The sequence below is a fragment of the Trichomycterus rosablanca genome, chromosome 14 (genome assembly GCF_030014385.1).
Source record: "Trichomycterus rosablanca isolate fTriRos1 chromosome 14, fTriRos1.hap1, whole genome shotgun sequence".
NCBI classification, from domain to species: domain Eukaryota; kingdom Metazoa; phylum Chordata; class Actinopteri; order Siluriformes; family Trichomycteridae; genus Trichomycterus; species Trichomycterus rosablanca.
Window position 1 is genome coordinate 22,237,003 of NC_086001.1, and position 72,089 is coordinate 22,309,091.

Consider the following 72,089-nt stretch of genomic DNA (forward strand, 5'->3'; position numbering starts at 1 on the left):
TGTACCACATTGTACCATACTGTACTGTACCACACTGTACTGTACTATACTGTACTGTACCACACTGTACTGTACCACACTCTACTGTACCACACTGTACTGTACCATACTGTACTGTACCACACTGCATTGTACCACACTGTACTGTACCATACTGTACCACACTGTACTGTACCACACTGTACTGTACCATACTGTACTGTACCACATTGTACCATGCTGTACTGTACCACACTGTACTGTACCACACTGTACTGTACTATACTGTACCACACTGTACTGTACCACACTGTACTGTACCACACTCTTTTGTACCATACTGTACTGTACCACACTGTACTGTACCACACTGTACTGTACCATACTGTACTGTACCACACTGTACTGTACCACACTCTACTGTACCATACTGTACTGTACCACACTGTACTGTACCACACTGTACTGTACTATACTGTACTGTACCACACTGTTCTGTACCACACTGTACTGTACCACACTGTACTGTACCACACTGTACTGTACCATACTGTACTGTACCACCCTGTACTGTACCACACTGTACTGTACCATACTGTACTGTACCACACTGTACTGTACCACACTGTACTGTACCATACTGTACCACACTGTACTGTACTGTACCACATTGTACCATACTGTACTGTACCACACTGTACTGTACTATACTGTACTGTACCACACTGTTCTGTACCACACTCTACTGTACCACACTGTACTGTACCATACTGTACTGTACCACACTGCATTGTACCACACTGTACTGTACCATACTGTACCACACTGTACTGTACCACACTGTACTGTACCATACTGTACTGTACCACATTGTACCATGCTGTACTGTACCACACTGTACTGTACCACACTGTACTGTACTATACTGTACCACACTGTACTGTACCACACTGTACTGTACTATACTGTACCACACTGTACTGTACCACACTGTACTGTACCACACTGTACTGTACCATACTGTACTGTACCACACTGTACTGTTCCACACTCTACTGTACCATACTGTACTGTACCACACTGTACTGTACCACACTGTACTGTACTATACTGTACTGTACCACACTGTTCTGTACCACACTGTACTGTACTATACCACACTGTACTGTACCACACTGTACTGTACCATAATGTACCACACTGTACTGTACCATAATGTACCACACTGTACTGTACTATACTGTACTGTACCACACTGTACTGTACCATACTGTACCATATTGTACTGTACCACACTGTACTGTACCATACTGTACTGTACCACACTGTACTGTACTACACTGTACCACACTGTACTGTACCACACTGTACTGTACCACACTCTTTTGTACCATACTGTACTGTACCACACTGTACTGTACCACACTGTACTGTACCATACTGTACTGTACCACACTGTACTGTACCACACTCTACTGTACCACACTGTACTGTACCACACTGTACTGTACTATACTGTACTGTACCACACTGTTCTGTACCACACTGTACTGTACTATACCACACTGTACTGTACCACACTGTACTGTACCACACTGTACTGTACCATACTGTACTGTACCACCCTGTACTGTACCACACTGTACTGTACCATACTGTACTGTACCATACTGTACTGTACCACACTGTACTGTACCATACTGTACTGTACCACACTGTACTGTACTGTACCACATTGTACCATACTGTACTGTACCACACTGTACTGTACTATACTGTACTGTACCACACTGTACTGTACCACACTGTACTGTACCATACTGTACTGTACCACACTGCATTGTACCACACTGTACTGTACCATACTGTACCACTCTGTACTGTACCACACTGTACTGTACCACACTCTACTGTACCACACTGTACTGTACCATACTGTACTGTACCACACTGCATTGTACCACACTGTACTGTACCATACTGTACCACACTGTACTGTACCACACTGTACTGTACCATACTGTACTGTACCACATTGTACCATGCTGTACTGTACCACACTGTACTGTACCACACTGTACTGTACTATACTGTACCACACTGTACTGTACCACACTGTACTGTACTATACTGTACCACACTGTACTGTACCACACTGTACTGTACCACACTGTACTGTACCATACTGTACTGTACCACACTGTACTGTACCACACTCTACTGTACCATACTGTACTGTACCACACTGTACTGTACCACACTGTACTGTACTATACTGTACTGTACCACACTGTTCTGTACCACACTGTACTGTACTATACCACACTGTACTGTACCACACTGTACTGTACCATAATGTACCACACTGTACTGTACCATAATGTACCACACTGTACTGTACTATACTGTACTGTACCACACTGTACTGTACCATACTGTACCATATTGTACTGTACCACACTGTACTGTACCATACTGTACTGTACCACACTGTACTGTACTACACTGTACCATACTGTACTGTACCACACTGTACTGTACCACACTGTACTGTACCATACTGTACTGTACCACACTGTACTGTACCACACTGTACTACAAACCTAATACAGTTGATTTTATTATTGTTGTTTTTATTTATTTATTTTATTTTATTTAATAAATTTTTGCCAAAGTTTAATATTTTAAACTAAGTTTTTATTACTTCGTGCGCCGGCTGGATCTGGTGACTAACACCGCCGCTGTTGGATCTGCGCACCGGCTGGATCTGGTGACTAACACCGCCGCTGTTGGATCTGCGCACCGGCTGGATCTGGTGACACTGCCGCTGTTGGATCTGCGCACCGGCTGGATCTGGTGACTAACACCGCCGCTGTTGGATCTGCGCACCGGCTGGATCTGGTGACTAACACCGCCGCTGTTGGATCTGCGCACCGGCTGGATCTGGTGACTAACACCGCCGCTGTTGGATCTGCGCACCGGCTGGATCTGGTGACTAACACCGCCGCTGTTGGATCTGCGCACCGGCTGGATCTGGTGACTAACACCGCCGCTGTTGGATCTGCGCACCGGCTGGATCTGGTGACACTGCCGCTGTTGGATCTGCGCACCGGCTGGATCTGGTGACTAACACCGCCGCTGTTGGATCTGCGCACCGGCTGGATCTGGTGACTAACACCGCCGCTGTTGGATCTGCGCACCGGCTGGATCTGGTGACTAACACCGCCGCTGTTGGATCTGCGCACCGGCTGGATCTGGTGACTAACACCGCCGCTGTTGGATCTGCGCACCGGCTGGATCTGGTGACTAACACCGCCGCTGTTGGATCTGCGCACCGGCTGGATCTGGTGACTAACACCGCCGCTGTTGGATCTGCGCACCGGCTGGATCTGGTGACTAACACCGCCGCTGTTGGATCTGCGCACCGGCTGGATCTGGTGACACTGCCGCTGTTGGATCTGCGCACCGGCTGGATCTGGTGACTAACACCGCCGCTGTTGGATCTGCGCACCGGCTGGATCTGGTGACACTGCCGCTGTTGGATCTGCGCACCGGCTGGATCTGGTGACTAACACCGCCGCTGTTGGATCTGCGCACCGGCTGGATCTGGTGACACTGCCGCTGTTGGATCTGCGCACCGGCTGGATCTGGTGACACTGCCGCTGTTGGATCTGCGCACCGGCTGGATCTGGTGACACCGCCGCTGTTGGATCTGCGCACCGGCTGGATCTGGTGACACCGCCGCTGTTGGATCTGCGCACCGGCTGGATCTGCGCGCCAACTGGACTATCTTTTATTTATTTTTATTTATTTGTATCTTTTTCCTGTATTGGGTAAGCAAATCTGCTGCGCTAATTGCGTGTCTGTTAGTTCAATTATTTTAACTAGTCTGTGTGGCCTGTGACATGATGGCGCCGGTGTGTGTGGCTGGCCGTCTGTTACTCTCGCTTTGGTTAGCGTTGTTAATGTTGCTAAGCTTTGGCATCTCACATATTAAGTCTCTACTGGTGTATGATCGCCAATCTCTCCTGGATCTTAGACATAATGTCAGCTATCTAAATGTGTTTAATTATGATAGACCAAACACTCTGCCCACGCTCCTATCGGATATTCCGACTCACCTGTACCGGGCCTCGGCTCTAATCCCCCGGCGGAAGCGCCGTCGCCGCCGCGGTAAACGTGCCGGTCGGTTAGTGAAGCTGAAAGTCTATCTGGCAAATTCTCCGTCCATTTCCCGGACAGGACATGAATTACCCCCTCCATTTAGTGTGTCCCGGCGCAAATAAAACTTTTATCCTAAAGGATTTCTTCTGTTTCCGAAGCCTGGATTTTCTCTGTGTGACTGAGACTTGGATTGGTGCCGGTGAGTACAGCGCTCTTGTTGAACTTTTACCGGCTGGCTGTAATTATTTTAATTCACCGCGGACGTCAGGCCGGGGAGGAGGAACGGCGGCTGTGTTTAAAAATGACTTTAAATGTAAACAGCACGCTGTATCATCTTCTTTCTCCAGTTTTGAAGTCACCTTATTTGAGGTGGGTCGCGCTGACCTGGTGCTGTGCGCTGTCATCTACCGACCCCCTAAATACAATAAGGACTTTGTGAATGACTTTTCTGATTTCCTGGCTGGACTTATGCCAAATTATGATCGCATCCTTATTGTCGGGGATTTTAACATTCATGTATGTTGTCCTGATAAACCGCTGGTGAGGGAATTTTTAAACATCATTGACTCTTTTAATTTAGTGCAGTATGTGTCCGGTCCCACACATGAACATGGTCATACCTTAGACCTTGTTCTTTCTCATGGTTTGTCTGTGTCAAATTTAGAGATCTGTGACAGTGGGTTTTCTGATCACATGCCTGTTTTATTCGATGTTGTTTTATCCTGTGCTGCAGTTAAATCTTGCGTTCCTGCTCGGCTTTGTCGGAGTGTTAACCCCCTCACTGCTGGTCAATTATCTGCTGCTTTCGATCAGCTTTGTCCCCCTCCTGACTCAGCCTCTGTTGATACGGGGGAGCTCAGCTCCTGGTTTGATGTCTCTTGCAGAACCATACTGGACTCAGTGGCCCCATTAAGAACCATACAGCTGAAAGTTAAACCAGAGCCCTGGCTTAATGACAGAACTCGTGCAGCAAAGCGGGAGTGTCGCAAAGCTGAGCGCAAATGGAAGAAGGACAAGCTGCAGGTTTCATTTCAAATCTTAAAAGATTGCTGGCGTTCTTACCAGAACACTATCAAAGAAGCCAAAAGAAAATATTTGTCAACTATTATCATGGCAAATTGTCATAATCCACGGGTGTTATTTAAAACCATTGACTCTGTTCTTAAGGCCCCTCAGCCCATCTGTTCAGAAGCATCCCCTGAAATGTGTGATAACTTTCTGCACTTTTTTATTGACAAGATTGTCGCAGCACGAGCTCCTACCACAGCTCCTGCCTTCGACCCCTCTGACTCTGTCCCTTGCCTGACTGTGTTTGATAGTTTTGAGCCGGTGACTCTGTCGCACTTGGAGGATGTGGTAGGCCATTTAAAGCCTTCTGGTTCTCCCTGTGACGATATGCCTCCTCCGGATGCCATCCTCTGGTGTTGTTCCTGTGAGTTTTAAACATGCTGTAGTGCAACCCCTGCTTAAGAAACCTGGCCTTGACCACACGGTATTGGCTAATTATAGGCCTATTTCCAAGCTGCCCTTTATTTCAAAGATCTTGGAGAAAGTTGTTCATGCTCAGCTGAAAGTTTTTCTGGATGAGCATAATATCCTGGAGGTCTTTCAGTCTGGTTTTAAAACCCTGCACAGCACAGAGTCAGCGTTGCTTAGGGTTTTCAATGACATCCTCCTGGCCAATGATTCTGGTGACCATGTGATCCTTGTCCTGTTGGATCTAACCGCGGCTTTTGACACGGTAGATCATAACATTTTAGTCTCCCGGTTGCAGCACCTAGTGGGCATTTGTGGTAGTGCTTTGGAATGGTTTAGGTCCTATCTGACGGACAGAACTTTGTGTGTGAGTTTTGCTGGTTCAGACTCCTCCCCAGCTCCCCTGCCGTATGGGGTTCCACAGGGCTCAATTTTAGGACCCCTCCTCTTCTCACTTTATCTGCTTCCACTGGGCTCCATTTTGAGAAAGCATGGCATCTCATTTCATTGCTACGCTGATGACAGTCAGATATATGTCCCGCTGAAGAAGAAAGATGCTTTCTCTATTAAGCCACTTCTGTTATGTCTTAATGACATTAAAGCCTGGATGGCCTTAAATTTTCTGAATTTCAATGAAAAGAAAACAGAAGTGATGGTGTTTGGTCCCAGTGGTTCCTGTGAAGCCCCTCCTGTTGATTTGGGCCCTTTGACACAGCATGTGAAGCATACAATCTCTAACTTGGGTTTTAAGATGGACAGTGATTTTAAATTGGACCGTCAAATTGGTGCAGTAGTCAAATCCAGCTTTTTCCACTTGAGGCAGCTGGCAAAGGTGAAGTCAATCCTTTCACATGAGCACTTTCATACAGTGATCCATGCCTTCATCACATCTCGGCTGGACTACTGTAATGCACTTTATTTTGGAGTCAGCCAGTCCTCCCTCCCTCTCCAGTTAGTGCAAAATGCTGCGGCCCGACTTTTAATGGGATCACGTAAGAGAGAGCATATAACCCCCATTCTGGCCTCCCTCCATTGGCTGCCCGTGCATTTCAGAGTACATTTTAAGATTCTGTTGTTTGTTTTTAAATCTTTAAATGGACTTGCCCCGCCTTACCTCGCTGAACTGCTCCATCCCCACACTTCTGCTCGGTGCCTCAGGTCAGCTGATCAGCTGCTCCTGGAGGTACCAAGGTCAAAGCGTAAGCTCAGAGGGGATAGAGCTTTTTCAATCGCTGCCCCTAAATTATGGAACAACCTACCACTCCATATTAGACAGGCCTCTTCACTGGCTATTTTTAAAACTAGTCTTAAAACCCATTTTTATTCCTTGGCTTTCAATCCAGCATGAGACTTCTCATTGTTTCTAGTGTTTGTTTTATGTTTTATAATTATCTATGTACAGCACTTTGTCACAGCTGTTGTTGTTTTTAAAGTGCTCTATAAATAAAGTTGACTTGACTTGACTATCAGGTTGAGCTCAGGACTGTGTGCAGGCCAGTCAAGTTCTTCCACACCAAACTCACTCGTCCACGTCTTTATGGACCTTGCTTTGTGCACTGGTGCACATTCACAAACTGTTCCCACAAAGTTGGGAGCATGAAATTGTCCAAAATCTCTTGGTATGCTGAAGCATTAAGAGTTCCTTTCACTGGAACTAAGGGGCCGAACCCAACTCCTGAAAAACACCCCCACACCATAATCCCCCCTCCACCAAACTTTACACTCGGCACAATGCAGTCAGACAAGTACCGTTCTCCTGGCAACCGCCACACCCAGACTCGTCCATTGAATTGCCAGATGGAGAAGCGTGATTTGTCACTCCAGAGAACACGTCTCTACTGCTGCAGAGTCCAGTGGCGGCGTGCTTTACACCACTTTGCATTGCGCTCGGTGATGTAAGGCTTGGATGCAGCTGCTCGGCCATGGAAACCCATTCCATGAAGCTCTCTACACACTGTTCTTGAGCTAATCTGAAGGCCACATGAAGTTTGGAGGTCTGTAGTGATTGACTCTGCAGAAAGTTGGTGACCTCTGTGCACTATGCACCTCAGCATCTGCTGACCCCACTCTGTCATTTTACGTGGTACCACTTTGTTCCAAATCGCTTCCACTTTGTTATAATACCACTGACAGTCGACTGTGGAAATTTAGTAGTGAGGAAATTTCACGACTGGACTTGTTGCAGAGGTGACATCACGGTACCACGCTGGAATTCACTGAGCTCCTGAGAGCGACCCATTCTTTCACTTAGGTGTGTAGAAGCAGTCTGGATGGGTGAGTGAATACTTTTGGTAATATAGTGTATTTTGTAACTGGACCTCATTTATTTAAAATGGTTGTTAATAGTTTACTGTCTCTTTTAGGAGACATAAGTTCACTAAGTTTTAGGGTAACGATCTCAGGCTGCTCTGAGTAACTGACAGTAGGTCTGTATCTTCACTGCTGAGTTCAATGTTCTGTAACATGTCAGGAAATGTTGTGTTGCTTCATACACAAAATGATGAAGAAAAAATCAGCTATTGTAAAAATGAACATCCAGGCACATTCATATATTCAGTGAGTTTATTTATTTTGTATTTAATGTTATAAGATTTTAAGGCTTGTTGATCCTGGTCATCCATGTTCTACACTTCTCATACAGCTGTGTGGATCAACAAGGGCGGCACCTCAGTGGAGTTCCTCTAACCAGTCACACACAGATACCCAAAATGCATCGTTCTGGTAAAAGAAGAGAGAGAGAGAGAGAGAGAGAGAGAGAGAGAGAGAGAGAGGATGGGTTAGAGAGAAACAGCTGCAACAATCATTGAAATGTGAAATTGAGATGTAACGTGTCCTGATTGGATGGCGCCACCATCGTCCCTCCTTGTTGCACCGACAACGTCTCCTGCTAAATAAAACAAGAAGAGGTGTAAGAACATTCCAGAAGCTGTTGCGTTTGGACAGATGAGCATGTAGAGCAGCGTTTATCAGGTAAAATATACTGATTATGAAAATGTTACCTGGATTTCTTACACGTCCGCTCAGCTACACACTGGACTACTGCGCTGCTTCCTTCTCAAGAGCAAAAGATACGTAGCTGTGGTCTGATCAAACTTCCACTGCACACACACACACACACACACACACATCTCTATTAGACGGAGCACAAGAACCTCAGTATTAATAAATATGTGTCTACATTTTAGCATCTGTGTTGATGCAGATACAAGTACTGAAATGTACCTCAGACACCAGCTGCTTGGTGCTTTGGTTGGACTGTCTGAACATCACAGCCATCTCGGTGATGCTCTCCTCATCTAGATGATCCAGCTGAGACACAAACACACACACACACAGACACAAATATATGAGTATGTAAGATAATAAAGATACAATCTTCTGTACGATGGATCTCCATCATGCTACTGTACTATGTCTAGTGTGGATGTTGTACCGGGCATGTGCTGTGCCATTCCACAGGGCTGCTGTAGCCCTTCATTACCCACTCATGATCCAGCAGATGCTCCACCTTTATGCGCTGCTCTGGAACCACCTACAGGACAAGATACAAGAACTTCAGGTGATGAAGCCCACAGAGAAACACACACCCACTTTGCTTACATTAAACACACCCATAAACAAACATCTGCAGCATTTCCTTAATCAGCAGTACAGAACCAGGAGACAGCCAGTCAGGAGTGTCATAATGTCCTTTCTGAGGAAACACAGAGCAAAACAATCACATCTGATCAAAGAACATCACCACAAGCCATTACTGTTACTTTTACTGTATGTTTAACATGCTGCTGAGCATTAAATAATGGATTCAATTTCATAATCGTAACAAGACGTGTATGCCAATGGTGTTTCATTGTAGTTCCAAGACTTACAGTGATTTGTTCATGGAGCTCCACAAAGTCGTCACCGTCGAACGGGAGGTAGCCACACAGCATGACATATAGGACAACACCCAAGCTCCAAACATCTGCCTAAAACACACACACACACACACATCTTCATTGTCTTTTTTAACCATGCTTTACCCTGGTCAGTCCCCTCATCCAGACCTCATAGAATAAGTCATGAATGGGGCTATAGAGGGGACTGAACACCTTGGATTTGGAGACTCTCCAATTGAAGTTTATCAGGAATAACCTGGGGACACACCCCACACAAACCTACCTCTGCACCATGATAGGGTTGCTCATCAATGACTTCTGGTGCCAAGTAGGGAGGGGTTCCACAGCCCTCAATCAGAGCAGTACCCAATCCACCCTACAACAAAACAGATTTTTATCAACCGAAGGTCCAACTGTTGTTTAGCATCTGCAACACAGCACACAAACTGAACCAGCATGGCTCTGTGATGTCCTGTTCATCTAACTGATCACTGAAACTAATTGTGGACACCATGTGTGCAAGGCTTTAGCATGATGGATGGGGGTAAGCACACCACCTTACTAGACTCTCTGAATGGCACTCTTGATTTAAGTATACACTACAGTCTTAGGAGAGACACGAACCTCTGGTTTGGCACAGAGACCAAAGTCGATGAGCTTGATGTTGTTCTTCTCATCCAGCATCATGTTTTCCTGAGAGTCAAAATAAAACACACATGTACAAGCACTAACAAAGAGAGAGCACAAAGTATAAGTGGAAATCGTTTGGCTGAGGGTCACGGTGGGCGTATCCCTGGCTGTGGACGTAGGCCAGTGCCGAGACGATCTGACGGAAGATCCTGCGCGTCTCCTCCTCCGACAACATGTCGTTATTATCGATGTGGTCGAACAGATCTCCACCCGGACAAAACTGGAGGAGAGAGCGAGTCAAGTGAGCAGCAAATCATCGTAAATCCAGAGATTGAATCAAATCTGATAGTTTCTAACCACTGATGGTACCTCAAGAACCAGGTAGATCTGGTCAGCAGTCTCCATGACTTGGTACAAGTGGCACACGTGCTGATGATTGAGGTTCTTCAGGGCTTCAATCTCGATCCTCAAATCAGACAACTCATCCTGCAATGGGGATGAAACAGGAACAGTTTTATGACTTTTCAGATCAGAATTAGGAGAACCAAACGTTTGGAAACTGAGACACGTCTGTCTTTAACAGACGGTTTTGCTGAAACTAACCCCGAGCTCTTTCTTCTCCAGGATCTTGATGGCCACTGGCTCTTCAGTCCGAATGTGCCTGCCGAGCTTGACCGTCGCATAACCACCTGAAGAACGATTGAATTAAAAAAATATTAAGTCAGGTTTTAAAAGATGCACATCTGTGTTACACAAAGGCAGAGAGACGACTGAAAGTGGTACCAGTTACCTGATCCAATGGTTTTGTGAACCTCATAGCATTTGTGCAGCTCGAAGACGTCCTCAACCACACGTGACGTTCCCTCTGAGATGTCGTCCGTCTCGGGTACAGCGCATGGCACCTCAACCTGCTGCCCACAAGAGACATGTTATTATTATTACTGATTTGGCCTCTTCTTGGCCTCTTGTTTGGCCTCTTCAGAAGGTTGTCACAGGTATCTGGAGCCAAGGGAGGAACCAGGGGAGGATCCGTAGAGCCAACACGACCATTGAGGAGGTCCCACAGATGCTCAATTGGGTTCATGTCTGGGGCTAAGAGGAATCCAGGGGCCAGGGTGGTACTCAGAGGTCATCCTGACCCAATAAGGTCCTGGTAGGTCGTCACAGGTATCTGGAGCCATAGGAGGATCCAGGGGAGGATCAACACAGCAAACTGATACTCACCTGATTCCCATCTGCCTTATGGTCTCCTTCATAGACTGAACCACAGTCTTCCTTTCCCAGCAGCTCTCCATTGGCTGTCCAGGTTCGTGTCGGTCGTCTTCTCCTCTTGACGTTCTCTGTCGGTGGGTTCTCCTTCAGCATCTTCAACACAAGTATCACCAATGATGCTTCATGTGTTATGTGGACCAAAAATAAGGGTCCATATAAAGGGCCGGCGTACTCACCCTTGTTCTCGGGAGCATCACAGATGACTTCTCCAGAACTGATCCCACCTACGAAGCCCAAGGGTTAAACATATAGTCACTAGAGTTTAATAGTGTGGGGCTCGAACGTGGTGGTGTTAAGGTTACCTGGAGCTTCAGAAAACGCCCGCGGTCCCTGGGAGTCTGTCTGCTTGCTTGAGGAATCTGATTCCGATTCGTTCTTGTACCCGTCTGATTCCTGCTGATTCAGACGCATTAAACTGGTGTTACAGAGCCGAGAACCGAACCCCTCCTATCCCGGAGCATAGTGGTGATGATAATTCACCTCACTCTCAACTGTTCCTTCTCTCTCAGTCAGGTTCTGAATGGCACTGATCCACGTCCGTCTACCTGCCTCACAGTCGGCCTGGAACGTACAGCTCCTGTACACACATGGTGATAGATACAGATTATAAAGGATGCAGACAGACAGACAGATTGAGTAGATAGATAAACAGAAAGATAGACAGATATTCAGACAGACAGATGGTTAGACAGATAGATAAATAGTCTGTCTATCGATCTGTCTTTCGATTATACCCATAATCGAATTATACCCATACCATGACACACCCTGGTACTGACACACCCCCATACCATGACACACCCTGGTACTGACACACCCCCATACCATGACACACCCTGGTACTGGTACTGACACACCCCCATACCATGACACACCCTGGTACTGACACACCCCCATACCATGACACATCCTGGTACTTGTACTGACACACCCTGGTACTGACATGCCCACATACCATGACACACCCTGTGTGTATAAGGTGTGTGTATTACGTGTGTGTATTATGTGTGCATATAACATGTGTATAAGGTGTGTATATACGGTGTGTGTACTGTATAACGTGTGTGTATTATGTGTGCGTATAACGTGTGTATAAGGTGTGTATAAGGTGTGCGTATTACGTGTGTATATACGGTGTGTGTATAACGTGTGTATAAGGTGTGTGTATTACGTGTGTGTATAACGTGTGTATAAGGTGTGTATATAAGGTGTGTGTATAAAACATGTGTGTATTATAGGGCAGTTGTAGCCTAGCGGTTAAGGTACTGGACTAGTAATCAAAAGGTCGCTGGTTTAAGCCCCACCACTGCCAGGTTGCAACTGTTAGGCCCTGTTGTAATCCTCAATTGCTTAGACAACATACTGTTACAGTACTGTAAGTAGCCTTGAATAAAAGCGTTAAATGCTAAATGCCGAAAATGAAAATGTATAATGTGTGTGTGCATGAATATTAGTAGAATAGATACGTGAAGTGATGTAGACACACATATTAACTCCTTAGCAATAGTAATGATACACTACTCAGAGTGACATGGAGGGACGATGGTGGAGCCATCCAATCAGGAAACATTACATCTCAAAGTTTACATACACTTGGAAAAAATTAGTGTTTCAGTGTAGTACTCGGATTTGAATGATTGTTGCAGCTGTTTCTCTCTAACTGAACTGCGTCTTTCTGCATGAGGAAGAAATCTATGGAAAGACCATAAATAACATGAACTTAAAGGTATGAACTTACATTGTAGAAAAGAAAAACAAACCAGTTTGTTTGTTTGTTTATTGGGATTTTAACGTCATGTTTTAAACTAAGGTTACATTCATGACAGGAACGGTAGTTACTCATTACACAAAGTTCAATCGAACACAGTCATGGACAATTTAGTATCTCCAATTAACCTCACTTGCATGTCTTTTGACTGTGGGAGGAAACCGGAGCACCCGGAGTAAACCCACGCAGACACGGGGAGAACATGCAAACTCCACACAGAAAGGACCTGGATCGCCCCACCTGGGGATCGAACCAAAGACCTTCTTTCTGTGAGGTGACAGTGCTACCCTCTTAGCCACCGTGCCGAACCAAAGAAGCCAGTAGCAGCAGCGTGCACATGAAACCATTTACAGAAGGGTCATTAAGTTTGGCAAATTGAAATAATGGCATGTTTCTGACTTGAATGAGAGGGGCAGTAAAAAGATCTCATACTTGTCAGAGACGACGTTTGAAGCCCAGGTCAATAGGACCTGCTAGTTAGAGAAGGATCACTTGTTTGTTAGTTCAAGTCCAAAAGTGGGTGTAGCCCGTACGGGGATCGAACCCACGACCACTGATGGTCTGTAACGCGTTACTAAGTAAGTTACTCTAAGTTACTCTAATCTGACCACATTTTTCAGTAATGAGTAATCTAACGCGTTACTATTTCCAATCCAGTAATCAGATTAAAGTTACTTATCCAAGTTACTGTGCGTTACTATTTTTGTCATTTTCCTTAGTGAAAAGATATTTTTGCTTTCCTCTTGGCAGGGGCGGAGCCAGGGGGTGGCCAGTGGTTGCCATGGCCACCATAAAGTAATCTTTGGCCACCCCTCTGGCCCCCCCACCACCGCTTTGCCGGCAATTTTTTTGCGGAAGCATTTCTGCAGGCAGGAGCAGCGCACCTCAGATGAGTAGTTCTTCACCAAAACAGTGCAGTAATACACTCAACATAAATGTCAACCACCAACACAATTACAGAAGTACAGTAGTACTATTTAGTAGTATTCGTGGCGCGCTACGAGTAAAAGCGCCAGCTTCTCTGCGCATTCCAGTGTTGCCAGATTGGGCGATTATCCGCCAAATTGGGCGGATTTTGTTGGAAAACAATTTAATAGCAGGTAAATAACACTTCTATTTAAAAGAAAATCTTCCGTTTTAAGAAGCTCCAGCATTGTAGAAGGCTATTAAAAGTAAAGTCAATTTTCAATGCTGATTTAGCGTAATAGTGTTGGTCAGTCTGTATCATATTCTTGAAAGAAAATTAAAATTTGTTTTCCATGCATTCACACTAGCATGTTCTGGGATTCAATTGAGTCTCATCAGTACACACAAGTTGGCAGCCAAATTATAAAGTATTGCAAAGGAATATCTTTGAAATATTCCGCATTATATAACTAATAAAGTAACTTGTAATCTAACTAAGTTACTTTTAAAATCAAGTAATCCATAAAGTAACTAAGTTACTTTTTAAAGGAGTAATCAGTAATCAGTAATCAGATTACTTTTTCAAGGTAACTAAGCCATCACTGCCCACGACCTTGGCGTTATTAGCACCACGCTCTAACCAACTGAGCTAACCGGCCAGTTCAGCTAGTCTCTTTAGATCTTTGTACATAATTCTACACTAACCCCATTCAACCAGCAAAACTTTACAATGAGAAATCCAGACTTCAATCAATTTCACTGAGGAATAACAGAAAAACTACATCACAACCTACAGCACTTACACCACAACAGCTGGTTTTAACTACTCTGTACATGTGGATCTGAAATGGACAAAACACTGGCGCCACTAAACTGGAACTGGAGTCGCTAAATTGTCCATGACTGTGCTTGATATAAACTTGTGTAATTATACTGTTTATTAGCATAAAGTAAACATTAGCAAATCATGTGTCCCATGTGTACTGTCCTAATAAACAAATTGAATTAAGATCCAGTAAACAACAGTCCTACAAGCACAAATATCCACCTGATAAGTCACTGGAGACCGGCTGTCCAAAGTGGAAGAACGTCCTTTTGGTTTCAGTAGACGTTAAATGAAGCTAGTCGTCCAACGTGGGGCTCGAACCCTCGACCCTGAGATTAAGGCTGCGTCCGGAATCGCATACTTCCATACTCAATAGTACGCGAAATGAGGACGCGAGAGCGGTTAGTATGTCCGAATACATAGTATACACAAAGAGGTACGCGAGAAGTACCCGGATGACCTACTTATTGGGCAGCCATGTTTGAGTATGCAAGCGATGCACACTTGCGGTCCGTTAATGAATCCCATAATGCAACTGGAGCTGCGTAGGCGTTCGAAGCGTAATAAGAAACAAGAAAGATAGCGGTCCTCTGTTTACAAGTGTAAGTAAGATAAATAAAATAAAACATTTTAAAGACGAATTAATGACAAAAACACGATAAATATCCAAAAATTTGGCGAGTGGGGTTTGTAATGAGTCTGTAACCATGGTGATATTATGTCATCACGTCCCACGTCATCACTTGACGTTGGAAAGAGGGCAGATGTAGTGCGTAGCAGTGTTGTGTGCATACTGCATACTTCTGTACTGGAAGTATGTACTTTTTTACCGGCAGAGTAGTGCATACTTCCTCCAATCTAGTACATACTCTCTAAGTATCTCGATTCAGCTTAAGAGTCTCATGCTCTACCGACTGAGCTAGCCGGGCTTAAGCAGCATGTCAGAACAGACAGCTGATCGATCAGACCATCAGAGAGATGTAGGTTTAATTCACTAACATCACGACCAGATTAAGAACTAATTCACAGTTTACAAACAAACACAATTTAAAATATAACAATAAGAACTAAATGTAAAAGTGTAAGTTAGTCGCGTCTTTCTGCTCATACTGAGTATTACTGTGGGTCACTGCATGTAGTTATTAAACTCACCTGTGGATCATTTGAGGGGAGAAAACGTGGTGAGTTCTTGTTGCGTTCTTGTTTTTTATTGAGTTTTCTTGCTAGAAAAAAGATTTATGAAGCTTTTTGAGGGTGAATCTGGGTGCTGCATTTGTTTTAGATCTTCTGGACTTGCTCGGTCGCGCTATTTCTACTTAATAAAGTTTTAGTGCGCATCTACACCCTGTTTTACGGTACTGATCACATTGTCTACACTAAAAGTTTTAGTGCGCATTTAAACCCTGTTTTACGGTACGCTGCTCTGACTGTAAGTACAGATATTAAAACAGAACTAAGTTTTACATTTTAATAAACTTATCGAGTCCTGATGCACACAGATGTACCAGAAATAAAGTCTGTTCTAGTCTAAATGTAGAACAATCTACATGTTCCAAATTCAGTCCTTCTTTGGTATTAAAAATAAAGAAACCTGCTTTCAGTTAAATCCACTATATTTAAATAACTGTCCTACTTACTCATAATACCACATCTTCTGTTTTTACCTTGATGATTTAAAGAAATTAGATGGCAAACTGATGCAAATGGCTACATTTAAAACTCCATAAGATAAGCAAATCAAATTATCATATGAATTCATCATATTTATGAACGTTTAAGTATTTTACTGTAGGATTATTAAGTAATGGGATGGTAAACTTATATAAAGTTTTTATTCAATCATGTATAGAGCAGTTCTTTCAGTCCAATAAAATAACCAAATTAAACAGATTATATGAGGATAATGACTAAACATTATAATCTTTATATAAATATAGTAAATAACCAGGATATAAAAAGGGTGTTGCAGTGTTTGCAGTGTTTTCTAACACAACAACCACTACAAAGTACACTGTAAACACTGTCAGTACATGGTGACTACGAGTGGTTGATTTCATATTAAAGTTTATCTTACGTTTTGTTAGGATTCAGTTGCAGGAGAAGCTGCAGGAAGTAAAAGATGTTCAGGATGAGGATGATGTGAGTTATGAGAGTAACGAGGAATTCTTCATCCAGTGTCTTCCAGCATCACCATCATTCTTTTTCATTCCACACTGGAGCAATCTACAACAAAATATCACTTAAAGGGTCTGCAGTGGATAAATGTTATTACAAAAAGTGTTCGATTTGTTCACCCATAATACAGTTTTACATTTCTAGAGTTTCTACAAGGTTAAAGTCATTAGACTGAACATTTAGTGATTGACTGTCCAGTTGATGTAGATGTTGTTGTGCACAGTGAGCTGAGAAGACGACCTTTGAGAGCAGAAGAGCAAATCGATGCGTCCAAGAGCTCTTTATCTACAAAACCTGCAGAAATGAAAGAGTTCTGGAACTGAGTCTGGTTACAGAGATGAAGCTCCAACTTCTGCTGTTCTGAAGTGTTCTGGAGACCAATAAACAAGGAGAGGAAACATGAGAATGAAATGTTTATGTTATAACAGTCTGGATCCAACATGGTTGAGTATTTGCAGCAGTAGGAACAGAGGAAGCTCTTCTGGTTGGTATTAGAGCTTGGACGTGATCATTTTCTCAGTTTATATACAGTCCTGCAGAGCAGCGTCTCTTATCCAAGCAGTGGAAGTTTGTTTTAGAGCTTTTATTACTAAACAATGTCCTCATCTTGGGAATCATTACAGCAGGTAGTGTAGCAGCTCCCTCGTAAATCTTCAGCTCTCCGGGTTTCAGGTGCCTTGATTTATTCAACAGAGGAGGAATTTAACATGTAAAGAAGAGCAGTTTAAGATGTATGTTAGATGTATTTTATATTTTTGTTTAATCACAGTTATTATATAATAATTATTTAATATAATTCAGCAATTAATAAATTGTATTGTATTATAGTGTTAAATTGTAGCCTATTTTAATGAGATTATGCTTTAATGCTGAATTTTCTTAAATTTATTTAATCCAGCACAATGATTAAACTGCACAACCCAACAAGTTAAAATAACCCATCATGTGTTTTGTCCAATATTTACACTGTGCTGGTTGCCAAACAAGCCCGGAGTGGCTAATCGGGAGATTCGGGAGGATTCCCGATGGGCCGGCTCATGTCAATCTCGAGTTTGGGCCGGTTGGATGAGAAAAATAATTTTGACACTTATCTGTCACTTCTTCTTGCATTCATTCTCCATTCATCTGACAGCGCAGCCCCTACATCGCAGTAGATTAGATGGGTTCTACCATCTGAGGGAATTCTCCCCTCCCAAATGTTTAAGTTGGTTTGGCCCATGAGGCGTCTTTTCTGGAGCGCCGGTAAAAGTAAATATAGCAACAGAATAGCGCAAACCATCAGTCGGTGGTGATGGAGGGCAGGAAGAGGCCAGGTGGAGCCGAAAAGACCAGGTTAAAAAAAAGAAAGGCGTTGGAAGAAGATGCTGCCAAATGTGCCAAATTAACAGACCTGTTTTCCAGAGGACAGACCCCATGCAGCCGGTATTGCGCAACATTTGCAACGTCAACTTAGCGTAGTTTATTTTGTAGAACCCAGTACACACCATTAATCACAAATATCCAGTTTCAAGCTGAAAATAATAAACATAATTTGAAGTGTAATATATTACATAGCCTAACTCATTATTGGAATGTTTTTGACGCTACTGTACTGATGATCCCGAGGAGGCCATGACTACAGAAGGGACAGGTAGAGGATAGTCTAACAGAGTTATTTAAACTAAGATAGTTATTTGTAATGTAAAATATAACGTAGAGAATATACATGATATATGTTAAATTCTTCAGACATTCAGAAAGATGTCAGCACGATAGCCTAATTTATTTTAACAAATGGAGACAAATAGCCTAAATCACTATCAATTTTACACCATCATAATATAGGCTAAATTGTAAAAAAAAAAAAAAAAGAAATTCAAGCATGTTATGTTATTCAGCATAATAGGCTAACCCTTAATGAAATGTTTTTTTTAGCCTCAGAGCAGCAGATAAGCCATGTCTCATATCTATAGACAATGACACCATTATTAATAAAGTTGCAGAAACCAGTGCACTTCTTAGGAGGCTTTTGATGCTGTAGGTAGCCTACTAAATATGTGTGTAGTGAAGCTACTTAAGAGTTTAGTGTAAACCTAACAATAGAGCACCTCTCTGTTGGGAAGACAAATGCAATTTTAATTTCAAATATTTTTATTTCAATTTATTGCTCCTGTACAAATGTAAATACTTTTTTCATCTTTATCACATTTTTACCTTTTAAATCTTTATCTGATTTAAATTTGAATTAAACTTGTTTATGTGAAGTGTTTTCTGTTAACTTACCATCATATACCTGAACTTATACCAAATAAAAAGTCATTGTAAGAGCTAGCTGCTGTTTTATTTATTAAAATTTTTCCTCCGTGGAAAAAGAGGGCCGGGTTTGGTCATGAAACTCCCAGGCTGAAAAAGGGGCCCAACTCCGGCCCTGGTGAAAACTTGACGTTTGGAGCCCTTCTGGTGTGCAGGCTGGTACTGTGTATCAGCACTACTTACTGTGTGCAGGACCTGAGTCGTATCTGCTCCAGTCACTGATTGGTGGCATTAAGCTCAGTCAGGAACTTTAAGAAATATATAGTTTAGATAGTTCACACATATAAGAACCCACAAAACCTCTTAGATGTGTATTATTAAAGTCCGCTTCAGCTGCTTGAATGGAGTTAGTGTAGAATTATGTACAAAGATCTAAAGAAAGTACAGATGAACTGGCCGGTTAGCTCAGTTGGTTAGAGCGTGGTGCTAATAACGCCAAGGTCGCGGGTTCGATCCCTGTATGGGCCACACCTGCTTTTGGACATAAACTAACAAACAAGTGATCCTTCTCTAACTAACAGGTCCTATTAACCTGGGCTTCAAACATTGTCTCTGACAAGTGTGAGATCTTTTTACTGCCCCTCTCATTCAGGTCAGAAACATGCCATTATTTCAATTAGCCAAACTTAATGACCCTTCAGTAAATGGTTTAATGTGCACACTGCTGCTACTGGCTTGTTTTTCTTTTCTACAATGTAAGTTCATACCTTCAGGTTCATGTTATTTGAAATCTCTACATAGATTTCTTCCTCATGTACAGAAAGACGCAGTTCAGTTTGAGATAGAGGTGGGCGGATCGATCCAAATATCGATAATATCGATACCAACACTGGTATTGATATTGAGCAATACTCGGGTAAAAAGATCGATACTCAAGCTGACTGCTGCGCTCGCGGATTCATCAAAGTCTACTCTCTGTCTGTAAGAGTAGCGCTGCGCTGTGTCGTCTTTTGTTGTTGCACCGTCACGTGGCTCAGCGGCGCCAGCCAAACAGCCATGCAGGTAGGCTCAGCCTGGCCCGCCCACTCAGCGCTCTCCTCGAGTCCACACGTCACAGTACGGAGAGAGACATGATACTGTTCTTAAATAAAAACCTCTAATCCTAAGCCCAGCCCAGCCCACAGTGTAAGTGTAGCTGTATTCTTTCTTTATTTATACTTTCTTTATTTAATTTTCACTTATTCTTTTTATTTTGTTTAAAGCCAGAAGTGCACTGAAGGGAAGAAATTATTATTTTCTTGTATTGTTTGACTTGAAAAACAGAATAAGTTTGAAACTGTTTACAGTATTTGTTGTGGTGTGTTAATTTTGTTGTATTGTGGTTTGTCAGCCCTCTACCTCAGGAGATTTTGTTTTAAGTTGTGTTGAGTGATATTTTTTTACACTCTGTTTATTTAAGAAAAAACAGAATTGCACTGAAAGGAAGAAAATTCCTTCTTTTTTATTGTTTTTCCTAAGAACAATTCTATTTGAAAAAAGAAACAAAGAAAGAAAGAACTGGAAAAGATGTCTAGTGAGGGGATAATTTTTATTTTATTTTTGTATTGTGGTTTCTCCTTTTCTATCTCAAAAAAGATTTATTGTCCTAATGTTAAGACAAACCTTGTTTTGTTACTGTTCCATTGTTTCTAAACAAAAATGTTGATTGTGATAATAAAGTATTTTGTTGTCACGTACAATGTTTGGCGAAATTCTATCCTAGGTCTTTTGGATCTATGAAGCTTAAATATTAAAAAGTATCGGTATCGATATCGGCGATACTGGCCCTGCATTTACTTGGTATCGGATCGATACCAAAATTCCCGGTATCACCCACCTCTAGTTTGAGAAGCTCACAGCGGGAGAGCGAGTGAGTCTGCGCGTTCAAATGAATCAAATGATTCTTAGTGCACTACGTAGATAGTATTTTAGATATGAATTTATGTTCCCTACATAGTGCACTAAATTGTATATCAGATAACGGATTTATGTTCCTTACATAGTGCACTACGTAGTGCACTAGATAGTGAATTAGACAATTGGTTTATTTTCCCTACACAGTTCACTAGATAGTGTATTACATAATTAATTATGTTCCCTACAGAGTGCACTAGATTGTATTTTTGATCATAGATTTATGTTCTTATTGCACTAGACAGTATAATAGACAATTACTTTATATTCACCTACAAACTGTAGTGGGTTTTCACTGCACATGATGAACACAAAATCATTAATTAGTCAAAGCAAATTGATGATACATTCACCTCATAAATCATGATACACTGCTCTTCCCTACATGAAAGTAAGTACAAAGTATCAGTATCGGATCGATATCGGCGATACTGACCCTGTATTTACTTGGTATCGGATCGATATCAAATTTTGCAGTATCGCACACCACTAATACAGACGTTAATGGGGGGCTGGTGACGTCACGGGTGTAATATTTATAGCGTAATAACTTGAGAATTAAAAAAGCACAAATGTTTCTTTTAGCAGCACAAACCAGCACAAACGTGGCACAAACGAATGAGATGCTTTTGGTGCAATTTGAACATTTTAATGGGCTAAATGTCCTCAATTTATAAAAAAAAATATTATTTAGCCTATAACTTAAGAATTAAATGAATAAAATGAAACAATATTTATAGTCTTTTATTCTGCACACTGTTGTCACAAACTGATGATTGTTGTTAATTTATGTTTTCAATAATTTAGGTCCCAGGTCAGTGTGACCACTCCACCACCCCGCCACAATGGCGACCGATATTTATCTTTGCTCACAACATTTTCAAAAATGTAAGTATAGATATATTTTTAATTGTTTTTGGCCCCGAGCAAAGTGACCACTCCACCGCTTTGTGCTCCAGGGATCAATATTTTTTTATTTTTTTGCACACAATTGTCATAGGTTTATGTTTTGTTTTGTTTCTTTGTCCAGAGCAAAATGACCACTCCACCACTATGTGTTCTGTGGGCTAATATAGATTTTTTTTCTGTACACAATTGTGGTAAGATTGATGTTTTTAATAATTTAGGTCCCGGGTCAATGTGACCACTCCACCACCCCGCCACTATGGCGACCAAATTTTATCTTTGTACACAACATTTTAATTATTTTTGTGCTCTGTGGCCAATAGCAGAGTGACCACTCCACCACTACGTGCTCTGGGGGACCAATATTTAATTTTTTTGCACACAATTGTTGCACATGAATGTTTCCCCGAGCACTTTTGCACAGTGTTGTGACCACTTCACCACTTTTGTGCAGAATTGTTGCCATTTTTTTAGCTTCACGTTTCCCAATATGTGGAACAACATTTCTTTGATTTAAAGCTTCTTGGTGAACCATCTTATCTTCCACCACTTTTTAGTTTTCCTCTTTTTCTCTGCTTTCTTACACTCCTTCTCTATTTTCTTCCATTCTTTCCCCTCCTGCTTCTTTCTTTCTTTCATTTCTGTCTCACTCATGTTCCTTAGCTGTTTTTGCTTCAGCTCCTGGAGCATCTTCTGCTTCAGAGCAGCCTGGTTCACCATCATGGAGACACGCCGCGCTTCATTAGTTTGAAGCTGCAGCTCTAGATAGGATCTCTCCATCTCCCTGTTTAGCTCCAGGTTCTTTTTCTCCTCTGACCATTTCTTCTCTTTTTTACGGATTAGATTGAGGAACCACGACTTCTTCCTATTTCCTCCCTCAGTCTCACTCTCCATTTCTGTTCGGCTTTGCGTTTCTTTACGCAGTTGTGCGACAGCTTGGAGATCATTGACCTGTTTAAGCAGCTCTTTGTTTTTCTTCTCTGCCTTTATTTTGTCGCCCACCATCCGAGTCCAGGCTGGTCCCAGCTTCTTTGTGATTTTCATCTGGGACTCTGGTTTTGGGTCCGGACTGTGGCCAGCCGTGAGCTTCTCAATCTTTAACCTTAATGACTTGATTAGCAGGAACTGATCACACTGCTTCTTCTGTTCCTCTTTTTCAGCTTCTTTAATAGCTGGGTCCATCCCCTTTCTCAGGGTTTTTCTCATAGCCTTGTCCCTCTTCCTCTCAATGCCCATCAGCTCTTCTAATTCCTCTTTTTCATTCTCAAGCTCTTGGATCTTTCTTGCCAAATCCTTATTCTCTTTCCTCATCATTTTTATCATTCTGCGCTTGTTCTGCTGCTTCGGAGGTCCACAAATCATGTGCTCTCCCCAGTTTATCTTGGTCTCATTGATGGTTTCCACTTTGCACAGACCCTGTCCTATGTCTTCATTATACTCCTGCATTGTGTTTTCCATATCCTCTATTTTTTCTGTCATCGTTTCCATCATATCTCTCTCTGGAAGCCCACAAGTCGTGCTCTCACACCAGTTAATCTTATTCTCATCGATGATGTCCAGTGTGCACTGACCCTGTTTTATGTCTTTATTAAACTCTTGTATGGTGTTTTCCATGTCCTCAATTTCTTTTGTCACATTTTTCATGTTCTCTCCCCTGTCAGTCTCGATGGTTTCCAGTGTGCACTGACCCTGTCCTCTATCTTTACCAGTCTCCTGCATCTGGCTTTCCAATTCCTCAATCTCTATTATGATCATGTCCATCATATCTCTCTCTTTTCTCAGCTGCTTTTGAGCCCAGTTGTTCAGGTGCTCTCCCCTGTCGGGCTCCATGATTTCCTGTTGGTCCCGTCACCTGTATTAGCTGCAGTAGAAGCGCTGAGTAGAATCTCACACCGAGCTCTGACCTGCTGAAGTGAAGCGCCTGTATTTATACTCTCTCTCCAGTGACGTCACAACACCAACCGGTCCGCATCGTGACGTCATTTGGTTCTAAGACGTCACTCGCGTTAGCCCCGCCCCCTCCCCTCCCGCGCCCCGCCCACACACACTCACGTTCACTTTCATTATACAGGGTGGGCCATTTATATGGATACACCTAAATAAAATGGGAATGGTTGGTGATATTAACTTCCTGTTTGTGGCACATTAGTATATGGGAGGGGGGAAACTTTTCAAGATGGGTGGTGACCATGGCGGCCATTTTGAAGTCGGCCATTTTGGATCCAACTTTAGTTTTTTCAATGGGAAGAGGGTCATGTGACACATCAAACTTATTGAGAATTTCACAAGAAAAACAATGGTGTGCTTGGTTTTAACGTAACTTTATTCTTTCATGAGTTATTTACAAGTTTCTGACCACTTATAAAATGTGTTCAAAGTGCTGCCCATTGTGTTGGATTGTCAATGCAACCCTCTTCTCCCACTCTTCACACACTGATAGCAACACCACAGAAGAAATGCTAGCACAGGCTTCCAGTATCCGTAGTTTCAGGTGCTGCACATCTCGTATCTTCACAGCATAGACAATTGCCTTCAGATGACCCCAAAGATAAAAGTCTAAGGGGGTCAGATCGGGAGACCTTGGGGACCATTCAACTGGCCCACGACGATCAATCCACTTTCCAGGAAACTGTTCATCTAGGAATGCTCGGACCTGACACCCATAATGTGGTGGTGCACCATCTTGCTGGAAAAACTCAGGGAACGTGCCAGCTTCAGTGCATAAAGAGGGAAACACATCATCATGTAGCAATTTCAAATATCCAGTGGCCTTGAGGTTTCCATTGATGAAGAATGGCCCCACTATCTTTGTACCCCATATACCACACCATACCATCAATTTTTGTGTTCCAACAGTCTTGGAGGGATCTATCCAATGTGGGTTAGTGTCAGACCAATAGCAGTGGTTTTGTTTGTTAACTTCACCATTCACATAAAAGTTTGCCTCATCACTGAACAAAATGTTCTGTGTAAACTGAGGGTCCTGTTCCAATTTTTGTTTTGCCCATTCTGCAAATTCAGTGCGCCGATCTGGGTCATCCTCGTTGAGATGCTGCAGCAGCTGGAGTTTGTAAGGGTGCCATTTGTGAGTAGCTAATATCTGCCGAAGGGATGTTCGACTGATGCCACTCTCCAGTGACATGCGGCGAGTGCTACGCTGTGGGCTCTTGCTGAATGAAGCTAGGACAGCCACTGATGTTTCTTCATTAGTGACAGTTTTCATGCGTCCACATTTTGGCAAATCCAACACTGAACCAGTTTCACGAAACTTGGCAAGCAGTTTGCTAACTGTAGCATGGGAGATGGGTGGTCTCGTAGGGTGTCTTGCATTGAAATCTGCTGCAATGACCCGGGTACTGCGTTCACCAGACATCAACACAATTTCTATCCGCTCCTCACGTGTTAACCTCTGCGACATGTCAATGGCTGTAAACAAAGAGAAGCTTGTAAATAACTCATGAAAGAATAAAGTTACGTTAAAACCAAGCACACCATTGTTTTTCTTGTGAAATTCTCAATAAGTTTGATGTCACATGACCCTCTTCCCATTGAAAAAACTAAAGTTGGATCCAAAATGGCCGACTTCAAAATGGCCGCCATGGTCACCACCCATCTTGAAAAGTTTTCCCCCTCCCATATACTAATGTGCCACAAACAGGAAGTTAATATCACCAACCATTCCCATTTTATTTAGGTGTATCCATATAAATGGCCCACCCTGTATATTAAAGGAACAGACCTTATAAAGCTGATGCGTTTACTTTAATGCATTTTATTATTAATTTACTTTAGAAAATACAGTCAAGTGTGTTTAAGACATCATATAAACTCCTGGTTCAGTATGAAGCATCTCACTATAAATATATTAGATTATCTTTACTCCAGAAATATTCTGGACTGATTTGTTTATGATCTTGTTTGTGCAGCTGCTTCTGCTTCCTCATGTTTAAACTGTGGGAGAAATCAGCTCATCATTCACTTTATTAATATTCTCCTCATTTGTGTTATTTCTGATGATGTTTTAATATGTGCCAGGGCTCGATACCTTTCAAACACTGTTTCATGCAACAAATAAATCAGGGGATCAGGATGTCAATAATCAATATTAATTAAGATCTAATAAAGCATATCAGAACCCTGGAATTGAGGATAATAGGAAAATCTCCCACGTTCATTTTAGTGCTCCTGCTATTTTTTTTCAAATACAAAATCTGTGAATCTAACTACCCATAATGCCCCCCACCCTCCTGTCTGAAAAGTGGTCGCACACCAAGGGTTCCACATATTCCTGCATGTCTTATAAAGAACTTAAAACAGCATTGAGCTCCACAAGTGTTGTTCAGACTATAGGGTGGCTCCCCCTGGTGGATACACAGGAACTGCTGGGGTGGAAGATACAGAAATGCATATTTATATATGATTTATATATATTTATTTAAAATAAAGCAATAAATACACAATTTTAATCACGTATTATCATCTTTAACTTATTAAACATCCAATTTGAATTGCATTTAGGAAGTGGAACTTATTATGTATACAAAAATGTAACTAACACGTGAAAAACTTAACATTATTGTTTAAGATATATTACAGATAAAAATTATATTGTGTTATTTAGTTTATCAACCAAAACAAAGTTAAGATCTGATTACAGTAGTGTTTTAGCAAACTCAATCACTAAAAGGTTTACGTCAATGATTGAATGTACATGCTTTATTTTTCTCTTAACACATAAAAATAAATTCAATCGAAATTCCTGATAGAGACTGAAGATTTTTTCATGACTTACATGTAAACAAATCTACTGCAGTTAAGGTCAGTAAGGAAAGTGTTAGTGTTAAAGCTTGATGATGAATTTGTACCCAGTACAACAAGATTATTCATTCCAAGTTGCAATTTGAATGGAAGTCTGAATGCTTGGTAAAATGATAATTAATGCTGATTTTTTAAAGCTAATGTAGTGTTAATAAATAGAATATGATATATAATGATAAAGAATAAAGATATTTGAGATCTTGATAATGTTCTGAACAAGAAATAGTTTTACTTATAGAGTCCCATAAATAAGAAAAACATTTTCGGCATTTAGCAGACGCTTTCTATCCAAAGTGACTTACAGTACTGTGACAGTAAGCAATTAAGGGTTACATTCAGTACATCGACTCTAGTGAAGACCAAGAGTCACAAAATTGCTTAAATAGACCTTTTTAAAATAAATCCCAGTGTTTGTGTATGAGGTGGTGTGTGTGGTGTGAGGTGTGGTCTGGAGTTGTGGGAGGGGTGGTCACTCCCAGTATAGCTTTAAAACTAGCTTATTACTGATTTGCATGTTGTGAAAATGCAAGTACATTGGCCCACAAAGCCAAGCTTTAAATTTACAGATGTAAACTTTTATTGTTATATATACATACACCGATCAGGCATAACATTATGACCACCTTCCTAATATTGTCATGGTCCCCCTTTTGCTGCCAAAACAGCCCTGATCCATCAAGTCATGGAGTCTGACACCTTTCTATCAGAACCAGCATGAACTTATTCAGCAGTTTGAGCTACAGTAGCTCATCTGTCATCCTTCGCTCCCCAAGTGCACCAGTGAGCCTTGGACCTTCCTCGGACCACTTTCGATAGATACGGACCACTGCAGACCGGGAACACCCCACAAGAGCTGCTGTTTTGGAGATGCTCTGACCCAGTCGTCTAGCCATCACAATTTATCCCTCGTCAAACTCACTCAGATTCTTACACATGCCCATTTTTTCTGCTTCTAACATCAAGGTAAGCGACGCACACACGCTCGACCATCCACATGATGTATAAAAGAAAACCTGATTCATCAGACCAGGCCACCTACTTCCATTGCTCTGTGGTCCAGTTCCGATGCTCACGTGCCTATTGTTGGAGCTTTTGGCAAAGGACAGGGGTCAGCATGGGCACCCTGACTGGTCTGCAGCTATTCAGCCCCAAACACAACAAACTGAGATGCACTGTGTATCCTGACACCTTTCTATCAGAGCCAGCATGAACTTCTTCAGCAATACAAAAAGAAGCATCAGTCATTGTGTAGCTGTTGTACATGTGTGTGTACAGTGTTTTACTTGTGTACTGGACGTGTAGGGAATTTATGTGTGTGTGTGTGAAGGAATAGGGTTCACATCTACATCATACACACACAAACATGTAATGGTGTACAATAGTTGCTTTATTAGAAGTGGATGAAATTCCTGTTAAATGGGTTTGTCACTACCTGTAGGTTTACATTTACATTATTTAGCAGACGCCTTTATCCAAAGCGACTTACACAATGAGCTTAACACGATGAGCAATTGAGGGTTAAGGGCCTCGCTCAGTAACCCAACAGTGGCAACTTGGTGGTGGCGGGGCTTGAACCGGCAACCTTCTGTTCACTAGTCCAGTACCTTAACCACTGAGCTATCACTGCCCTAGGTCGGTCAGCACACTATAGTTCCATATATATAGAATATTCTGCTCAGCCTTGGCAGGCAGTAGTTTGAATGTGCTGCTGAGGTAAGTACGGCCTCTAGACCAAAACTAGTATAATCATGAATAACTTTATAAACTTTATACATAATATATACAGGGGTTGGACAAAATAACTGAAACACCTGTCATTTTAGTGTGCGAGGTTTCATGGCTAAATTGGACCAGTCTGGTGGCCAATCTTCATTAATTGCACATTGCACCAGTAAGAGCAGAGTGTGAAGGTTCAATTAGCAGGGTAAGAGCACAGTTTTGCTCAAAATATTGCAATGCACACAACATTATGGGTGACATACCAGAGTTCAAAAGAGGACAAATTGTTGGTGCACGTCTTGCTGGCGCATCTGTGACCAAGACAGCAAGTCTTTGTGATGTATCAAGAGCCACGGTATCCAGGGTAATGTCAGCATACCACCAAGAAGGACAAACCACATCCAACAGGATTAACTGTGGACGCAAGAGGAAGCTGTCTGAAAGGGATGTTCGGGTGCTAACCTGGATTTTATCCAAAAAACATAAAACCACGGCTGCCCAAATCACGGCAGAATTAAATGTGCACCTCAACTCTCCTGTTTCCACCAGAACTGTCCGTCGGGAGCTCCACAGGGTCAATATACACGGCCGGGCTGCTATAGCCAAACCTTTGGTCACTCGTGCCAATGCCAAACGTCGGTTTCAATGGTGCAAGGAGCGCAAATCTTGGGCTGTGGACAATATGAAACATGTATTGTTCTCTGATGAGTCCACCTTTACTGTTTTCCCCACATCCGGGGGAGTTACGGTGTGGAGAAGCCCCAAAGAAGCGTACCACCCAGACTGTTGCATGCCCAGAGTGAAGCATGGGGGTGGATCAGTGATGGTTTGGGCTGCCATATCATGGCATTCCCTTGGCCCAATACTTGTGCTAGATGGGCGCGTCACTGCCAAGGACTACCGAACCATTCTGGAGGACCATGTGCATCCAATGGCGGTGCCGTGTATCAGGATGACAATGCACCAATACACACAGCAAGACTGGTGAAAGATTGGTTTGATGAACATGAAAGTGAAGTTGAACATCTCCCATGGCCTGCACAGTCACCAGATCTAAATATTATTGAGCCACTTTGGGGTGTTTTGGAGAAGCGAGTCAGGAAACGTTTTCCTCCACCAGCATCACGTAGTGACCTGGCCACTATCCTGCAAGAAGAATGGCTTAAAATCCCTCTGACCACTGTGCAGGACTTGTATATGTCATTTCCAAGACGAATTGACGCTGTATTGGCCGCAAAAGGAGGCCCTACACCATACTAATAAATTATTGTGGTCTAAAACCAGGCGTTTCAGTTATTTTGTCCAACCCCTGTATATATATACACACTCAATATTATATTTATACACTCAATATTATATATATATATAAACGATGCGTTTGATCTCTGCAGGCGGTGGTTCATCATACACAACAATCAGCTTCTCTACAAGAAGAGGTTTAAGGTAGGTCACATGACTTTACATGATCTAAATCAGCTCTCTCCTGGACCCATAATGCACCCTCATCTTTTGGGCACATCACAGCAGAGGTCGACTTCTGTGCTGGGCTGTGTCCCACACCGCCCCGTCATGTTTAAGTCTGGGACGATTTCACCGGCGTTTATATCATTGACTGTATTAATAAGAAGGTTTTATGTTCTATTCCCCCAGCATGACTTCACGGTGCTGGCTGAAGACCTGCAGCGCTGTTCGGTCCAGAGCTGTGAGGACGCCGGGCGACGCTTCTGCTTCCGTGTGGTCACGCCCACAAAGTAAGTCCAGATCTATAATCATCAGAGACAGACAGACAGACAGATGATCAATAGACAGACAGACAGGTAGATAGACAGACTATTTATCTATCTGTCTATCCATCTGTCTGTCTGAATGTCTGTCTATCTATCTGTTTATCTATCTAATCAAACTGTCTATCTGTCTGCATCCTATATAATCTGTATCTATCACCGTGTGTGTACAGGAGCTGTACGTTCCAGGCCGACTGTGAGGCAGGAATCAGACGGGTACGAGAATGATTCAGAATCAGGGTTCACACCCACTTTAATGATTAAAGCTAGCATGGCTGAGAGTCAGGTGAGCATGTGCTGTGTATCAGGACTTTCTAACCTGAGTAATTTAATCACTGAAAGTAAGAATATCACCCTGTTCTTCTGCCATCTTTAATTCTGGCTTCATTTCACCTAATGAACGTGGCATGACCTTTATAAATGCTTACAATCAATTTTATCAATAAAATTTTGTCAATTTTGTCAAGAAAAAATAGAACTGCTGTGTAATTTAGTGAATTCTTGCACTGCACATGGCAGAGGACTAAAAGAAATTAAGACCATGTAGAATAAAAGTATGAGGAAAGTATGAGGTTAAAAGCATCAGCTTTTATTTATTCTTAAAAGAAAAATACATGAACCTCAGTCATCTTACACGAAGATCTGTTCTGCTCAACAACAGTAAAGCTCTCCATCGTTTCTGTGTGGCAGCTCCATAACTGAAGGGCTGTCAGTGTAGAATCGGGTATGTGGGTATATGCCCTGCCCTTTGTACACAGGCCGGTTAGCTCAGTTGGTTAGAGCGTGGTGCTAATAACACCAAGGTCGCGGGTTCGATCACCGTATGGGCCACACCCACTTTTGGACTTAAACTAACAAACAAGTGAGGTCAAGAGTACCTGCTAGTTAGAGAAGGCCAGAGAAGGCTGGCCAAAAGTGACCAAACCCCTGGCCCTTTTGCCCAATTAGTTAGGTAAAGATTAAAACAGACAAGGGTGAAAGCAGGTTAAAAACTATGGTCAAGTGTGTTTTTCTAAAGCCGATGGCTTTAAGAACGGTCACTATCAAGCTGGCGTTCTGCTTGTTACTCTTGAACTTTAAGAAGGTGCTCAGCTTCCAGTTGTTACTTTTGCACAAGAATGTTTTTTCAACTTTCTGCCAGTTATCTAGAGAGGTGCGATGGCCAAGTGGTAAGGCGTCGGTCTCGTAAACCGAAGATCACGGGTTCAATCCCCGTTCGTGCCTTTAACATGCATGCTCTCATTTTAAAACATGACCAATATGCTCTAGTTCACATTCCCTCTAGGCTAATTTAAGAAACACAACTCTTTTCCTAATTTCCCTTGCAGGTCTTATTTACCACATTAATGCTGTGCTTCCACACCAGCACATTTCCTCTACATAGGGATGGCAGCTTAGAGGTACTGCATGCCGTGCCTGTATGAGCTCCAGAGTGTCACAATCCCTTGAAATATCCAGGTACTTAGTCAGACTCAATCACAAGCTTGTTTTAAACTTCACCCAGCTGACTGAGCAAAGGTACAGGAGTTAGATGAATTTTGGATTGGACTTTCTATTGGCTTGCATGACATGATAGAGCTTGTTAACCGAGTGTTTAATGTCTTTTGGAGCCAACCGGTTGAGAGAGCCAGTTCTTAACCGCTACCACAGAAGACTATGCAAGTGTGCTGTTAAATCTGCAATCCCTCACTTGACAGAGGCTAGAGATTCCTGCTCCTGGTTCTGCTTCTCTTTTTGCAAAGACTCTCATACCCGTTGGAGGTTTACAGTGGTGTATAGTAACGAAGTAATAATACTTCGTTACTGTACTTTACTGGAGTATAAAAAAATTCGGCAACTTTCACTTTTACTCCACTACATTTCCTAAAGAAATTGTGTACTTTTACTCCGATACATTTGCTGTATGCGAATTCGTTACTCGTTACTACAAAATAAAACAAGAATTTTTCAGCTAAACAATGTGAGATGTGTGACAGACTGCAGCAGGTTTGGCGAATCTGCGCTTGTAAATTACATCAGCGGTTAAACACATTCATGCGCAGATGCAAACGTTTTGTAAAAGCGCATCGTTCACTCAAAGATACAGAATAATCGTCATTTCAGAATCTCCCCGTCTAACACACTGATGTAAGTTAGGAATGATTAACAAAGTAAAGCCACAGCACCATTGTTTTTATTATTATTATTATTAGCATTAACATTGTTCAGATATCTAGCTACCGATTACATTCGAACCACAAATAAAACGTTTCACTACATTAGTTTGTAATTAATTCAGTGCAGACGTGATGTGTCCCATCATTTTTAAAAACTCACCTACAAACAAATATTTCCTCAGATAACTTCTGTATTACACTGACAGAGGAAACATTCATGGTGCTGAGGAACATGCAGCATGTCTTTAACCCTTTAATGCTCTCAACAAGAACTCAACTTTCAAAATTTTATGGATAATTTTTCAGCTGCTGTTTCAGGTTGACACATAATTTAGAAATGGTGTTTTCTTAAAGTAAGAATACCAATGTTTTTTACGTTTAACACACGCCAATCAGGGAGTAGATACAGCCCAAAAAAGATTATTTAAATACAGCTTATTTTACCCAGCTATTTAGATTATACTAATGGTTGAGCAAATCATTAAAGGGTTAAAAGTGCCACACGTTTAGTTAAACTTGCCTGAGTTTTGCTTTTAAATTAATTCTGCCAAAATTCAGTTGTTTTAGGTTATTGGGATATATGGGCCAGTGATAGCTCAGTGGTTAAGGTACTGGACTAGTAAACAGAAGGTTGCCGGTTCAAGCCCAGCCACCACCAAGTTGCCACTGTTGGGTCCCTGAGCAAGGCCCTTAACCCTCAATTGCTCATCGTGTTCTGCTCATTGTGTAAGTCACTTTGGATAAAAGCGTCTGCTAAATGCTGTAAATGTAAATATATACAGTATCTATAACTTGAATGTACTACCCAAATCAAAAAAATAAAACAGTATAGAAAATGCAAATAAAATAGATGCAGTGTTTTTTACATTTACATCGACTCTTATTCCATCTTTTATGAACTCAAAATATTTCATGTTTTGTCTGGTCAACTTCATTCTTAACATACACATACATGCATTTTAAGCTACAACACATTCTAAAAAAAGTTGGAACGGGGCAATTTAGTCCTCGTAATAAGGTTAAAAACAACTAAATAATGACGTGATTTCAAATAGGTGATGTGAACAGCTGATTATAATCACAAATTTGCTCAGATCATGTTCAGATGGAAGGAAGAAAAAAGCTTGTTAAGTTGGTTTACAGGTTTAAAAGAACAATCTTATATTTTTCTAAATGACTGCTTCAGTTTATACTAACAGCATTTACTTTTACTTCTACTTTTAATACTTAAGTAAATTTAATATCAAATTACTTTTAATACTTAAGTACATTAAACATCAGATACTTTTAGACTTTTACTCAAGTAATATTTTAAAAGGTGACTTTTACTTCTATCTAAGTAAATTTCTGGTAAGATACTTGTACTTTTACTCAAGTATGGCCTTCAGGTACTTTATACAGCACTGGAGGTTTACCCTGGGAAGCACGAGTTGGCGATGTAGCTCAGTGGTAGCGCGCATGCTTCGCATGTATGAGGTCCTGGGTTCAATCCCCAGCATCTCCATTCAAAAGCTTTTAATTAGGGACGATGTCTTACCTGGCGTTCTTATTCTCTACAATAGAGCTATAGAGCCATAGCAATCCTGCTGTGTAAGAAAAGGGGATGTAGCTCAGTGGTAGAGCGCATGCTTCGCATGTATGAGATCCAGGGTTCAATCCCCTGCATCTCCAGCTTGTTGTTTCATTCACTTGAAACAAACTTCAAGTTTGCTTCCACACCCGATAGCTTTAAGAATTAGCACTTTCAAGCACACATTCCAGTGCTTACTCGTGCACAGGGCCATTTTTCAGTTCGGGTAGTTGTTCCAGACCCATTCACAAATCAGTTTTAATCTTTACCTAACTAATTGGGCAAAAGGGCCAGGGGTTTGGTCATTTTTGGTTAGCTTTTCCATTTGCTTTATTGACACGGCGCAGCTTGTTAATTGAGTGTTTAATGTGTTTTGGAGCCAACTGGCTTGCAGAGCCAATTCTTAACAGCTACCACAGATTACTCTGCAAGTGTGCCTTTAAATTTTCAATCCCCTGCCTGCTAGAGGCTAGAGATACCTGGTCATGGGTCTCTTTTTGTTTTTGCAAAGAGTCCTGTACCTGTTGCATTGGTGCCAGTTCCGGGGGGATGTAGCTCAGTGGTAGAGCGCATGCTTTGCATGTATGAGGCCCAGGGTTCAATCCCCTGCATCTCCAGTAGCTTGACGTTTCACTCTGCTAGAAAAAAGTTTTAAGTGTGTTTCTAAAGACGATGGTTTTAAGAACGGTCACTATCAAGCTGGCGTTCTGCTTGTTACTCTTGAACTTTAAGAATGTGCTCAGCTTCCAGTTGTTACTTTTGCAGAAGAATGTTTTTTCAACTTTCTGCCAGTTACCTGGAGAGGTGCGATGGCCAAGTGGTAAGGCGTTGGTCTCGTAAACCAAAGATCACGGGTTCAATCCCCGTTCGTGCCTTTACTATGCATGTTCTCATTTTAAAACATGACCAATATGCTCTAGTTCACATTCCCTCTAGGCTAATTTAAGAATCACAACTCTTTTCCTAGTTTCCCTTGCAGGTCTTATTTACCACATTAATGCTATGCTTCCACACCAGCACATCTCCTCTACATAGGGAAGGCAGCTTATAGGTACTGCATGTCGTGCCTGTATGAGCTCCAGAGTGTCACAATCCCTTGAAATATCCAGGTACTTAGTCAGACTCAATCACAAGCCCGTTTTAAACTTCACCCAGCTGACTGAGCAAAGGTACAGGAGTTAGATGAATTTTGGATGGGACTTTCTATTGGCTTGCATGACATGATGGAGCTTGTTAACCGAGTGTTTAATGTCTTTTGGAGCCAACCGGTTGAGAGAGCCAGTTCTTAACCGCGACCACAGAAGACTATGCAAGTGTGCTGTTAAATCTGCAATCCCTCACTTGACAGATGCTAGAGATTCCTGCTCCTGGTTCTGCCTCTCTTTTTGCAAAGACTCTCGTACCCGTTGGAGGTTTACAGTGGTGTATAGTAACGAAGTAATAATACTTCGTTACAGTACTTAAGTAGTTTTTTGGAGTATCTGTACTTTACTGGAGTATAAAAAAATTCGGCAACTTTCACTTTTACTCCACTACATTTCCGAACCACAAATAAAACGTTTCACTAAATTAGCTTGTAATTAATTCAGTGCAGACATGATGTGTCCCATCATTTTTAAAAACTCACCTACAGACAAATATTTCCTCAGATTACTTCTGTATTACACTGTGTGATAAAGACTACCACAAAACAAGTAGAAAAGGGCACTCTTTATGGGTAATGTAGGGTGAATGGTTGAAAGCACTGAAAAGAATTAGCAGGAGCACAGAAGTTGTTCTTTTTTTCCCGTCACCTTTATTTTTGGCCACAACAATCAAAATATTTACAAGCGTGCTATGAAAAAAAAAATAGAAAACTCAACCTCTACCACCAGAGGAAACAGACTTGTGACTGCAAAGTCACTTAAGTCACATTCATTGATGTTTACAAGTCACAGGCCTAGCATAGCTTTTAGCCCTTCTCCAGAAAAAAAAAAACTCTACCCCTTTTCCAGAGCTGTATTTAAACAGGTAGCTCCTCCCATGGATCATACCATACCTCATACAGGTAAAGACAAAATATATAAAAAATAAATATGTAGTTCACAGAGCATCAAATATGGCAAAATGTTACAAACAATACTCAAACCCATTCAATAACAACATTTCCAATATTTACAGCATATGCTTATCTAACATTTCTTCTCTTTTACAGGTTCTTCACCCCTCCCCTTCTACAGAGGATGGACTCACCCAGGTAAGTAAAGCTAAGGAGTTTTCCAATAATACTCTTTTAGGACCCCACTGGTGAGTGTGAGCAGTGCCAGAATACAACAGGTGAGTGTTTACACTACAGTCCATGTTGGTAATGTGTCAGGGTACCTTACATCATTACATACTGACAGAGGAAACATTCATGGTGCTAAGGAACATGCACGTCTTTAACCCTTTAATGGTCTCAACAAGAACTCAACTTTCAAAATTTTATGGATGTTTTTTCAGCTGCTGCTTCAGGTTAACACATAAGTTAGAAATGGTGTTTTCTTAAAGTAAGAATACCAATGTTTTTTACGTTTAACACACGCCAATCAGGGAGTAGATACAGCCCAAAAAAGATGATTTGAATACAGCTTATTTTACCCAGCTATTTAGATTATACTAATGGTTGAGCAGATCATTAAAGGGTTAAAAGTGCCACACGTTTAGTTAAACTTGCTTGAGTTTTGCTTTTAAATTAATTCTGCCAAAATTCAGTTGTTTTAGGTTATTGGGATATATACAGTATCTATAACTTGAATGTACTACCCAAATCAAAAAAATGGAACAGTATAGAAAATGCAAATAAAATAGATGCAGTGTTTCTTACATTTACATCGACTCTTATTCCATCTTATATGAACTCAAAATATTTCATGTTTTGTCTGGTCAACTTCATTCTTAACATACACATACATGCATTTTAAGCTACAACACATTCTAAAAAAAGTTGGAACAGGGCAATTTAGTCCTCGTAATGAGGTTAAAAAACAACTAAATAATGACGTGATTTCAAATAGGTGATGTGAACAGCTGATTATAATCACAAATTGGCACAGATCATGTTCAGATGGAAGGAAGAAAAAAGCTTGTTAAGGTTGTTTACAGGCTTAAAAGAACAATCTTATATTTTTCTAAATGACCGCTTCAGTTTATACTAACAGCATTTACTTTTACTTCTACTTTTAATACTTAAGTGCATTTAATATCAAATTATTTTTAATACTTAAGTACATTAAACATCAGATACTTTTAGACTTTTACTCAAGTAATATTTTAAAAGGTGACTTTTACTTCTATCTAAGTAAATTTCTGGTAAGATACTTGTACTTTTACTCAAGTATGGCCTTCAGGTACTTTATACACCACTGGAGGTTTACCCTGGGATGAACAAGTCGAGGATGTAGCTCAGTGGTAGAGTGCATGCTTCGAATGTATGTGGTCCTGGGTTCGTGCCCCAGCATCTCCGGCTTGTTGTTTTACTCACTTGAAACAAACTTCAAGTTTGTTTCCACACCCGATAGCTTTAAGAATTAGCACTTTCAAGCACACATTCCAGTGCTTACTCGTGCACAGGGAAATTTTTCAGTGTGTGACCTTTCTTTGCTGTGCTGCCATGGCCTTGGGCTAAGGCGTCGCTCTAGGAAACCAAAGCTCACGGCTCATTCCCAGAGTGTGTCTTATTCATGCTTTGTTTTTAAAGTCACAGACAAAACGCTCCTTGAAACTTACACTTGGCCGTTAAAGATCCAATCACAAGTGTTTTCTGTTGTAAACTTCACCTGGCTAAAAAGATCAACGGCTATAGGACAGCACAAGAGAACTTACCTAACACATCAAAGCTGTAATTCCACAGCAGCATCTTACTGCTACACAGGGATTGTAGCTTACATTAAACCGTTCAAATATCCGGGTAGTTGTTCCAGACCCATTCACAAATCAGTTTTAATCTTTACCTAACTAATTGGGCAAAAGGGCCAGGGGTTTGGTCATTTTTGGCCAGCCTTTCCATTTGCTTTATTGACACGGTGCAGCTTGTTAACTGAGTGTTTAATGTGTTTTGGAGCCAACTGGCTTGCAGAGCCAATTCTTAACAGCTACCACAGATTACTCTGCAAGTGTGCCTTTAAATTTTCAATCCCCTGCCTGCTAGAAGCTAAAGATACCTGGTCATGGGTCTCTTTTTGTTTTTGCAAAGAGTCCTGTACCTGTTGCATTGGTGCCAGTTCCGGGGGGTGTAGCTCAGTGGTAGAGCGCTGGCTTTGCATGTATGAGGCCCAGGATTCAATCCCCTGCATCTCCAGTAGCTTGTTGTTTCACTCTGCTAGAAAAAAGCTTCAAGTGGGCTTCTAAAACCGATGGCTTTAAGAACGATCACTATCAAGCTGGTGTTCAGCTTGTTGCTCTTGAACTTTAAGAATGTGCTCAGCTTCCAGTTGTTACTTTTGCACAAGAAAGATTTTTCAACTTTCTGCCAGCTACCTTGAGAGGCGCGATGGCCAAGTGGTAAAGCGTCGGTCTCGTAAACCGAAGATCGCGGGTTCAATCCCCGTTCGTGCCTTTAACATGCATGCTCTCATTTTAAAACATGACCAATATGCTCTAGTTCACATTCCCTCTAGGCTAATTTGAGAAACACAACTCTTTTCCTAATTTCCTTTGCAGGTCTTATTTACCACATTAATGCTGTGCTTCCACACCAGCACATTTCCTCTACATAGGGATTGGCAGCTTAGAGGTACTGCATGTCGTGCCTGTATGAGCTCCAGGGTGTCACAATCCCTTAAAATATCCAGGTACTTAGTCAGACTCAATCACAAGCCAGTTTTAAACTTCACCCAGCTGACTGAGCAAAGGTACAGGAGTTAGATGAATTTTGAATTGGACTTTCTATTGGCTTGCATGACATGATGGAGCTTGTTAAAAGAGTGTTTAATGTCTTTTGGAGCCAACCGGTTCAGAGAGCCAGTTCTTAACCGCTACCACAGAAGACTATGCAAGTGTGCTGTTAAATCTGCAATCCCTCACTTGACAGAGGCTAGAGATTCCTGCTCCTGGTTCTGCTTCTCTTTTTGCAAAGACTCTCGTACCGTTGGAGGTTTACAGTGGTGTATAGTAACGAAGTAATAATACTTCGTTACTGTACTTTACTGGAGTATAAAAAAATTCGGCAACTTTCACTTTTACTCCACTACATTTCCTAAAGAAATTGTGTACTTTTACTACGATGCATTAGCTGTATGCGAATTCGTTACTCGTTACTAATTTATGTCAAAGTACAGTAATTACAGTCAAAGTAAACTGTGAAGTTTACAGTGGAACTGTTAAACATCACAGTAAAATAATCAATCAGGTTTACAGTTTTACTATGAAATTGTTTATAGTAGAACTGTAAAATAATTCATGGTCAAACTGTAAAAGTTCATAGTGGAACTGTCAACTAGATTACTATGAAAGTTCACAGTAGAACCATGAAGTGGCCAAATTACCATCAATTCATAGTAAAACTGTAAAATAATTCAGTTTAACTATGAACTTTTTTTTTATAGTAAAACTGTGAAATAATTCATGGTTTTACTGTGAAAGTGATCTCCAGTGATATGGAGATCTTGTGACCATTGTTCACACAGGCACTGACTTAATTAAAGTGTAAAAGCATAAACGTCACCGTCTGCTGCTTGGAAGAACGTCTAGGACTGACTGTAGTCCTCCCTAAAGCTACCTGAGCAGTGTTGGGGTACTTACTCAAAAAAGTAATCCATTACTCATTACTTATTACTTAACTAAAATTGTAATGGGATTACTTTACTCATTACATCCTGGAAAATTTAATCTTGTTCCTCATTACTTTACTTTCACGTTACATTCTAAACCCAAACAAATACTGTATACTGGAATCACATCTACAAACAAATTCCATTTATTTACTTTATTTATTTAGTTTTAAAAAAAATCCTCTCTCGTGCAGATTTGTGCCTGTGTTTGTTTCTGCTTTAAAACATACACGCCATGAACCAATCAGATTTAACATCATTAAACAAGTTTATTCATTAATTATTTGTCCTTATACTAGAAGAGCGACTCGGTTCCTTTAAATCATTTCAAAGAGTCATTCAATAGAATCGGTTCGTTCGGGAACGACTCATCTCTCATCACAGTAACTGTAACTGTGAAATAATTCAGTGTTTTACTGTGAAAGTTCATAGTGGAACTGTCAACTAGATTACTATGAAAGTTCACAGTAGAACCATGAAGTGGCCAAATTACCATCAAAAATTCATAGTAGAACTGTAAAATATTTCACAGTTTTACTGATTCTGCATTAACTGATTCTGCAGTAAACAAGGAACAAACTACAATCAAATATGTTTAAAACGTTTTTTCTGTAAATGTTTATTTTCTGTTATTTTGTAAATGTGAGCTTCATCTTAGAGCTGGGCGGTTCCTGAATCACTCGGGTTAATGATTCGAATCTTTGTACTGAATCAGGAATCACGAGTCCGAATCTCAATGAACCCGGATCGTAGGAGTCCTCTGACTGGCTGCTGTTAAGTACACAAGATGAGTGAGCAGTTTTACTGGAAACACCGCTGACGCACTGCGGTCCAGCCAGCCTCCACCCCCCGAAATGCTCAGTCAAATCAGCCCCCCATGTTGTTTATATATCAGTTAATATATATATATATATATATATATATATATATATATATATATATATATATATATATATATATATAAATATATCACTTATAAAAATAAATATATCAGTTAAAAATATAGAAATATATCAATTAAAAATATAGAAATACGTCACTTAAAAATATTAATATATTAGTTAAAAATATATAAATATACAGATAGATAGATATATTCAACTTTATTGTCATTGCTCAGTACAGGTACAAGGCAACGAAATGTAGTTAGCATCTACCTGAAGTGCAAATAGTAGCATTGTGCAAAAAACAGAATATTAGTAACATATACCTATGATTAATATGAATATAAAGTTACAACTCTAGCTATTTACATACATAATAGCAATAATAACAATAAGCATATTAATAAAAAAATGTATTATAATAATAACAGTAATAATAATAAACATCAGTTAGGTATATATTAGTAATAACAGTACTAGTAATAAATAAATAATTAATTACGACAGTCCAGTGTGCAGTCCGGGGTGATGGTTTGTTTGTTTGTTTATTAGGATTTTAACGTCATGTTTTTACACATTGGTTACATTCATGACAGGAACGGTAGTTATTCATTACACAAGTTTATTCGATTCACAAGGTTATATCAAACACAGTCATGGACAATTTAGTATCTTCAATTCACCTTACTTGCATGTCTTTGGACTGTGGGAGGAAACCGGAGCACCCGGAGTAAACCCACGCAGACACGGGGAGAACATGCAAACTCCACACAGAAAGGACCCGGACCGCCCCACCTGGGGTTCGAACCCACCGGGGTGATGGTAAAGTGCAGGTGCAACTTGTGCAATAATAGATGTGCAATGATGAATAATAACAGTGTGTAATCAGAACGGTGCAATGATGAATAATAACACAGTCCAGTGTGTAATCAGAACGGTGCAATGATGAATAATAACACAGTCCGGCGTGTAATCAGAACGGTGCAATGATGAATAATAACACAGTCCGGCGTGTAATCAGAACGTTGCAATGATGAATAATAACACAGTCCGGTGTGTAATCAGAACGGTGCAATGATGAATAATAACACAGTCCGGCGTGTAATCAGAACGGTGCAATGATGAATAATAACACAGTCCGGCGTGTAATCAGAACGGTGCAATGATGAATAATAACACAGTCCGGCGTGTAATCAGAACGGTGCAATGATGAATAATAACACAGTCCGGCGTGTAATCAGAACGGTGCAATGATGAATAATAACACAGTCCGGCGTGTAATCAGAACGGTGCAATGATGAATAATAACACAGTCCGGCGTGTAATCAGAACGGTGCAATGATGAATAATAACACAGTCCGGCGTGTAATCAGAACGGTGCAATGATGAATAATAACACAGTCCGGCGTGTAATCAGAACGGTGCAATGATGAATAATAACACAGTCCGGCGTGTAATCAGAACGGTGCAATGATGAATAATAACACAGTCCGGCGTGTAATCAGAACGGTGCAATGATGAATAATAACACAGTCCGGCGTGTAATCAGAACGGTGCAATGATGAATAATAACACAGTCCGGCGTGTAATCAGAACGGTGCAATGATGAAAAATAACACAGTCCGGCGTGTAATCAGAACGGTGCAATGATGAATAATAACACAGTCCGGCGTGTAATCAGAACGGTGCAATGATGAATAATAACACAGTCCGGCGTGTAATCAGAACGGTGCAATGATGAATAATAACACAGTCCGGCGTGTAATCAGAACGGTGCAATGATGAATAATAACACAGTCCGGCGTGTAATCAGAACGGTGCAATGATGAATAATAACACAGTCCGGCGTGTAATCAGAACGGTGCAATGATGAATAATAACACAGTCCGGCGTGTAATCAGAACGGTGCAATGATGAATAATAACACAGTCCGGCGTGTAATCAGAACGGTGCAATGATGAATAATAACACAGTCCGGCGTGTAATCAGAACGGTGCAATGATGAATAATAACACAGTCCGGCGTGTAATCAGAACGGTGCAATGATGAATAATAACACAGTCCGGCGTGTAATCAGAACGGTGCAATGATGAATAATAACACAGTCCGGTGTGTAATCAGAACGGTGCAATGATAAATAATAACACAGTCCAGTGTGTAATCAGAATGGTGCAATGATTAATAATAAACAGTCCAGTGTGTAATCAGAACGGTGCAATGATTAATAATAACACAGTCCGGTGTGTAATCAGAATGGTGCAATGATTAATAATAAACAGTCCAGTGTGTAATCAGAACGGTGCAATGATAAATAATAACACAGTCCAGTGTGTAATCAGAACGGTGCAATGATTAATAATAACACAGTCCGGTGTGTAATCAGAATGGTGCAATGATTAATAATAAACAGTCCAGTGTGTAATCAGAACGGTGCAATGATTAATAATAACACAGTCCGGTGTGTAATCAGAACGGTGCAATGATGAATAATAACACAGTCCGGTGTGTAATCAGAACGGTGCAATGATGAATAATAACACAGTCCGGCGTGTAATCAGAACGGTGCAATGATTAATAATAACACAGTCCAGTGTGTAATCAGAACGGTGCAATGATTAATAATAACACAGTCCAGTGTGTAGTCAGAACGGTGCAATGATTAATAATAACACAGTCCGGTGTGTAATCAGAACGGTGCAATGATTAATAATAAATAATAGGTCCAGTGTTTAGTCCAGAATGTCCAGAATGTTGTGTGTTAACGGCGAATAGTGGTGTTCAATAAAGATATTGAGGTGGGAAAAAAGTGTTTCTGAGCCGACTGGTCCTGGCACGTATGCTCCTGTATCTTATCCCAGACGGCAGAAGGTTATACAGTGTGTGGCTAGGGTGTTAGGGGTCCCTGATGATGCTGTGTGCTCTGGTGGTAAAGGTCTCCGATGGTGGGGAGCTGTGTACCGATGATTCGTTGAGCAGTCCTCACCACCTTGTGAAGGGCCTTTCTGTCAGCCACAGTGGAGCTGCCGTACCACACTGTCACACAGTTGCACACTAAGAAAATGAAGTCTTGTCGCTGGGGCTGTACCCTCTTTAAGTACAATACAGTACCCTTCATTGCTGGTCCTATTTTGTACCCATGTTTTTGGTACCCCTCAAGGTACTATTAGGTACCCCAAGAGGCTAAAATATACCTTTATACTATGGTACAAATGTGTACCCTTTTCCAAAGGTACCAACATGTTCTTTTAGAGGTACCACCCCAGCGACAAGCCATTTTGGACCTTATAGTGACTAAAATGTACCAGAAACATACCCACTTTTTCAATGTCTGTCAAGGCTGTTTATTTAGTGGCAAACAAACAATTAGAGACAAGACCATTACAAAGACAAATTCTTATTAACATAGCTTTGTTTATGAAGGTGAGATTTAAAAGAGACCTGCCCACCTTCACTGTTATTTTATGCATTTGATTAAAATGTGTCAGAAAACAGCACACAGAACAAATTAAAAGTAAAATAGTAAAATGTCATTATTGCAATTTTAAAAGTGTATTTCATCCAAACATGGTAGAATTAAAGTGTACTCAAAATGTGAAACAAAAAAACACCATGTAGTAACACAAATGAGAACTGTACATCATCAAAATCTTAAGTTCTAATAATTTTGTTCCGATCTCTTGGAACCTTTTGACAATACTCTTTGGCATCCAGGCAGCTGTGGACATCTTTTGGAAAACATGAAATGGATATGATGGCAGGCAGTCGTTGGCAAACTGTCTCTTTTCTCAAAATGAGAAAGAAATAACTGTCTCAAACTACAGATATAGGTTGATTGTTAAACTCAAAACAACTGGTGCCAACTGGAAGAACAGAGGCTGGTTTAATCACATTTAACTCATTGATAAGTAAGTAAAAAGATAAGGCACTGCAAACAGATGGTTAATACAGTACAATTTTGAAAAATAGTATCAATTAATAAAGATGCTTACCTTTCATTCTGAATCAGGTGTACTTCTTCTGTTGTGACTTCCAAATTAAGAGTTATCTCCTTGTACTGACACACAAAGTCTCTAAATTTTAATTGTTTTTTGAAAGACTTGTCAAAAAGATAGGCACTCATGGCTTCTGTAAGTTCATGGTCTACAGTCTCTCCGTCCACATCGTTGTCTAAAATGGGTGAAAAAAGATTGGCATTACATTAGTCTTGTAGGTGAAATTCAAAAGCTTAATAACTATTTACAACTGGCAGGTAGTTTTGCTATTTAAACATAAACATAATACAATTTTCAATGCAGTTTAGAATGTACAGTGATGTACAAAACTATAGTACTTTTGCAACTCAAAACATTTTACAGTACAAGGGCTGGATCCAAAAATTTGACTGTTCATCGAGTACGGCTTGTGTGTTTAATTTTAGACTTTAAATATTTCTTAAACCAATAAGACACTGAGTAAACACAAAGCAAGCAAATACGCTAAAAAATAAAGGGCTATAGTTCAGCAATTTTCAAAGAGAAATATTTTTAAATCCTGCCTCTGAATACTGACATGATAACACTTTACTTTTCTGATAAAACTGGTTTAAATGAGACCAGTCACAGAAGGTTTAAAATACAGTCTGTTTTTTGGTTTACTCTTGCAGCTTAAATTAGGTTAACTTACACTAAAGTGGATATTACAGCAAGACATGTAACATCATATGCAAGTAAATTAAAATATTGTGTTAAATCCAAGTTCTGCTGAACCATCGCTAAGCTTTCTTTGATTCGATTCTTTTGAGTTCACAAAGATTCGAATCGGTAACAGTGATTCCACAACAAAATGAATTCGGTCATTAAAACAGAACCGATTCAGTCAAATGATTCTTTTCATCACTGCACAATGTTTACACATTGCACATATTTAACTAAAGTTAGCTACTCCAGCACTCAAAGTAGCAAGACAGCTATAAAGCACCTTAACACCATGTGGTGTTATGATATTAAACTACTGGCATACAAGTTATGGAAATGTAAAACACAATCCATGTTCACATGCGCAAATTCTGTAACGTTAATGAGGCTTACCATTCACAGGTGCATAAAACTAACTAGGTTACGTTACTACGTTAGCCAGCCAGCGTTCACTGTTCAACGGCCGATACATTCCTTCCTAAATCAGTATTTACCGCGTTTTTTGCTCAATTTTCCTCAATCACGTCTTAGAACATGGGAGCACACTAATGTGACTACAACTCACACGTTATATGAACAATTCTGGCTTTGTGTGTAACAATAAGCTTACGTATTAAGTAAAGAGAATTTGATTAAAATTGACGGTGCTAACAATTATCTCTAAACCTTCACTGACGAGGTAAATTAGCTAATGTTAAAGTTAACTAATTCACTACCATTGGATTAGCTAGCCAATATTAAAGGGGGGCCCTACAGAAGAGCAGGGCATACCATTAGAGGGCCCTTGATCACGAGGGGACAGTTTGGCAGAGTGTGTCGTTGCTATGGTGGAGAATCTGGGCCTAGACTTATCCAACTGTAGGGGCCAGTCATATGATAATGCAAGTAACATGTCGGGAAAGTACAATGGAGTCCAAGCTCATCTTAAACAAAGAAACCCTTTGATTTGCTATGTCCCCTGTGCAGCACATTCACTGAATTTAGTTGGTGTCAATGCTGTTGACAGTAGCCCAGAAGCTGGATGTTTTTTTGACTTTGTACAGGCAATGTACACATTTTGTGCATCATCTACACACAGGTGGGGAAAGGTTTTCCGTGATACTGATATCAAACTCACACTGAAATCACTGTCAGGTACTCGATGGAGCGCACGAGCTGAGTCAACTAAGGCTCTTTGGAAAAATTATGCACAACTGAGAGAGGCATTGAATGATATGTCTAAAGATATGGAGGAGAAATGTGTAACTCGAAGTGAAGCCTCTGCACTCTGACAAATTGGACATGTTGGAGATGGCCTTCATGGCATACTTCTGGGACACAATAATACAGAGGTTCCAAGCCACAAGCCTGCAGCTGCAGAAGCATGATATTGACATATGTACAGCTACACAACTTCTCTTGTCTTTACGAGACTTTGTAGCAGCACAGAGAGATAACTTTGAGGTGTTTGAAGGGGCAGCTTTAAATGTCACCACTGCTGTCTCCCAAGAGTACAGGCATGACCTCCAGCGTACAAAGAAGCGCAAAATTATGTCTGATGATAGTGCAGAGCCAGGTGTAGCATTTAACGGAAAGGACAAGTTTCGGATCGAAACTTTCAATGTTGTCATTGACAAACTTGTGTCCTGTCTCAACCACCGTTTGAATGCATACACACACTTAACTGAGCTATTTGATGTTCGTTTCATGCCTGACAATATATCCAACAGTGAGCTCACTTTAAAGGCTAACTCACTCGCTGCAGCATATCCTTCAGATCTGAACATGAGCCTGGCAGATGAATTGATACAATACAAATCATTCATAACAGAAAAAGAAAAATGTCCTAGTAAAATGCTCAAAACCATGATAAATTTGAATTTACAGTCAACCTTTCCAAATGTCTACATAGCACAACTCTTTGCCCAGGGGCCCAGACTATCCTTAATCCGTCCTTGCTAATAGCTGAACCCAGAATTCCAGTACAATAACAATGCTAAGGGTAGTTATTGTTACCTTAGCAAAAAATTGATGCTTTTTGTTCAAATGTAAAAACATGCCTGAGGAAAATGTCGATATCCTCAATACAGCTGAACACAGAACTGCACTTAGCAATCAGGGCTAAGTGTAATTAGTGATATAATATCTATATGGAGACTTTTTTTAACCAATAAACCAACAGAACCTTGATGTTCTTATTATACCAAATATCTTTTACCTCAGTGCCATACGTGAGCTGAACAATGTCAGTTTACTAACTCCTATGTGGACTTTGTGGCTACTCAGACCACACCTCTGTTATGTTGATTACAGCACACAGACCGCTCACCAGTTGCTACAAACCAGAACTAAAACAGGTAAAGACCGGGCTAGCGGTGGCCTTCTCTGCTCTTCAGTACACTGACTGGGACGTGTTTTTATTTATCTAAAAACAGGACAGAAGCTTTTAGGAATCAATAATGAGACAGAGGATTAAGGTTCAATATGTAGATGTTTTATTAGCAAACAAGCTATAACAAGCAAAATACATAAATGACACATAAATGACCACAACGATACTAATTCTAGACTGGATAGGTGGCCATTTGCTCAGACTGTAGCAAGTGCTCAAGTATATGAAAACATCAGATTGTACAAAAAACTGATTGTACCAAGTTATATAAACCAAACAATAAAAATGTGTGAAACACAAGTTATATAAGTAACATCTGTGCCAACATATAAAAATAATAATACAATTTATTTATAGGCACCTTTGAAAACACTCAAGGACACCTTACAATACAAAACATCAGTACATAATTAATTACACAGATTAAGGGTAGGCAAGTTTAAAGAAATACGTTTTAAGGCATGTTTTGAAACTAGGGATTGAATCAATGGTGCGAATGTCAGGAGGGAGAGAGTTCCAGAGATGTGGAGCTAAAAGCTCTAGCTCCCATATGAGGTATACCAAAAAGGAGAGAGTTACAATAATCAATTCAAGATGTGACCAGGGCATGAACAAGAACATCAGCACTTCTAGGAGAAAGGAATGGACGTAGATGATTTATGTTACGTAAATGGAAATAAGCAGATCAGATCATTACATCAGGCTCTAAACCTGGTTCTACCCACCATTCACTCCACTACAGATAATCACATTATTTCCCAGTAATAGTTAAACCTAAAGATTTATACTTTCATTATTACTATTTACTTATTAATGTTTACTGTGTAATTAATAGGTATTTATAATTAATTTATTGCTAACCATTTCTCCCCAACACTCACTCACTATGTTTTAAATTTTTATATTTTAGCTTGTTTGGTACAATCTGATGAGTCACACTTGTGTCTAAGTGCTGATAAATGAGCAAAGCAGCTCCAACACTGTGAGCATCATTTCTGTAAAATGTGAATGAGCTGGTGTTTTTTGAGATTACTCTGTATATTAAAACTCTTTTCACACTGTGAGCACTGATACGGTTTCTCTCCAATGTGAATGCGCTGGTGTGTTTTGAGATGACCCTGTCCATTAAAACTCTTTCCACACTGTGAGCACTGATACGGTTTCTCTCCAGTGTGAATGCGCTGGTGTTTTTTAAAATTACTCTGTACATTAAAACTCTTTCCACACTGTGAGCACTGATACGGTTTCTCTCCAGTGTGAATGTGCCGGTGTATTTTGAGATGACACTGTCTATTAAAACTCTTTCCACACTCTGAGCACTGATACGGTTTTTCTCCAGTGTGAATGCGCTGGTGTATTTTGAGATGACTCTGTCCATTAAAACTCTTTCCACACTGTGAACACTGATATGGTTTCTCTCCAGTGTGAATGCGCTGATGTATTTTGAGATGAGTCTGTCCATTAAAACTCTTTCCACACTGTGAACACTGATATGGTTTCTCTCCAGTGTGAATGCGCTGATGTATTTTGAGATGAGTCTGTCCATTAAAACTCTTTTCAAACTGTGAGCACTGATACGGTTTCTCTCCAGTGTGAGTGTGCTGGTGTGTTTTGAGATGACTCTGTCCATTAAAACTCTTTTCAAACTGTGAGCACTGATACGGTTTCTCTCCAGTGTGAGTGTGCTGGTGTGTTTTGAGATGACTCTGTCCATTAAAACTCTTTCCACACTGTGAGCACTGATATGGTTTCTCTCCAATGTGAATGTGCTGCTGTTTTTTAAAATTACTCTGTACATTAAAACTCTTTCCACACTTTGAGCACTGATACGGTTTTTCTCCAGTGTGAATGCGCTGGTGTATTTTGAGATGACTCTGTCCATTAAAACACTTTCCACACTGTGAACACTGATATGGTTTCTCTCCAGTGTGAATGCGCTGATGTATTTTGAGATGACTCTGTCCATTAAAACTCTTTCCACACTGTGAGCACTGATACGATTTCTCTCCAGTGTGAATGCGCTGGTGTTTTTTGAGATTATTCTGTATATTAAAACTCTTCCCACACTGTGAGCACTGATACGGTTTCTCTCCAGTGTGAATGCACTGGTGTATTTTGAGTTGACTCTGTCTATTAAAATGCTTTCCACACTGTAAGCACTGATATGGTTTCTCTCCAGTGTGAATGCGCTGGTGTCTTCTGAGCACACTCTGGAACTTAAAGCTCTTCCCACACTCTGAGCAGACGTTTCCTTCTTCCTGTGTGGGACTGAGATAGGCGTTAATGCTGACAGTACCAGAGGACGTTTGCTGATTACTGGAGCTTCTGGTGGGCATCAGATCCTCATGTTCAATCTTAATCTTCACCAGAGTCTCATATTTATCATGGTTGCAGCTCTTGATGTGATTGTGGAGCTGATTTTGGGTTGTAGAGGAACGTGGACACAAGGAGCAGAAGAAATCCTTGTTCAGTTCTGAAGCAGAAAATAATCAAATACATTTATAAAATTATAAATAATCAAATACATTTATAACATTATAAATAATCAAATACATTTATAACATTATAAATAATAATATACATTTATAACATTATAAATAATCAAATATATTTATAACATTATAAATAATAAAATACATTTATAACATTATAAATAATCAAATACATTTATAACATTATAAATAATAAATACATTTATAACATTAAAAATAATCAAATACATTTATAACATTATAAATAACCAAAAACATTTATAACATTATAAATAATCAAATACATTTATAACATTATAAATAATCAAATACATTTAAAACATTATAAATAATCAAATACATTTATAACATTATAAATAATGAATACATTTATAACATTATAAATAATCAAATACATTTATAACATTATAAATAACCAAAAACATTTATAACATTATAAATAATCAAATACATTTATAACATTATAAATAATCAAATACATTTGTGGCATTATAAATAATCAAATACATTTGTAACATTATAAATAATCAAATACATTTATAACATTAAAAATAATAAAAAACATTTATAACATTATAAATAATTAAATACATTTGTAACATTATAATCAAATACATTTATAACATTATAAATAATCATATACATTTATAACATTATAAATAATCAAATACATTTATAACATTATAAATAATCAAATACATTTATAACATTATAAACAATCAATACATTTATAACATTATAAATAATAAATACATTTATAACATTATAAACAATCAAATACATTTGTGACATTATAAATAATCAAATACATTTATGACATTATAAATAATCAAATACATTTATAACATTATAAATAATCAAATACATTTATAACATTATAAATAATCAAATACATTTGTGACATTATAAATAATCAAATACATTTATAACATTATAAATAATCAAATACATTAATAACATTATAAAAAATCAAATATATTTATAACATTATGAATAATCAAATACATTTATGACATTATAAATAATAATATACATTTATACCATTATAAATAATCAAATACATTTATAACATTATAAATAATAAATACATTTATAACATTATAAATAATCTAATACATTTATAACATCATAAATAACCAAAAACATTTATAACATTATAAATAATCAAATACATTTATAACATTATAAAAAATCAAATACATCTATAACATTATAAATAATCAAATACATTTATAACATTATAAATAATCAAATACATTTATAACATTATAAATAATCAAATACATTTATAATATTATAAATAATCAAATACATTTATAACATTATAAATAACCAAAAACATTTATAACATTATAAATAATAAATACATTTATAACATTATAAATAATCTAATACATTTATAACATTATAAATAATCAAATACATTTATAATATTATAAATAATCAAATACATTTATAACATTATAAATAACCAAAAACATTTATAACATTATAAATAATAAATACATTTATACCATTATAAATAATCAAATACATTTATAACATTATAAATAATAAATACATTTATAACATTATAAATAATCTAATACATTTATAACATCATAAATAACCAAAAACATTTATAACATTATAAATAATCAAATACATTTATAACATTATAAAAAAATCAAATACATCTATAACATTATAAATAATCAAATACATTTATAACATTATAAATAATCAAATACATTTATAACATTATAAATAATAAATACATTTATAACATTATAAATAATCTAATACATTTATAACATCATAAATAACCAAAAACATTTATAACATTATAAATAATCAAATACATTTATAACATTATAAAAAATCAAATACATCTATAACATTATAAATAATCAAATACATTTATAACATTATAAATAATCAAATACATTTATAACATTATAAATAATCAAATACATTTATAATATTATAAATAATCAAATACATTTATAACATTATAAATAACCAAAAACATTTATAACATTATAAATAATCAAATACATTTATAACATTATAAATAATCAAATACATTTATAATATTATAAATAATCAATTACATTTATAACATTATAAATAACCAAATACATTTATAACATCATAAATAACCAAAAACATTTATAACATTATAAATAATCAAATACATTTATAACATTATAAAAAATCAAATACATCTATAACATTATAAATAATCAAATACATTTATAACATTATAAATAATCAAATACATTTATAACATTATAAATAATGAATACATTTATAACATTATAAATAATCAAATACATTTACAACATTATAAATAACCAAAAACATTTATAACATTATAAATAATCAAATACATTTATAACATTATAAATAATCAAATACATTTAAAACATTATAAATAATCAAATACATTTGTAACATTATAAATAATCAAATACATTTATAACATTATAAATAATCAAATACATTTGTGACATTATAAATAATCAAATACATTTATAACATTATCAATAATCAAATACATTTATAACATTATAAATAATACAAAACATTTATAACATTATAAATAAATAAAAAATTATAACATTATAAATAATCAAATACATTTATAACATTATAAATAATCAAATACATTTATAACATTATAAATAATCAAATACATTCATAACATTATAAATAATCAAATACATTCATAACATTATAAATAATCAAATACATTTATAACATTATAAATAATAAAAAACATTTATAACATTATAAATAATTAAATACATTTGTAACATTATAAATAATCAAATACATTTATAACATTATAAATAATCAAATACATTCATAACATCATAAATAATCAAATGCATTTATAACATTATAAACAATCAATACATTTATAACATTATAAACAATCAAATACATTTGTGACATTATAAATAATCAAATACATTTATAACATTATCAATAATCAAATACATTTAAAACATTATAAATAATACAAAACATTTATAACATTATAAATAATCAAATACATTTATAACATTATAAATAATCAAATACATTTAAAACATTTAAATAATCAAATACATTTATAACATTATAAATAATAAATACATTTATAACATTATAAATAATCAAATACATTTATAACATAATAAATAACCTAATACATTTATAACATTATAAATAATCAAATACATTTATAATATTATGAATAATAATAAACATTTATAACATTATAAATAATCAAATATATTTATAACATTATAAATAATAAAATACATTTATAACATTATAAATAATCAAATACATTTATAACATTATAAATAATAAATACATTTATAACATTATAAATAATCAAATACATTTATAACATTATAAATAACCAAAAACATTTATAACATTATAAATAATCAAATACATTTATAACATTATAAATAATAAATACATTTATAACATTATAAATAATCAAATACATTTACAACATTATAAATAACCAAAAACATTTATAACATTATAAATAATCAAATACATTTATAACATTATAAATAATACAAAACATTTATAACATTATAAATAAATAAAAAATTATAACATTATAAATAATCAAATACATTTATAACATTATAAATAATCAAATACATTTATAACATTATAAATAATCAAATACATTCATAACATTATAAATAATCAAATACATTCATAACATTATAAATAATCAAATACATTTATAACATTATAAATAATAAAAAACATTTATAACATTATAAATAATTAAATACATTTGTAACATTATAAATAATCAAATACATTTATAACATTATAAATAATCATATACATTTATAACATTATAAATAATCAAATACATTCATAACATCATAAATAATCAAATGCATTTATAACATTATAAACAATCAATACATTTATAACATTATAAACAATCAAATACATTTGTGACATTATAAATAATCAAATACATTTATAACATTATCAATAATCAAATACATTTAAAACATTTAAATAATCAAATACATTTATAACATTATAAATAATAAATACATTCATAACATCATAAATAATCAAATGCATTTATAACATTATAAACAATCAATACATTTATAACATTATAAATAATAAAATACATTTATAACATTATAAATAATCAAATACATTTATAACATTATAAATAATAAATACATTTATAACATTATAAATAATCAAATACATTTATAACATTATAAATAACCAAAAACATTTATAACATTATAAATAATCAAATACATTTATAACATTATAAATAATCAAATACATTTAAAACATTATAAATAATCAAATACATTTATAACATTATAAATAATGAATACATTCATAACATTATAAATAATCAAATACATTTATAACATTATAAATAACCAAAAACATTTATAACATTATAAATAATCAAATACATTTATAACATTATAAATAATCAAATACATTTGTGGCATTATAAATAATCAAATACATTTGTAACATTATAAATAATCAAATACATTTATAACATTAAAAATAATAAAAAACATTTATAACATTATAAATAATTAAATACATTTGTAACATTATAATCAAATACATTTATAACATTATAAATAATCATATACATTTATAACATTATAAATAATCAAATACATTTATAACATTATAAATAATCAAATACATTTATAACATTATAAACAATCAATACATTTATAACATTATAAATAATAAATACATTTATAACATTATAAACAATCAAATACATTCGTGACATTATAAATAATCAAATACATTTGTGACATTATAAATAATCAAATACATTTATGACATTATAAATAATCAAATACATTTATAACATTATAAATAATCAAATACATTTATAACATTATAAATAATCAAATACATTTGTGACATTATAAATAATCAAATACATTTATAACATTATAAATAATCAAATAAATTAATAACATTATAAATAATCAAATATATTTATAACATTATGAATAATCAAATACATTTATGACATTATAAATAATAATATACATTTATACCATTTTAAATAATCAAATACATTTATAACATTATAAATAATAAATACATTTATAACATTATAAATAATCTAATACATTTATAACATCATAAATAACCAAAAACATTTATAACATTATAAATAATCAAATACATTTATAACATTATAAAAAATCAAATACATCTATAACATTATAAATATTACAAAACATTTATAACATTATAAATAATAAATACATTTATAACATTATAAATAATCAAATACATTTACAACATTATAAATAACCAAAAACATTTATAACATTATAAATAATCAAATACATTTATAACATTTTAAATAATCAAATACATTTAAAACATTATAAATAATCAAATACATTTATAACATTATAAATAATCAAATACATTTATAACATTATAAATAATCAAATACATTTGTGGCATTATAAATAATCAAATACATTTGTGACATTATAAATAATCAAATACATTTATAACATTATCAATAATCAAATACATTTATAACATTATAAATAATACAAAACATTTATAACATTATAAATAATAAAAAAAATTATAACATTATAAATAATAAAATACATTTGTTACATTATAAATAATCAAATACATTTATAACATTATAAATAATCAAATATATTTATAACATTATAAATAATCAAATACATTTATAACATCATAAATAATCAAATGCATTTATAACATTATAAACAATCAATACATTTATAACATTATAAACAATCAAATACATTTGTGACATTATAAATAATCAAATACATTTATAACATTATCAATAATCAAATACATTTAAAACATTATAAATAATACAAAACATTTATAACATTGTAAATAATAAAAAAAATTATAACATTATAAACAATCAAATACATTTGTGACATTATAAATAATCAAATACATTTGTGATATTATAAATAATCAAATACATTTATAACATTATAAATAATCAAATACATTTATAACATTATAAATAATCAAATACATTTATAACATTATAAATAATCAAATACATTTGTGACATTATAAATAATCAAATACATTTATAACATTATAAATAATCAAATACATTAATAACATTATAAATAATCAAATATATTTATAACATTATGAATAATCAAATACATTTATAACATTATAAATAATAATATACATTTATAACATTATAAATAATCAAATACATTTATAACATTATAAATAATAAATACATTTATAACATTATAAATAATAAAATACATTTATAACATCATAAATAACCAAAAACATTTATAACATTATAAATAATCAAATACATTTATAACATTATAAATAATCAAATACATTTAAAACATTATAAATAATCAAATACATTTATAACATTATAAATAATAAATACATTTATAACATTATAAATAATCAAATACATTTATAACATTATAAATAATCAAATACACTTATAACATTATAAAAAATCAAATACATTTATAACATTATAAAAAATCAAATACATTTATAACATTATAAATAATCAAATACATTAATAACATTATAAATAATCAAATACATTTATAACATTATAAATAATCAAATACATTTATAACATTAATAATAATAAAAAACATTTATAACATTATAAATAATTAAATACATTTGTAACATTATAAATAATCAAATACATTTATAACATTATAAATAATCAAATACATTTGTGACATTATAAATAATCAAATACATTAATAACATTATAAATAATCAAATACATTTATAACATTATAAATAATCATATACATATATAACATTATAAATCATCAAATACATTAATAACATTATAAATAATAAATACATTTATAACATTATAAATAATCAAATACATTTATAACATTATAAATAATAAATACATTTACAGTGTATCACAAAAGTGAGTACACCCCTCACATTTCTGCAGATATTTAAGTATATCTTTTCATGGGACAACAATGACAAAATGACACTTTGACACAATGAAAAGTAGTCTGTGTGCAGCTTATATAACAGTGTAAATTTATTCTTCCCTCAAAATAACTCAATATACAGCCATTAATGTCTAAACCACCGGCAACAAAAGTGAGTACACCCCTAGGAGACTACACCCCTAAATGTCCAAATTGAGCACTGCTTGTCATTTTCCCTCCAAAATGTCATGTGACTCGTTAGTGTTACTAGGTCTCAGGTGTGCATAGGGAGCAGGTGTGTTCAATTTAGTAGTACAGCTCTCACACTCTCTCATACTGGTCACTGAAAGTTCCAACATGGCACCTCATGGCAAAGAACTCTCTGAGGATCTTAAAAGACGAATTGTTGCACTACATGAAGATGGCCAAGGCTACAAGAAGATTGCCAACACCCTGAAACTGAGCTGCAGCACAGTGGCCAAGATCATCCAGCGTTTTAAAAGAGCAGGGTCCACTCAGAACAGACCTCGCATTGGTCGTCCAAAGAAGCTGAGTGCATGTGCTCAGTGTCACATCCAACTGCTGTCTTTGAAAGATAGGCGCAGGAGTGCTGTCAGCATTGCTGCAGAGATTGAAAAGGTGGATGGTCAGCCTGTCAGTGCTCAGACCATACGCCGCACACTACATCAGATTGGTCTGCATGACTGTCACCCCAGAAGGAAGCCTCTTCTGAAGTCTCTACACAAGAAAGCCTGCAAACAGTTTGCTGAAGACATGTCAACAAAGGACATGGATTACTGGAACCATGTCCCATGGTCTGATGAGACCAAGATTAATTTGTTTGGTTCAGATGGTCTCAAGCATGTGTTGCGGCAATCAGGTGAGGAGTACAAAGATAAGTGTGTCATGCATACAGTCAAGCATGGTGGTGGGAATGCCATGGTCTGGGGCTGCATGAGTGCAGCAGGTGTTGGGGAGTTACATTTCATTGAGGGACACATGTACTCCAATATGTACTGTGAAATACTAAAGCAGAGCATGATCCCCTCCCTCCAGAAACTGGGTCGCAGGGCAGTGTTCCAGCATGATAATGACCCCAAACACACCTCTAAGACGACCACTGCTTTATTGAAGAGGCTGAGGGTAAAGGTGATGGACGGGCCAAGCATGTCTCCAGACCTAAACCCAATAGAACATCTTTGGGGCATCCTCAAGCCGAAGGTGGAGGAGCGCAAAGTCTCGAATATCCGCCAGCTCCGTGATGTCGTCATGGAGGAGTGGAAAAGCATTCCAGTGGCAACCTGTGAAGCTCTGGTAAACTCCATGCCCAGGAGAGTTAAGGCAGTTCTGGGAAATAATTGTGGCCACACAAAATATTGACACTTCAGGAACTTTCACTAAGGGGTGTACTCACTTTTATTGCCGGTGTTTTAGACATTAATGGCTGTATATTGAGTTATTTCAAGGGAAGAATAAATTTACACTGTTATATAAGCTGCACACAGACTACTTTTCATTGTGTCAAAGTGTCATTTTGTCAGTGTTGTCCCATGAAAAGATATACTTAAATATCTGCAGAAATGTGAGGGGTGTACTCACTTTTGTGATACACTGTATACTGTTGTTTCTTATAGTTTATTATATAATTCTTATAGTTTATTATATAATATATAATAAGGACTTTAAGAATGTTGTTACAGCTGTGCATTTATTACAAAAACTTATGTTGTATTTTTCTTTTTGTGTTTTATAATAGCAATTCTGAGGATTCAGGTGATGACTGGGTGCCAGCTGCTCAGACTAAGAGAAAGAGGCATTCTTCCCCACTCCACCCTGAATCCACATCAAGGACCATTCACACAGATCCAGAAAGTACTGTGTGTCGAAGAGGTGCCAAGTACTTCATCCACCCACCTCCCAACAATACAGAATACCAGGTCATCAGCAACACGTGCGAAGAGGCAATCAAGAGGACGTTCTCACCGAGTTCCTGCAAAAACAAAAAGGCCAGGCAGTGTTTCTACAACCGAAGATGGAGATGATGTTTGGCATGACATCACTGATGTTGATGAGGCACCCAGCATTCCAAAATTTTTGCCAAAGCGACCTCCAGGGCTACAGCTTTTATCGAACACTGTATATTCCCCACTGCAGTTGTTTCAGCTGTTTTTCAGTATGTCTGTGGTGAAGACTATTGTAGATAACACCAATAAATATGCTGAGATCAGAGCAGCTGCAAATCCATCTTACAAATTGATTCCTCTCAGTGTTAGAGAATTCTACATATTTATTGCATTAGTAATATACATGGGGATTGTGAAACTAAAATCTGTTACAGACTACTGGTCTGGAAAGGAATATTACCGCCTTCATTACACCGCAAAAGTGATGACAGGCAAAAGATTTTTGGCAATCTCTAGTAACCTGCATCTGTGTGACCCAAAAGAGGACGAAGATAACACAAGGAGAAAGGGAACCTCAACATATGACAAACTTTTCAAATTGAAGCCACTGTATACAGAGTTGCTGACAGCATGCCGGACATATTTTCAGCCGGACAAGGACATTTCGATTGATGAGCGGATGGTCGCCTCTAAAGCAAGAACTGGCCTGATACAATACATGAAGGCAAAGCCAACAAAATGTTGCTACAAAATGTTTGTTCTGGCTGATTCAACCACAGGTTACACTTGGAATTTTTTTATTTATGAAGGCAAGCAATCAGTTTGCTCAGGCAGGGACTGAGCTATGACTCAGTTATGTCCCTCATGGATTTTGCCCTTCTTGGCAAGGGGTACCACCTCTACACTGACAGTTTTTACACAAGCCCCATGCTCTATTTGGATCTCCTGAAGAAGGAGACTCTTGCTTGTGGTACCATCCGTACCAACCGGAAGGGGTATCCAAGAACAAAAATCAATGATCTCACCAGGCAGGCAAAGAGAGGAACCATCCGCTGGCACAGACGTGGACAACTTCTTTTTGTAAAGTGGATGGACACAAGGGAGGTGGTGGTGTGCTCCACAATGCACAAGGCATATGATGGTGACACAGTGATGAGGAGAGTAAAAAATCAGGAGGGGGTTTGGAATAAAGTAAATGTTCCAGTTCCTGCAGCGGTCAAGGATTACAACAGGCACATGGGTGGAGTTGATTTGTCGGACACCTTGATTTCATATCACAATGTCTTACACAAGACAGTCAAGTGGTACGAGACATTATTTTACCATTTCATTGACATTGGGATTGTAAATAGTTTTATTTTACATCAGCAAATATCAAAAACAAATGCACAAGAGGCTCTAACTCAGAAACTCTTTAGAGAGAAACTGATGTCGGAGCTTGTGGCCTTTTCAGGGGACACCACCCAGGATGAGTCTGCTGCAGGACCCTCAGGTGAAACAAAACAATGCCTGCCAGCATATTACAGCAATGACAGTACAGCTGGCAGGTGAAAATGTGCCATGTGCAAAAGGTCTGGTGAAATTGTGAAGACGCCAGTGTACTGCACAAAGTGCGATGTGCCATTGTGCATTGTGGCCAAAAGAAACTGTTTTTACAAATGGCACAATATGGGGCACCACAAAAATTTGTAAATATTTGTACCAAAAATAGACATTGTAAATAGTTTTGAGTTGATTGTATTTTTTCTATGATAATTTTGATATTTTTTCATAAAATTTGTTTTGCTAATCCTTCAATTGTTCATTTCCTAATATCATATGTACTTTGTGAATAAACAGCATTAAAATGTGGGTATGCCCTTCAGACGGAAAATGCACAAAAATAGGCTGGACAACCAAGGGGTTAATCAACTGAGTAATCTCAAAAAACACCAGCGCATTCACATTTTACAGAAATGATGCTCACAGTGTTGGAGCTGCTTTGCTCATTTATCAGCACTTAGACACAAGTGTGACTCATCAGATTGTACCAAACAAGCTAAAATATAAAAATATAAAATATAGTGAGTGAGTGAGTGTTGGGGAGAAATGGTTAGCAATGAATGAATTGTACTGTGTAATTAATAGGTAATTAATTACACAGTAAACATTAATAAGTAAATAGTAATAATAAAAGTATAAATCTTTAGGTTAAACTATTACTGGGAAATAATGTGATTATCTATAGTGGAGTGAATGGTGGGTAGAACCAGGAGGTTTAGAGCCTGATGTAAGTGAATGCTATCAGTTAATAGTGGAAGTGAATAAAAAAAAAAGTGTATTGGATCGGCTAGCATATATTGGTCTTAGTGATACTGTGCTTGATTGGTTTTCTTCATACATTTCTAGACGTGTACAGTATGTTCACAGTAACTCCTGTTACTAGTGGTGTCCCTCAGGGCTCTGTCTTGGGACCTCTACTATTTATAATTTACCTGCTTTCCATTGGACGTATCTTTAGGAAATACAACATTCAATTTTATTGGTATGCAGACGACACCGAACTATACCTGTCCCCTGTGCTCACGGCTACTCTTCCTCCTCCATCTCTCTCTGATTGTCTAATAGAATTAAGAACATGGTTCTCTTACAATTTTCTCACATTAAATGCTGATAAAACTGAAATTCTTCTTATAGGTAGAAAATCTCCTCGCTATATCTAAATCTAACAAATTCTCAGTGATGATGAAGAACTCAGTCGTCTCTCCTTCCACTCACAATCTTTCATTTCATGCACATATTAACAATATCACACGATCCGCTTATTTCCATTTACGTAACATAAATCGTCTACGTCCATTCCTTTCTCCTAGAAGTGCTGATGTTCTTGTTCATGCCCTGGTCACATCTTGAATTGATTATTGTAACTCTCTCCTTTTTTGGTCTACCTCATATGGGAGCTAGAGCTTTTAGCTACTCTGCCCCACATCTCTGGAACTCTCTCCCTCCTGACATTCACACCATTGATTCAATCCCTAGTTTCAAAACATATTAAAACGTATTTCTTTAAACTCGCCTACCCTTAATCTGTGTAATTAATTATGTACTGATGTTTTGTATTGTAAGATGTCCTTGAGTGTTTTCAAAGGCTCCCATAAATAAATTGTATTACTATTTTTATATGTTGGCACAGATGTTACTTAACTTGTTTTTCACACATTTTCATTGTTTGGCTTATACAGAGGTGGAAGGTAACGAATTACATTTAGTCGTGTTACTGTAATTGAGTAGTTTTTTTGTGTACTTGTGCTTTTTAAAGTAGATTTTACAATCTGTAATTTTACTTTTACTTAAGTATGTTTTGTATTAAGATTTGTAATTCACTACATTTTAAATAACTTTTGTTACTGAGTTAAAAAAAAACAATAAAAAAAGTCGACATCAAACCTACTTGTACTTGTACCGTTGCAGTCGTAGTCACAATTTAACTGTTACGGGACATGTTTTGTTCCGTATTTTTATCAGTGGGAGAGAAATGCTGCAGATTAGACTGAGACAGGGTGATGTGTATGAAACAGAAGGAAACTGCTGCTACCGTGGGAATTAGAAAGTGTTTAGTTTTTATTTTAAGTAGTGTTCACTTTTAATCTTGGTGACGCTGTGTGTGCGCAGGTTTATCAGCATAACAACCTGTTTATTACTCCGCTGTTTGAGTAGCGCAGTGGGCAGAGCGCGTATTTTTCTGCCCTAGATTCGAGTTCAGCTTAGGGTGAAACTAAAGCAACTGGGGTGGGCATTGCTCCCCCTGGATTTTCTCACTACCCGCCTAAGCAACTCAGCCAGAACCGGGGCTGCATATCAGTGTGTCATTGTCACTGCATCATTAAGCTCCACTTGGCTACAACTATTAAGATTCTGGAGTGTATATGTGGGAATTTGTGCACGTCCGGATGTGACAAAAATGCCCAGGTTTTATCCCAAGTTAAGTTGAGCTCAGGGCTCTGTGACAATGGAGTTTCTTTCAATCAACTTTTCTTCATGTAAAACAGGAAGGGACCTTCCCTAAACTGTTGCGCTGTTTAAATAGTTGATTTACTACACCTGGGAGCGTCCTGACACAGTACAGGTATGTTCGTGTGGAGTATTTTAGAAAGTGGTGCAACAGCGACATCTAGAGTTTACATGTGGTACCGCTCAGAAATATAAAGAACACTCGCTCTGTTAATAACAGTGCTGCTGGGTCCTAGTGCCCTATAGTTCACCTTAAAATAAATGCTAATCACAACAACCGATAAAATAAAAACATTAGTTTAGCATTACGTGCAAAATGGAGAAGGCTTTAAAAAACACAAATGAGGGGATAAAAAGGCATGTGAGGAATACATGTGAGAAACAGCATGTCCAAAATATAATAAAAGGTTTGTTCAGAAACTTTCTTTCTTTAGCTAACTTTGCAAGTTCGTTCAGTCTGCAGTGGTGGGCGGATAGATCCAAATATCGATATTATCGATACCAGCATTGGTATCGGAATCGGATCGAATCTAGCGATGGGATCGATACTTTAGTTTCAGTTTTTTCTCTGCTATATTCAGTACATTCTTCCCATTTTATCCAAAAGTAGACGTGTGTGTGTGTGTGTACACACTTTGCTCCTTCCTTCTCCGATGTGTTTTACTGCCGTGTGGTCACGTGACTAAGCGCCACTGAGAAAATACATGCAGAGAGGCAGAGAGAAACAGTGAATACTTTCATCAGTAAATTAAAAATAAAAATTGTAAGTTTTAAAACATTTGTTCTTCAGTTATAATGTTGTACTGTACTTTGTTTTAAGCCAGATAAAAAGTGCATTGAAAGTAATGAATTTAGTTTTATTATATTACTGGTTATGAACAAAAACTTTCACTGAAAAAAATAATTGACGTTCTTTACTATTTTCTGTACTTTATTTTACAAGAAGCCAGAGAGTGCAGTGAGAGTAGGGATTATGTTTTCTTATTATATAATTGTTTCTGAACAAAAACCCCAGACTTTTTCCATTAAAGTTTATTACATGAATAAAATTACTTTTTATTGGCCTACAAACTGTAGTGGGTTTTCACTGCACATGATTAACTAATCAACACAAAATCATTTATTAGTTAAAGCATATTAATGATACATTCACCTCATAAATCATGACACTGTTGTTCCCTACATGAAAGTAAATAAGCTGCTTTATAAGTAAAAAGTATCGGTATCGGATCAATATCGGCAATACTGGCCCTGTATTTACTTGGTATCGGATCGATACCAAATTTTGCAGTATCGCACACCACTAGTTTGAGTAGAGACTATCGGCCTCGTCTCAAATGACGCCTACTCCCTACTTAGGGCACTACTTAAAATAAACATTGTACTGAACAGTTACGTTAAATGTAACTTTTTATTGCTGGTTTAAAACTTCACTACCTTAATTCAATTTAAATAATTTAGCATGAGAAATAACTCACATCATAGCATGAACAAACTGAGACGCATTTCACTAAAAGTGTGCAGACTCTTAAATGGTTTTTGTGCTGCCATGCAGCTGGTTGAATGGAGATATTGTAGAATTATGTACAGAGATCTACAGAAACTAGATGAACTGGCCGGATAGCTCAGTTGGTTAGAGCTACCGACTGAGCTATCCGGGCTTAAGCAGCAGATCAGAACAGACAGCACATCGGTCAGTCCATCAGAGCGATGTAGGTTTAATAGTGTTATTTTAAATAAACAAAAATAAATGAAATAAAACAATTTTACTTTCAAAGAATGTGCACAGTGAAATACACTGAAAACCTCAAAAGGTCGTCCTAACATGAGTGTGTTTCAGTGCTGTTTAATACAAATAAATAAAATATATAAGAACTGCAGGACGGATCAGCTGCCTTTATCTTCCCCTCTATCAGGACTGCCACCACCATGCTTCATAGTAGGTGTGGCATTAGCTGGGTGCCTGGTCTCCTCCAGACGTGACTTGTTTCTCGTGGTCCGAGAGACCTCTAGGTGCATTTTGGCACCTAGTTCAAATGGTCGATCTTCTGGTAGGTTCTCACGTCTCCACCAGGATACGCCGGAGGTTCCTGCTCACCTCCTGGTCAGGCCAGACTTCTTCCATCTATGGATGTTGGTGGTCCGTACCCTTGCCCAGATCTATTCCTCCGAGGTCTGCAGACAATTCCTTTGACCCCATGGCCACTGTGGACTGTGGGACCTCGTATAAGCCGGTGTCTGGGATCCCCAATCGTGTCCAATCAATCCAATTGACCACAGGTGGCCTCCAATTAAATTGAAGACACATCTCAAGCGGTATCATACCCGTCTTTTGGGTGTCCTATCAAAGTGTGTGCACACAGATGCCTAAAACCGTGCTAATAACACACAGACACACAGACGACGGTACAGTTCACGTCTTTATTGAACAATTTACTTATTTAATAAACAAAGAAGCTGCTGGTAACTGTAAGAACAATATCCTCGTCTTCCGGATCGAGATGCTCGTTGACCTGCGTCGAGAAAACAAGCAAGAAATGCAGTTAGACATGATCCAGCCCTGAAAGGTTGGAGATGTTAATTTATAGAGGTCTACCGTTACACTATCGTGATGTCCTGGAGGTCCGGTGAGGTCCTGTGAATAGAGACTTAAACCTTGCATAGAAATCAAACCTTCATCATCTCCTACTCACCCAGAAAGACCTCCCAGAGCTCTCGAACCTTCTTATTTCTGGAAAAAAGCTAAAATCTTAAAAGCTTTGATTGTTTTTACCGTTAGCAGAAGCCTTCAGAAACCTGTACGGTTAAAGATCTACACCGTCTGGACCTAGTCTTCGGCTTACTCATCAAACCACCTGTGCAGGAGGATCTGCCCAAGGGTGAGACGCTTGCTGGGCTTCTTCTTGAGGCATTGTTCGATCAGATGGCAGCAGGCTGGCGAGTGCGACAATGCAGATTTAAATTATACTGTGTTTAGATCTGAAGAAGATACACCGATCAGGCATAACATTATGACCACCTTGCTGATAATGTGGCCTCCATTGATCGGACTCGTTTGTCCAGCACATCCCACGGACGCTCGGGTGAATCGAGATCTGGGGAATCCATGGAAGGGTGAACGTGGTCCTCAAATGCTTAGGTAGTAGCTACGTGTCAGAGTGACCCAACCCATGGTTTCAGTGGTTATAATGTTATGCCTGGTTAGTGTATGTGCAGGTCTTAATTTATATATTTTCTTACCATGAGACACACCAGGTTTGAACACTAGACACCCTTTGGTGATCTCCTTCTTAGACCGAAATGGCAGGCGTCCACAAACCAAGATGAACAGCAGTACGCCCAGACTCCAGACGGTCGCAGGGCAGCCATAGTACTTCTGCTTGGTTATCCACTCAGGTGGCGAGTATACCCACGTGTCTACATGAACAAAGAGGACAAACTAGTACCCAAAGTCCAAACCAAAGTACCCATCCCCCCGTTGGTGCACAGTTACCTGAATATGTGTTGTAGGGAGTGTCCTTCAACAGGTCGCCACATCCGAAGTCGATCAGCTTCACCTCCAGCGTCTCCGTGTTCAGAAGGACGTTCTGGACCTTGATATCCATGTGCAGGACCCCGCGGTCCCGGCAGTGGAGCGTCGCCTGGACAACCCGCCGCATTACGTGCCGAGTGAACCACATCCTCAGCCTGCCCGTCTTGCGCATCAGCTGGTAGAGGTCTACGCAGGGGACGGGCCGCTCCAGGATCAGGATGCAGCACTCGGGCGTGTCGAACCACTCCAGGAGCTTCAGCACGTACGGGCTGGCGGGCGGCCTGGACACCATGCGCATCAGGGCCACCTCGACGGGGAGCAACTCCGTCTCGCCGGGCTGATAATTGAAGAGACGAGGACTAATGATTTAATGTGTATCCAGTCTATACGGTATTTACTTCATCTGAAAGGTAAAGTCACTTACAATCCTGGTAAATCTGAGGTCATCATCCTTCACCACGTATTTGATGGCAACCTAAACACACAAGTAAACGATCATTAGTAGATTTTTAATACAAGGGTTGGGAGAGACTCGATAAAGTCCTAGTAGGACGCCATGGGTGTCTGGAGCCGTACTGACTGCACTTGCTTGAGGCGCTCCACAGGGTTCAAGTCTGGGAAGCCAGCTCACGAAACGAGACCTTCTTCAGGAGTAACTCAGACCACCTCCACATGGACTCCACGAGACATCCGAAAGCATCCCATGGTATCCGGTATCACCAGGGACTCAGATCTTCTTAGTGTGCATCCCGGGTTTTTCTCAATAATGTCCCGGTAGGTTGTAGGGAGGATCCTGGGGAGGATCCGTTGATTGGGAACAAAGGGAGTTAAGGGGGCCAGGGTACTCGGAAGCCCCCGTGACCCTATAAGGTCCTGGAAGGTTGTCACAGGTATCTGGAGCAAAGGGAGGATCCAGGGGAGGATCCGTAGAGCCAACACGACCATCAAGGAGGTCCCACAGATGCTCTATTGGGTTCAAGTCTGGGACCAAAGGGAATTCAGGGGGCCAGGGTGGTACTCGGAAGCCCCCGTGACCCAATAAAGTCCTGGAAGATCGTTGCAGGTATCTGGAGACATAGGGCCAGGGTAGTACTCGGAAGTCTTGGTCATGCTCTTGTAGCCATGCTGGAAGATCCCATCTGTCCCAGTGACCCAATAAAGTCTTGGTAGGTCGTCACATGTATCTGGAGCCATAAGAGGATCCAGGGGAGGATCAACACAACAAACTGATACTCACCTGGTTCCCGTCCACCTTACGGACGCCTTCGTAGACTGAACCGCAGCCTCCCTGTCCCAGCAGCTCTCCGACGGTGTATCGGCTCTCAAAGCTGTCCGGGTTCGTGTCGGTCGTCTTCTCCTCTTCATGTCCTCCATCGGCGGTTTCTCCTTTAGTGGTTTCTCCTTCAGTGGTTTCTCCTTTAGCAGTTTCTCCTTTACCGGGTTCTCTTTCAGTGGGGTCTCCTTCAGTGGGTTCTCCTTCAGCAGGTTCTTCTTCAGCATCTTTAACACAAGTATCACTAATGATGCTTCATGTGTCATGTGGACCAAAAATAAGGGTCCATATAAAGGTCCGGTGTACTCACTCTTGTTCTCGGGAGCATCACGGATGACTTCTCCAGAACTGATCCCACCTACGAAGCCCAAGGGTTAAATATATAGTCACTAGAGTTCAATAGTGTGGGACTCGAACGTGGTGGTGTTAAGGTTAGCTGGAGCTTCAGAAGAAGACCACGGTCCCTGGGAGTCTGTCTGCTTGCTCAAGTCCAAGTTCTCCAACTGAATCTCTCCGTCCGACAACGTCTCACTGGAGTCTGATTTCGAATCGTCCTTGTACCCCTTCTGATTCAGACGCATTAAACTGGTGTTAAAGAGCTGAGAACTGAAACCCTTCCCTCCCAAAGTATAGTGGTAATGATAATTCACCTCGCTCTTAACAGTTTCTTCTTCTCTCTCAGTCAGGTTCTGAATGGCGCTGATCCACGCCCGTCTACCTGCCTCACAGTCGGCCTGAAACATACAGCTCCTGTACACACACGGTGATAGATACAAATTATATAGGATGCAGACAGATTGAGTAGATAGATAAACAGATAGATAGACAGACATTCAGACAGACAGATGGATAGACAGATAGATAAATAGTCTGTCTATCTACCTGTCTGTCTTTCTATCAGCCTGTCTTTCTATCCATCATCTTGTCTTTCTATCTTTTGTCTGTTTATTGATCATCTATCTGTCTATCTATTGATCATCTGTCTGTCTATTGATCATGTATCTATCTGTCTATTGATCATATGTCTGTCTGTCTATCTCTGATTATTATAGATCTGGACTTACCTTGTGGGCATGACCACCCGGAAGCAGAAGCGTTGCCCGGCGTCCTCACAGCTCTGGACCGAACAGCGCTGCAGGTCTTTAGCCAGCACCGTGAAGTCACGCTGGGGGAATAGAACGTAAAACCTTCTTATTTATACATTCGATGATATAAACGCCGGTGAAATCGTCCCAGACGTAAACATGACAGGGGGCGGTTTGGGACACAGCCCAGCACAGAAGTCCGCGGTGATGTGCCCGAATGATGAGGGGCATACGGTTGCCGTGCATTATGGGTATTTCACAGAGCTGATTTAGATCATGTAAAGTCATGTGACCTACCTTAAACCTCTTCTTGTAGAGAAGCTGATCGTTTTGTATGATGAACCACTGCCTGCACAGATCAAACACATTGTATATAAATAATATTGAGTGTATATATATATATAATATTGAGAGTATATATATAATAGTGTATGTATATATATATATATATATATATATATATATATATATATACAGTGTATCACAAAAGTGAGTACACCCCTCACATTTCTGCAGATATTTAAGTATATCTTTTCATGGGACAACACTGACAAAATGACACTTTGACACAATGAAAAGTAGTCTGTGTGCAGCTTATATAACAGCATAAATTTATTCTTCCCTCAAAATAACTCAATATACAGCCATTAATGTCTAAACCACCGGCAACAAAAGTGAGTACACCCCTAAGAGACTACACCCCTAAATGTCCAAATTGAGCACTGCTTGTCATTTTCCCTCCAAAATGTCATGTGATTTGTTAGTGTTACTAGGTCTCAGGTGTGCATAGGGAGCAGGTGTGTTCAATTTAGTAGTACAGCTCTCACACTCTCTCATACTGGTCCAACATGGCACCTCATGGCAAAGAACTCTCTGAGGATCTTAAAAGACGAATTGTTGCGCTACATGAAGATGGCCATGGCTACAAGAAGATTGCCAACACCCTGAAACTGAGCTGCAGCACAGTGGCCAAGATCATCCAGCGTTTTAAAAGAGCAGGGTCCACTCAGAACAGACCTCGCGTTGGTCGTCCAAAGAAGCTGAGTGCACGTGCTCAGCGTCACATCCAACTGCTGTCTTTGAAAGATAGGCGCAGGAGTGCTGTCAGCATTGCTGCAGAGATTGAAAAGGTGGGGGGTCAGCCTGTCAGTGCTCAGACCATACGCCGCACACTACATCAAATTGGTCTGCATGGCTGTCACCCCAGAAGGAAGCCTCTTCTGAAGTCTCTACACAAGAAAGCCCGCAAACAGTTTGCTGAAGACATGTCAACAAAGGACATGGATTACTGGAACCATGTCCTATGGTCTGATGAGACCAAGATTAATTTGTTTGGTTCAGATGGTCTCAAGCATGTGTGGCGGCAATCAGGTGAGGAGTACAAAGATAAGTGTGTCATGCCTACAGTCAAGCATGGTGGCGGGAATGCCATGGTCTGGGGCTGCATGAGTGCAGCAGGTGTTGGGGAGTTACATTTCATTGAGGGACACATGAACTCCAATATGTACTGTGAAATACTGAAGCAGAGCATGATCCCCTCCCTCCGGAAACTGAGTTGCAGGGCAGTGTTACAGCATGATAATGACCCCAAACACACCTCTAAGACGACCACTGCTTTATTGAAGAGGCTGAGGGTAAAGGTGATGGACTGGCCAAGCATGTCTCCAGACCTAAACCCAATAGAACATCTTTGGGGCATCCTCAAGCGGAAGGTGGAGGAGCGCAAAGTCTCGAATATCCGCCAGCTCCGTGATGTCGTCATGGAGGAGTGGAAAAGCATTCCAGTGGCAACCTGTGAAGCTCTGGTAAACTCCATGCCCAGGAGAGTTAAGGCAGTTCTGGGAAATAATGGTGGCCACACAAAATATTGACACTTCAAGAACTTTCACTAAGGGGTGTACTCACTTTTGTTGCCGGTGGTTTAGACATTAATGGCTGTATATTGAGTTATTTTGAGGGAAGAATAAATTTACACTCTTATATAAGCTGCACACAGACTACTTTTCATTGTGTCAAAGTGTCATTTTGTCAGTGTTGTCCCATGAAAAGATATACTTAAATATCTGCAGAAATGTGAGGGGTGTACTCACTTTTGTGATACACTGTATATGCGTTCCGATGGAGCAGAGTGAATTTAACTTTACCATATATGGGCATGACTGGATTCATGTGACTGCACATTTACTGACTTGATTTCCAATGTGGGACGGCTTCTGGAGGGTCCTGGGTTCGATTCCCGGGTGAAGATTGCATGTTCTCCCCATGTCCTGGGGGTAATGGGGTACCCTAGGTATAAGTGTGTGTGACACACACTGGTACTGACACACCCCCATACCATGACACACCCTGGTACGTATGTATGTACTTTGTTATAGTCCCTTTAAAAGATACACGTTGACAAGTAACTTAACCTTGGTGTGTTCTTAAGTGGCCCTCTACAATGTTTAAGATCAGAGAAAACCCCTAAATCATATATATATATATATATATATATATATATATTTTTTTTTTTTTTATTTTACCTAAAACTTCTTGACTTTTATTTGTGAGCACAACATTAGAACATTGGGTGTGCAGTATAGTGCAGTGAATGTGCAGTATGAATTACATTTGGATTCATTAGGGATGATCAGGATTATATTCAGAGATCTTGTTTTGGTTTTTGTGGAGGTACGACTGGAAAGGAAACTGTAACAAATGACCTGGTAAATCATCATGGGTAAGTTTTTTTAAATTAATATTTAAACTGAATTCACTCATTAAGTCTCCTCTCCTACAGCTGAGACGAACTTGAGACTACACCCACCGGGAGGCGACGAAGACGGCGGAGGGAGAGACGACAGAAACGAAGATGCCGGTCTGGTATCTTAGCAAGGCTAAAGAGCCCCT

General features: G+C 38.4%; 1 protein-coding gene and 8 non-coding genes across 9 annotated transcripts; 8 read left to right on the forward strand and 1 right to left on the reverse strand.

Annotated features, from left to right (window-relative positions):
* Positions 1-8,639: 8,639 nt before the first annotated feature.
* On the reverse strand, positions 8,640-11,492 carry LOC134326205 (maternal embryonic leucine zipper kinase-like). Its single transcript, XM_063008394.1, has 12 exons — positions 11,352-11,492; positions 10,918-11,035; positions 10,731-10,816; positions 10,497-10,613; positions 10,243-10,407; positions 10,122-10,190; positions 9,781-9,873; positions 9,489-9,587; positions 9,239-9,313; positions 9,053-9,151; positions 8,842-8,928; positions 8,640-8,717 (listed from the first exon to the last, which is right to left on the reverse strand). Exons 1-12 carry the CDS (start codon positions 11,490-11,492, stop codon positions 8,640-8,642), a joined length of 1,227 nt encoding a protein of 408 aa, XP_062864464.1.
* An 8,268-nt stretch (positions 11,493-19,760) lies between these two features.
* Positions 19,761-19,834, forward strand: trnai-aau (transfer RNA isoleucine (anticodon AAU)). The gene has a single exon. It is a non-coding gene; the product is annotated as a tRNA-Ile (tRNA).
* An 11,804-nt stretch (positions 19,835-31,638) lies between these two features.
* On the forward strand, positions 31,639-31,710 carry trnat-cgu (transfer RNA threonine (anticodon CGU)). The gene has a single exon. It is a non-coding gene; the product is annotated as a tRNA-Thr (tRNA).
* A 2,364-nt stretch (positions 31,711-34,074) lies between these two features.
* Positions 34,075-34,146, forward strand: trnaa-cgc (transfer RNA alanine (anticodon CGC)). The gene has a single exon. It is a non-coding gene; the product is annotated as a tRNA-Ala (tRNA).
* Positions 34,147-34,241: 95 nt separating this feature from the next.
* On the forward strand, positions 34,242-34,313 carry trnaa-cgc (transfer RNA alanine (anticodon CGC)). The gene has a single exon. It is a non-coding gene; the product is annotated as a tRNA-Ala (tRNA).
* A 444-nt stretch (positions 34,314-34,757) lies between these two features.
* trnaa-ugc (transfer RNA alanine (anticodon UGC)) lies at positions 34,758-34,829 on the forward strand. The gene has a single exon. It is a non-coding gene; the product is annotated as a tRNA-Ala (tRNA).
* A 186-nt stretch (positions 34,830-35,015) lies between these two features.
* On the forward strand, positions 35,016-35,087 carry trnat-cgu (transfer RNA threonine (anticodon CGU)). The gene has a single exon. It is a non-coding gene; the product is annotated as a tRNA-Thr (tRNA).
* Positions 35,088-37,624: 2,537 nt separating this feature from the next.
* Positions 37,625-37,696, forward strand: trnas-cga (transfer RNA serine (anticodon CGA)). Its single transcript has one exon. It is a non-coding gene; the product is annotated as a tRNA-Ser (tRNA).
* Positions 37,697-38,716: 1,020 nt separating this feature from the next.
* Positions 38,717-38,788, forward strand: trnat-cgu (transfer RNA threonine (anticodon CGU)). The gene has a single exon. It is a non-coding gene; the product is annotated as a tRNA-Thr (tRNA).
* The last annotated feature ends 33,301 nt before the right edge of the window (positions 38,789-72,089 follow it).

Coding starts and splice junctions, on each gene's coding strand:
- LOC134326205 (XM_063008394.1), bottom strand. CDS start 11,492: ATGCTGAAGGAGAACCCACCGACAGAGAACGTCAAGAGGAGAAGACGA. Junction 9,314..9,488: donor AGCTCCATGAACAAATCACT/GTAAGTCTTGGA, acceptor GTGTTTCCTCAG/AAAGGACATTATGACACTCC. Junction 8,718..8,841: donor CCAAGCAGCTGGTGTCTGAG/GTACATTTCAGT, acceptor GTGTGTGTGCAG/TGGAAGTTTGATCAGACCAC.